The sequence below is a fragment of the Athene cunicularia genome (genome assembly GCF_003259725.1).
Source record: "Athene cunicularia isolate RWA chromosome 4 unlocalized genomic scaffold, athCun1 chr4_part3, whole genome shotgun sequence".
Taxonomy (NCBI): Eukaryota; Metazoa; Chordata; class Aves; order Strigiformes; family Strigidae; genus Athene; species Athene cunicularia.
Window position 1 is genome coordinate 9,895,494 of NW_020799100.1, and position 54,178 is coordinate 9,949,671.

General features: G+C 37.3%; 1 protein-coding gene across 1 annotated transcript; it reads left to right on the forward strand.

Moving 5' to 3' along the window:
* Positions 1–5,160: 5,160 nt before the first annotated feature.
* Positions 5,161–41,621, forward strand: ABCB7 (ATP binding cassette subfamily B member 7). The gene is made up of 16 exons (XM_026848775.1): positions 5,161–5,283; positions 7,421–7,498; positions 9,131–9,217; positions 15,713–15,832; positions 23,466–23,598; positions 24,035–24,303; positions 25,363–25,451; positions 25,535–25,622; positions 26,598–26,772; positions 28,260–28,417; positions 28,959–29,122; positions 29,291–29,420; positions 29,906–30,077; positions 35,760–35,863; positions 37,496–37,603; positions 40,333–41,621. The coding sequence occupies exons 1-16, from the start codon at positions 5,161–5,163 to the stop codon at positions 40,549–40,551; spliced, it is 2,217 nt and encodes a 738-aa protein (XP_026704576.1). The 3' UTR covers positions 40,552–41,621.
* The last annotated feature ends 12,557 nt before the right edge of the window (positions 41,622–54,178 follow it).

The window sequence follows — 54,178 nt, forward strand, 5'->3', positions numbered from 1 at the left end:
CCGGCCGAGGACGGGGAGGGGCTGAGGAGGGGCTCAGCGGGGACGGCCTGCTTCCGCCTTGCCTTGCCCGGTTGTCAGCGCTGGGGGCCCGGTGGGGCTGTGGAGGGGGGCCAGTGCCGCCGCCTCGCTCCCGGAGGCCGCCCCGGCGGGGGAGCCCCTCACAGCGCGGCTGGGGGGGGCATGGCGTGGCGCTCCCTTCGTTTGGCCGTGCCTGATAAACTCTTGGGCAAGTCTGGGCTCAGACAAGTTCATGCTGAACCTCCCCCTCCCTTGCTGTCGTGTTTAGGTCACCCTTCCGTGTATGTACGGTGTGTTCGAGCATTTGATCACCTTTTTGTGGCCAAGCATTAAAAAGCAATGCCTTTGAACGGGTGCTGAACGCTTGTGTAGAGAATAATTTAGGCTGACAGCTAATCTTGCTGTTAATGTAGGGAAAGGAAATTGAAATTGGACTTCTTTCTGTCAGCAGTGGAAGGCTGTAATGTGTTCCAGTGAATGATTTTTATTTTTTTTTTTTTACTATAAGAATTGAGTGTGTGCCTCAAATTGACTAAGTGCAGCTTTCAGGAATTCATGTGCCTTTTTCAGAGTGAGCGAAGGAAGAGTATCTCAAAGATCGAGTGAATGAACTTCCTGTAAACTCTCGGATAGCTGTTACTTCTGTTTGATAATAACCTTTTTTTAAACAAAAAAAAATTCTTCCCTCCCCCCCAAGTACCGCTGTTTCTGGCTAGCTTTTCATTATCATCTGCCTTGATCAGTTGCCTCTAACAGGCAGAATTCTGTCATGGACTACAGTCCAGTTCGTATTAATTAGTAGTAAGATGAGCAGGACTGAAATAGTAAATTGGGGGGGGGGTAGTTTTGAAACTTGGCCAAGATAAAAAGCTGAGAGTTGAAGTTAATGCAGACCAAATATCTTTCCCATGTATTTGTATACCTTAAAATATATCTGGGTGCTCAGTATTGTCTAGTGTTCCTGGAAGCTTATATCAGATGTTAGTGAATAAACAATGGTGTTGTCATGTATAAAAGTATTATGATCCTGTTTTCCTTTTGAATGTTTTTAATTTCATGTGAGAAATACCAATCCTTGCTGATAAGTTTTAATTGCTGCATGTTGCTAAAGTTGATTTGCACTAAATTTTCTGAACTACAAAGCTAAGGCCGTGTCTGTAGTGTGTGTGTGTGTGTGTATATATATATATATATATATGTATTTATCTCTTTGGCCTTTTAGTTTCTAGGCATTTCTGTGTTAGAAAGTGCTTAGTTATGCATTTCTTCTTTTACATTCTGGCAATTAATTTTAACTTCACTTATACATCAAGCTCTGGATGAAGATTATAATTTATTAAATGCACAAGCTAGATATTACATTTTTTTAACTAAAAACTTTGTGCCACACTATGATAAATAGGCAACACATTTTATGTGTGTTGTGCACATTTATTTGATTATTATCTAGCAGGAGGCTCAAACCTAATGGAGTTTTTGATTATAATGTCCTTCAAAATTTTGAGACTGATTGACATAAAAATTTTTAACATTTAGTTAAATTTGCTGACAGAGGAAAATGCACTGTTCTGTGATTTCGGTTTCCTGTTTTTTTCTTCTCATTTTTCAGCTAGTTCAAGAAGTATTGTGCCTGCGCCAACAGAAGTAACTGTCAGAAGTTGGCTAGGCACTCCAGCAGGTTGTACTTAAGAGTGATTAGCCATTGATTTTATAAATTACGTAGTTCAGCATTTAAAAAAATCTTCTGGGAGCAAGTATGTGCATCCTATTTTAGTTTCAGTTAATTATTTTGCTATGTTTGTGCACTAATGAGGACTGTAAATATTTTAAATGGGCTTATTCTGAAAGCTTTTCTATATATGAAAAAAATGAAGAAACACACCTGGTTTTGCATTTAAAACAATTTAAACTTGTTTGCTGTGGTCCTAAGCTGCATGCTTCAGTCATCTGGGTGTAAGGTTTAATGAAAATAGTGTTTTATAGCATGTGTTCTTGTGAAAGCCTCCAGGCTACAGTGTGATGACATCTCAGTATATATACTTTAGTGAGTGGGAAAGCTCTTCTATTACCTTTATTGCTATATTCTAGGTATCAAATACGGGTTAGATTTTGCACTAGCTTGTTGAGTATAACGAAGAGCAGTAAATGTTAAATAAATGCCTGTGATCCAGCCTCTTAATCTCACATGGGATGGAAGACTGGCAGGACCCAACCACTTGTGAAATCCAGATAGTTGACTTTAATGGCCTGTCTTCCCAAAAGTGTTCCTAAATAGTAAGGGCCTTCCCAGGAGGGGACATCTAATGTGACATGGGTATACCAGCAACACAGTGTTTCTCACTGCTGTAGTAAAATCAGCTGTACAACCACCAGTTGTGCTTTTATTGATAAAACTCCACAAATAACAGTGGTTTGTGACAATGTAACTGTGTCAGTCAAGAGTTGTTCCTTTTACAGCTCAGACTGCTGAACTGTATAGCCATAGCTTAAGTCATGAGAAAAAATGTCATTAAAGGAAGGAAAAAGTTCTAGTGGGACAGACCACAAAAGCAAAGTTACTAGCCATTCTTTTTGAAAAAGATCATTTCAAACACTTGCTTGTCATCCTTCTACTCTACTCTGCACCTGTGCAGTATTTAATCCCACATCTTTATTGTTTCGTGTCAGTTGTGAGCTTTTTTAAGCTTACAATTAATTGTAAGCTTATTTGGTTTATGATACGATATATGTATTTTCCATGGTGTTTAGTACAATGAGATTCAAATATAGTAGAGTTGTTTGGGTGCTGTTGCATTACAGATCCATGTCTTTCTTCCCTCACACTTATATTTTTCAGTAGTTTTTATTAGATTCTTGCTTTTCTGATAAATAAGACGTGTAACATATGTATCCTGGAGAGGGAATGGCTAAATTTATGGAGGGGGAAAAGAGGTATCTTAAATGTTGTGAAACAGTGATAAGACTCCATTTCCTGATACTGAGATCATTATGCATTTCATAAACGTAGCTCCTTCAGTTCATGCTTCTGTGGTTGGAGTAGGTAGGGCTTCATCGTGTCAAAACTTGTGTTTTGAATTTAGTATCTCTGCTGAGTATTAAGACAGAATGGGCATGTTGGATGTGGCCTGCTTGGTAAACTTTGAAAAGTAACCAAAGACTGTTGTTTGGGGACTTTTTTTCTAGGAAGCTTAGGGGTTTTTTTGTACAACTGTTTGCCTGCATCCAAAATAAAATCAATAGCAAATTCTGTTTGATCTAAAACTTAAATGGAAGGAAAATAGCATATGACTGAAAAGGTCCAACAGCCTTTAACTAAGGATTATTTTGCTAGGAGTCTCCTGTAAGTCAAGAATACACCGAGGGGTTTCTTTCAGAGAAGACTTTGGAAGTTGTATAGAGTGGGGCTTTGTAAGTTATTGTAAGTATAACGGTAAAAAACAGATGAGGCTTTTTTTCCCTTGCATTATCTTGCCCTTCCAGCTGTCACATGATGTGGTAAGAATGTGTTTTTCTGCATAACTTAGTATTATCCCTTGCTCTGGAAGTGCTTATAAGAGAAGCTTCAGGTATTTTTGTTAAATTTATTTATATTTTGCCTTTTTTTTTTTTACCTGAAGCCTGCTCTGTTCTGTAAAATTATACTGATGTTTATTGTTCAGACGTCATTTTATATGTCTGTGTGCGTTGCTGAATTCTCTTCTCTAGACTTTGGTGCAGTTGAACAACTTGATGCATAGGAACTATTAATCAACCGTTTCCTTTAGTCAGCAGTTCTTAATGACAGGCATATGCTTTGTAACAGAGTATTTGAAATTCCTTGAATTTTCAGAATCCCTTTATAGAGGAAGTATTGCTGCAGAGCAGATCAGCAATCCCATATGTCTGTCTATAAAAATGGACATCTAGTAATACTGAAAATTGTTACAAGGAAGGATATATAATGAAGTGGAACAGATGGAAATACAGGAATTGATCTTGAAAGTCAGTTGGGGAATACAGAGGGGGCACAGGGTAAGCAACAGGGTTTTCTGTTTTGCCATTGAGATGTGTTTTGCCAAAACAAGGCAGAGGTGAGGGTATATTAGTAAGATGTTACAGTGGAAACAATCCTTAAGGTATCTTTTTGTTAACCTTGCTTTCATTTGCTCTGGGTATGTGTACAGAGCAATTGCACGCTGGCCATTGTTAAGCGTAACTCCAGTTAAGTTCATGTTGTTCATATTGGTGACAGTTCAGTCTGTATTTCTACCAGAATATTTTCACCTTTTCTCTCATCTTCCTCTGCTCTTTCCTGTTCATCTTTTCTTTTTTTGCCTTGCAAACTCAACAAAATTAACAGTGGGACCTGAATACTGCACAGGTACTTGAATCCTACCTTCAGTTTTCTATTACAGTTAGTTTAAAAAAAGCCCCATCCCATTAGATTAGTGCTGTGCATCTGGAATGGTATGTAACATACTCCAGAGAGAAGCTTTTAAGTGTGGATTTGACCTTGTGCAAATGTGTTTAATCTCTGTTGTTTGTTTGCATTTATAGTATTTAAACAACTACCAACAGTCATGACACTTTAGCAACATGACTTTTATGTGCAATCAGTAGTAGACATCTGTTTCATCCTTTAGAGTATATAGAATCATATCCAGAAATACATTAAAAGAACATAATGGTGCAGAGTCAGGCATTCAAAAGTTAGGAACTGCCAGAATTAAAGTTCCCTGCATAATTTCTTAAATTCAGAAATAAGCAGGACATGCTTCTGCTCCTTTAAAGCAGTAACCTGCTACTTTTACTGTTGCAGTGAGGTTCAAGTATGCCTTTCCTTTGTAGTCTTGAATCTCTGAGGAAAGAGTTGTAGTGAGGGGAACTGGAGTCCCAGGTCTGCCTGCAGGATGTGCAGAGAGTGACAGAGTAAGCTTCAGTCCCACTCATTTAGACAGTTCTGTTAATAATGCTGCGATGGCTGGAAGACTTACCGGTGAAGTTGTTCATCTTGTTTAATTCTTTGCTGAGAATTGGTTTTTTTAGCAGGAACTTGAGAGACGATTGAAACCTGCAGTCTTCCAGGCTCAAGACTGAAAATAAAAAGTTTTCCTGTGTACCTAGAGTAAATCTTGTCATGCTTTTGCTGTGTCTCTCAACCCCATGACAGTTTATAGCTTCAGTCAAGTAAGTAGGCTATCTAATCCAGGAATTGAGACCACATCTGCTGGTGTTTCAGTAGAAGTTGTTTCTGTGATGTTGTTTGTCTCATACATCATTCAGAAGGTAACTTTGCAAACTTTGGGGTCAAAGGGTATGAATTATTAGTAAAATATTTTTATGATGCCCTATGAGTATACTTTAGAAGAACAGTAAATAGCTTCTTTCTAATAGCTGTTGCATCATCAGTTGTGTACTCCCATGTCCTACAACAACAAAAAAATGCAGAGTTAAGTACCTGAATTTTAGTTCTTACAGTACTCAAGGTTTTTTCTTCCAAGTCCAAGCAGGAGAGAATGGTACTGCTTAGGAGAGGTTCCAACTGTGTTCAGAGAAGCCAAAGCATAGTTGTGAGTAGTGGTTCATCAGCCCCTGAACTTCTCTTTGGTATGGTGTCTTAACAGACACTTACCAGCATCATGTGTTTTTAAAGTAGTATAAAAGCTGGCATAAAGATGCTGAGGGTTTCAACATACTGCACTTTAGGCTGTAGGAGACAGGAACTCAGTCTCATTGGTGTGAATGTAGGACTTGTTGGTATTAAGCCTCTCACCCTGGATCATGTCTCCGCTAAATTCTAAATCATCATAGTTTCATCCATGCTTCCAAATGGCCTCTGACTGGTGAAGCAGATGGAGTTGTATTGATGTAACTGTCTTTGCTGAATTAGAGAACACCTGCATTTTCTATTGGTTGTACAACTTAATTTGATGTTGGATTCTAGGTACTTCTTAGATGCCACAATAGTGGTCACTGCTAGGAGTGCTTACTCCTCCTCTTGCATGTTGGTGGGAACTCTTATCCAACGTAACCATGCCTTTGTAATGATTACATTAATTTGCAGTAACCTGGGATATGCTGATGCATCTTGAAGTTATTCTCTTTTTCCATTACGTTTTATGAAACTGTCACTGTTCATATGGAGACTGTATTAGTTTAGATGGAATCCTATGTGCTGGCATGAAACTGTAAAGTTATGAGTGTATCTACAACAAAGTGCTTTATAAATGCAGCTCCTTCATTTAACCCAGGTCTTGGAAGCATCAGGGCAGTTCACCCAGGCCAGTTAGCTCTACTAAGTGCAAAATGTATAATTGTAATGATTACTCTTTCTCTGCCTGTAATGTCATATAATGGAAATGTCTGAAATAAACAGGTCCAATGTGGTGACTCGTAGAGGAATTATCTTCATTTTCTTAAAAATGTCCGACTAAATTGTAATTTATGGTGTATGTCTTGGGACAAGAGCAAAGGAATGTTTAAGGCAAGGTATAAAATATATGATGGTGCTGCTGTTTGTCAAGGTTAAAAATACCTTTTTTTATGATCAAGTTCTTTTTTTTTTTTTTTTTCTTCTTTGACATGTGTCCTTTCCCTTGGGCTGATGAGCAGTAGTTCTGCTATTTTGCTCTGTGGTTTTTATATAGTGTGAGGTGTATGGCTAGTATTGCAACAGAGCAATAAAAGGTTTAATATTGAATGTGTCAAAGATGATGTGGCACCATCATTGCTAACCAAAAGAGGGATCCCTGTTTTGCTCCAGGGGAAGCACTGCCACCTAGTTGGTCTAAGGAAGATAAATGGTCCTTTGAAACCCTTATGGAAAATTAATTGTTTTCAACAGAACATGTAAAGCATGCCACAGTTGGTACCTAGCTGTGTGTGTATTAAAGATCCATGAACAGATATGTGAATACTGGGTATCTTGTGCCCTGCCTGCCTAAAACTTGTAGTCAGCCATGCTCTAATTTCTGATCGTCCCAGTGCTTTGATTAGCCTTGTGGTCAATGTGACAAGCATGACATGAGCTGACCTAAGAGGAATTAGAAATGGCAGAACCTATAAGGATAAGAATTCATAGTGAAAAACAGAACAGAAGAATATTTGGAAGAAGTCAGAAGACAATGTGGGATAAAATTAAAATGAGAGGAAAGGGAAAACTTTGAGCTTTAATGCTACAAAAGAAACGGATTCAGGGAAAGGAAAGGTTCATTGTCACTTAGCATTTTTAATGGTTGAATGTAATTTATTTTACAGCTGCTCCCAACCAGTTTTCTTTTTCTGTGGTCAGTTGTTGAAAACCAAAGCCATCTGCCTTGTTTTTGTTATGTTTGTTTACATAAACTAGATTAATATTCTCTGAATGTGAAGTGCATGTTGTGAATGATTCCATTTTTACTCCCCCCCTCCTTATGTTCTGTAGGTTCCACCAATCTGCAGGCAAAGATCATGGCACAGTCTGGGAGGAGACTATTCAAGGCCATTATTAGAGGCTTCAGAGGTAGGTATAAATTATTTTTCTTCCTACTTGCAGGTCAGAGGAAATTCAAGCTCTTGCAAGCATCCTTCAGTTTAGTCTGGTTTGTTGTTTGTTTTTTTTTTTAATTTCATTGTTTACAGTTTTGAAGTGTAGCAAGGCAAATGGCAAGTTACATTTCTGCATCTAGAAAAGGAGATAACTTTGCTTAGCAGCTTCAGACTGCACTCTCCTGAAGAGGTCTTTATGAATCTCTAGAAATGAATGATAATATAGTAACTTACAAAGAAGAGTTCTTAAAAATGTAGGTTTTGAATTGATACTTAGATTCATGTTGTCGGGCATAGAAAATAGCAGTGCATAGAAAGTTGTGAGTTTGCCTTGAGTATGTAGGGTTTTATTACTTCAAAATTCTGCTTAGATTGTGGAATATCAAGAAACCATGGAAATTTATTCTCATCCTGAGTGCCAGGATGTCAGGCTCCTATTCCTATGAGGTCTACTTGCCTTAACACTAAGGTAGAAACAAGGAAGATGCAATTTTTTCTGTTTATGGAATAATTATGACCCATCTCTAAGTACCTCACTTTGCTTCAGTGAAGCTAGAAAATGTATTTAGCTTGGGTTTTGGTTTTTTATTATAAAAAAATAATTACTTATAGAACTGACTTAAGCAGTTAAACTCTTTTGAGATTCATTGGAACTTCAAAGCATGAAATCTACTTAGATTGCTTTTTATAATGTTTTTCTTTAAAATATGAAAAGTGAAATTTTGATTTGGGAAACCATGCGGTCTGCTATTGTACCATATACATAAAATGAGATTCTAAAGAGCTTTTACATAACTTGAACTGGAAACTGTCAACATGTAGCAAACATTTTAAACAGAATGCATTCTTTTTGAAAAGCTTTAACACATCCATTGTTTGTGGCAGGCACTTTGAAATTGAACTTAGGGAAATGTCATGGGGTAGTGAGTTACTATTTTTAGGACATGTACAAGCATTAATAGATTTGGAAATTTTCTCCGTATTTATGTAGCAGGGAATCTTGGCCACATGCTAAAAGTGAGCATTTGTTTTTAAAAAGCAGGTTCTTTTCCTAACTGCACCTGTACATGCTGTACATGGATTGCAGCAGGGGCTCTGGACCTGATTAACTTGTACCTGTCGTATGGCACCAGTAGGCCATTCCCATCCTGATAGGAAAGAGAAGTGTGAAGCAGATTTATCTGTTTGTTTTGTCCCCAAGTAAAGTTACAGTTTAGGTACGTGGAAAGAGTATTACTGCTTAAGTGTGTTTCACTTTATATTTTAATGTGCCTGAGTATATTTATCCTCCAAAACTTCAATTTCTTTTCTGTGTTCTTTAGGCTACTTTAAAGTTTTTTAGGTGTCTTTTTAACTGAAATATTTAAGGCTCTGTTATCTTTACCTCCTGGCTCTTTGGAACATGCTCTTTACTATACTTCTAGATTTATAGTCCCTTCCTTACTTTTGTTTCCTTAAGCCAGGCAAGGGTTTTAGAGAGAGGTAATAGCTTTTATTAAAGCAAGCCAATACAGAGGGAGGGAAGACAGACCAGTAGTTCTTTCTGTTGGCTTTTATGTGCATATTTCCTGAGGTTCTTGCAAATTGACTTTTCATTTTCATACAGATCTTCCCAAGGTGGCGACTGATAGAAAAGAGAATGTGTTGGCATGGTCATGCAGGTGGAGGGCTTCACACAGATCCAAAGGAAGGGGTAAAAAAATTGCTTTTAATTAGTATTGCTTTTTAAATAAATAATGTGTTCAGCTTCCTTCCCCTACTACCCCTTCCCAAATTAAAAAAGCTGAAGACCCCAAGCAACAATTTGTGAGGAACTGCACTGGTAGATATGTGAATACTGTAGCAGAGTAGATACTATTTAATTGTCAGTGTAGGCTTACTAGCTCTTAAATCACCAAATGTATGTAATAACTGTGTTCAAGTGCTTCAGCTGTTGTACTGAAAATGCAATCTTAGTGTCATGCACTCCTTTGAAATTGGCCTACATTATGATTTTTTTTTCATGGAAAGTATGTTCCACTGTAATTTATTGTGGTTTATTATTCTTGCTCATAACTGATACTACTTTGTGACATGACATTCAAGACAGTAGAAGTCAACTTGTGGATACCAGTTAGTGCATCAGTTGGTAAAATTGCACTTGGAAGTATTGGGGGGAAGAAGTAATTAAACTGCATGTATTTTTACTTGGATATAACGTTAATGCATCTGATATATTTTGACTGTGTTTATATTCAGGAAGCATGTGTTAAAATAATTATGATAGGTATGTAAGGGGAAGCAGTATCTTTTATTAGACTAAATTATTACAGTTTGGAAACGATGCAAGCTTTTTGTTAAAAACAATATAAACTTTGCATGATTAAAATTGCAAAATCAAAGCTCTTGAGTTTACGTAACTTTCATTTTCTCACTTCCTATGCAAACTTCTGATGCTTTGTGTGTTTGCAGAACGATTCTGTGTGATGATTATAACTTCTTCAAATTTGGGTGGGATCTTCCTAAAACTGGTGAAGACCATGTCAATGACAAAATGAAATTTCAGTGCAGGATTCAGGTCTTTCAGGGCTGGTTTGCTTATGCTTAACTGTTCTGATGATGTCTTTCCTCCAGCCTCATTCGTAAAGAAACGGAAGAGTTAACTGTAGGATTTCCTCTTAAATTTTGATCTGGGAATTGTCCCTTCATTGAATCCAAACTTGTTTGTGCTACAGGCAGAAGTCAGGAGAGATGCTACCAAAACTTATGCTTTGATAGTAAGAGGGATTTTAATAACCTACATGTTTTAGCAAACATCTGTGATCTTTTCTGCATACAGCACAGGACAAAACAGAATAATTGAACATCTTCAGTCAGTAGTACTACTGGCTCTGCATGTAACATTAATTTTAGACTAATTTTAAGACCCTTCTTGCAACAATACAAGCTCTTTCAAAGATTTCCGAAGCAAAACAGACTTCAAAGCTAGCAGGCTATCCTTGTCCATGTTTACCCTAATTATATGTTATGAAATATAGTTATTATGGATTGTATTCCTCCTGTAAATGGGAGGAGGATATTATCCTCTGTGTTGTCACTTTGGTGATCACACATCTGTTGGGCCTAAGTATTTGTTCTTGGGGATGTTTTCCTACCAAAATTTCTGTTCATCTGGGTATGTTCAGCTGAATGCTTCCTGTTTGCTGTCATAACTTCATTTTTCAGAACTCCATGGAAAAGACTTTTTTTAATAGGTGTGTTTGTGTATGTGTATATATATATATATATATATATATATATATATATAACAAACTCACCCTCATATGGTTCAGTTGCAAATCCATTTCACAGACTCGGCTTCACAACTGACCTATCTTCAAAAACACCACAAAGGGCTAATAATTCTTTCTATAAAAAGCTATTTCTTGAAATGCAGACATTTTTCAGCTGAACCCCTTCACATGTGATGGGAAACTTCCAGGACAAATCTGTTTAATCATAAGTATTACATACTTAATCATCATGTATTTTCTTTGGAGGTACTGTTCTTCAAAGGTCTACAGTTTGGCATCACTCAGAAATTTAAATTTCAGGGTTTTCTCTGGTCAGAAAGAAAATGGAAAGTTCTGTTTACCAAAACACTAGTAATGTTAAGGAACAGTGGATGTTTCACTAGGAATATGTTAGCCAGAAATTTTGATGCCAGCTGATATTTTTTCAGTCTGCTAGGCAGTGTAAATGTTCCAGTGACATTCTCTGTTCACCCGTTACTTGCAGCTGTTCCTGTATAAGCCATTCCCCTGACTTTTCCAATAAATGGAGCTATAATGTAGTTAATATAGGACATTGTCAGTTAAGGCTGTTGTCTAACTAAACAAATACCACCTGTTAAGGATTGTCCAGGAGAAAGCAGCAAGAACTAGCTGTAGAAGAGGTGAAATGCATGTAGAGTGGAAAAAACAAAGGGTAACACTGGGTACAAAAGCCAAGAGGTTCTCATCAAAAATGAAGAAAATCTGATGTTGAAGTGGAATTCTTGCACTTGTATACACGCAGTCATGTTCAGTGCGTAAAAGTACTGGCACCCAATTTATCACATAAGATTTTTTCTAGGAAAACTACAGGTGATACACATCAGCTACATGACACCTTTCTTCCAAAATTTTTTTGAGTGTGTGTTCACTCTGGAAACTGACTTTGAGACTGGTGTTTTAAATTGCCCCTTTTATAGCAGCTTCAGGGATACAGAACTTAGTACTAAGGATAAACACAGAGGATGAAGGGCATGTTACCTTCATCTCAGTAACTAGAAGACAAGCTTACACAGCTGATTTCTTACAAAATAATTTTTACTTGAAGCAGTGACTGATGTGCTGAATACTGAAACGGAAAACAGTATTGTTCTTTTTTTGTGTTAGTCTCTTGTACACAGAACAGACAAATAAGAACTGTGGTGTCTGACTTGTTGCTAAGCAGACATATATTTCTTTCTTATGGAAAGACTGATAGTCACAGTGGAGCCCTGTTAATTAGCCTTCCCCTACAACCATTTGCTATTTAGTTTGGTAGTCATTGCTTGCCTTCTGTGGAGGGATGGATAGTATGAATTCAGGACACTAAGTACTTTTTTCCCAGAGTTTAGAAGGAAAATTCAGGCCCTAGTTGACATTTATTTAATATAAGACAGCTGAAAAAATAATCTTACCTCCTTCCCCACCTTGGTGTTTTGCCAAATAAGTCACTGTATGGTCAGATAGTGAGCTAGTATGACATGACCTACCTGAAAAATAATGTGCCCAAATGGTGGGAACACCCAATCACTTCCCAAACAACTACTGCTGCTTCATTCGCAGCAAGCTGCGTATCATGGACTGAAGCAATCTAAATACCTCATGCTATTAAAAAAAAAAAAAAAAAGTTCTGTTCTCAGCCATGCTTTTTCTCATGTTACTGAATTTGTAGGTTTATCTGACTCTCTTTACTGAGAAGAGACCCTGCAACAAACACTGAAGAGTTTTCTGCTGGTTTTATAAACTTAATCAGTTCATCACGATGTTTCATGAGCTCCAGAGGTGATGTGAGAAATGGGCTGGGACTGTACAATTGAGTGCTGCAGAGAGAAAAAAGCAGGGGAGGAAGCAAGCTGTTAGTGGTTTGGAGAATAACCTCATGCAGATGTAAGAGTGTGTTCAAGTACAGTAAAGAGGATGATACAGCTTTGTGAATGAGTACACAGAACCAGAACTGGGTCTCTTCTTTGTCAGCAGTGGCAGCTTAAATGTGAGTCAAACTGCCATTTTCTTCCATGATGGTTCTGATAGCTCATCATCCTGGCATAGGCTTTATCCATAAAGTCTCAGGATCAGCCCAGTGAATGCTTTGCAGTACTCAGTAATCTTAGAGATTGTGAAGAGGAATGACGACTTTCTTTTTTTCCCCTCTTTAGGTATTTCAAAAGGTCTAGAACCTGGATGGGATGGGTGGGAGGGAGGAACAAGAAGATGATCCATGCTCATTGCTTTGTGAACAGTCCTCAGTATTTGGTGGTGTGTTTTAAAAATATGCTGCATTCAAAAAGAAGAAAAGGCTTTTCTTCTTTGCTCCCTGCTATATTAGATTTATAATACTTTTCATTCCTTCCATTTCTGTAGAAATGAGCCTTGGAAGAAAATATAAAACATTATTGCTACTTAAAAGGAGGTGAAATAAATGCATCTCTTAACCTTTTTATATACCACAGAGAATCAAAAAAGGGCCTGAGTCCATTAAACAGATTGCTCATTTTAATTCTAAATGTTGCCACTTGCATATTTAAGCCATTTTCAACTCGTGATTCTATACGACAGTAACATTTATTTCATGATAAACTTTGATGTAATATATGTGCATTTTTCATCTCCTTTGATATTTCTTCTTGTTCCTTTGCAAGGCCTTTGGCAAATGTCTGGCTGCCTTCTCACTTTTTTTTCTGAACGGATTTACTTCTGTCACTGTTCAGAGCCATGAAGAAACGTAAATAGATTCCTTTTTTGCAGCCAAGTGTATATTTTGTTCTTTTTAATAGCTTTTCTGTGCAAAGTCTGACTAGCCAATAGCAGCATATAATTAGAACTGCTCTGGTTGCACTAGTATCTTGTGTCAGTGTGATACCTCCTTTTTTTTTAAACTTCCTTTTAACCTGTAAGTGGTGATCAGAGATATTTGCCAAATGTTTGAACTGCTATTTATGCATGTCCTTGGCTCAAATGGAAAGATTCATGTATATGCTGCAGCAGATACCTCCATCTCCTGAATGGGTAGGACACAAGGGAAACAGTTTTGCTTCCTCTCTTCACTTACAAATCTTCCATGTATCCATTTTTTAAATGTCGTTTGAAATGTGCTTATACTCTGTAATGCTCCAATACATTTGCAATTGTTGACAAAATGCAGTATCTCTTACCCTTTGGTTTTCTTTGAAGCTATGACTTGAAACACTGAGATGAATTTCCTGGTGCTTTTAAAAGCTTACATTTATAGGATTGGTTTCCTTGGTTGCCTCAGCAATCTTATCTGTTAAAAGAACTCCCCTTTCTTGCTCATTCACACTGGACCTTAACAGATAATTTCTATTGTAATTTGTTTTATTCTCAAAGTCAAAAGGGAGCATTTAAAGTATACAATCTAGTGAGGGAAATACTACAATATATTTTAAAACTCCCTCTTTCCACTGACTTCTGTAATGACAAGTCATCTTTAAAATGTGAGAACTAAGTTTTTGTTTGCCCCCCCCTTCACGACTACAAAATATTGCCTGAAATGGAGAGATTAGCTGCTACTTGCTGCCCTCCCTTCAGCTTTAGATAACCTTCCTGTCTTTCAAGTTAGTCCCTGGGTAGCCAACACAGAAAAATGGGTCATTGATACTTGTGCTGTATGTTACTGCATGTGCTGTTACTCTCAAATGCATAGTGTGGGTTAGGCTTTAGTTAGTATATTTAGGTTCGGAATTTAATGGAATGTATCTCAAGCGTAAGTGATACAGACATCTATCCATTTGTAAAATAACCTGTATTTCTATATAAAATAAAACCAAAACCACCACCACCACCACAAATAATCCCAAAACAAACCCCCTCCAAAACCCCAAACCAAAGAAAGTAATATTTCAGAGGAAGACTTGTTAACTGAATTGTGGTCTTGTTTAGGGCAAAATTTGAGGTTTGGAGAAGGAGAACCTATTTGAAGAATTCACTAAAAATTGACATAATTAGTTAAGCTAACGTGTGGCCATGTACATCTCTGTCTTTTGAAGCCTGATTACCCAACTTCAGGGGCTGTTCTGTTAAATAAAGTGGTGACATTGAAAGCTGAGTTAAGGCCACTGCAATAGTTTTCTTGCTGGTAGTCATAAATTCACTGGGCACCCACTGAAGGACTACCCTTTGGGTTCCCGAAAACATGCCCTAAAAGTCATGGGCAGAATAAGGGTATTTCTCACTTCTCTGCAAAGGTTATACAATGACCAAAAAACCCTGAAAGTGATTGTTGGGAATGCTTACAGTTGTACTAATGCAACCAGATCAGAAGTTTATATTGAGTTCAATTTATATATCAGTGTAAGTGTTCAGTTTTGGAGATTCATGAGTTGCTATAATGCTAGTGATTTTCTTATGTTTTAGATAATGTATTCTATTCTGACTCACTGAATGTTGTCCAAACTACTGATGTGGACCTTTCAGACCTTCTTGCCTTAGTTTTTTGTTATTTCATTAGGGGTTGTTTTATTTTTTTGCATTTTCCTTCCCATTGTTTATATGCTATGTTGAAATAGCTTCCAAAGAAGAAATACTAAGCCTTTGCATTTTGTACAGAAATCTTAATCTTAAAAAAAAGGGTTGGTTTATTTGTTCTGTGAAGTATTTCAACTATGGTGAACTGTGGCTTTCTGTGTATTCTGTTTATAGCTAGCTATACTTGCACTCTTGAGGACATGTGAATTAAGAACAATTCATCTGTTTTAACAGCATGTCATGGATATAAATCTAAAAACTTAAAACTTGAAATTTTTAATATGCAGTCCTAGTCTCAAACATTGTGAAGTGTCTGTTGCCTATCAAATAAAATACAGAAGTGATCCAAATGTATAAAATTCACTCTTATTTATACTGTTATTTTGCTTCCTGGTGTCTCTTTATAATATGATGCCTTTCTTTGTTCTTTCTGATAGCTGAAAGAGATAGATGCCAAAAAGATTATCAGAGCAATGTTGTCTTACGTGTGGCCCAAAGACAGACCAGACCTGCGAGCCAGAGTAGCCATATCTCTGGGGTTTTTAGCAAGTGCTAAGGTAAGAAAAGATACTTCATTGTACTGTGATAATTACTATTCATCTAAAGTTCGTAAAAGGAATAATTTTCTTTTTTATTAAAGGGCTTTTACAATCTTAAGTTATCTATTTCCTGTATGAGGAGCATGTAGTGTTAGAAATAATAGCTTGGATGTTTATAATGGGGTGTGTATGCATAGATGATGATGGTGACCAGAATTTTTATTTCCCTTGCTCACATTACTTTAGTCCAGGATTTTCTGCTGCTGATTAATCATTTACACCATAAGTTATGGGAGGTACGAGTTAAATGTTCTTACAGATCTTCTCTTCTTGTGTGGTGCTGTATCTGTCAAACAGGATTCTTGTCAAACAAGGCTCTGTGCCCATTCTTAACTCTGAACTTGAGCATGTGGTGGTATCTACTCACAGTTCTTGCTGTGCTATGGAAAAGGGTATTTGAGCTCCAGTCTTTTCTTGGTATTTCTCTGGGAGATGACACCAGAATTTCTATTGTTTCAGGGACTCCTCTGACATCCTAATATGAAAGAAGTTGTATAACTTATTTTTTTATATTGAACCGTGCTTTCATTCAAATTATTTTTCTTGTAGTTTTTTGATTATTAAATGGAGGGTTGCTTTTACCTTTATTTTGTTGTGTGAAAGGACGTCTTATACTCTTGCCTGAAATGAAGTTAATGTTTATTTGTTCTTAGAAAGAAATAGGCATGCAAAAGGTTTCTGCAGTTTAATGGAGGTTATCATTCAAATTTTGTGCAAACCTTGTAGAAGTAGTTCACAACAGCAAATGTTAACTTTGTGCAAAAATTATTTTGCTTTTGGAAAAAAAAATACTTCATTGCAAAATGTTGGGAATAAATTCTGTAAATTTCATTGAGACATGAACTGGGTTGCTTCTAAGTATGGAATTTTTACCAAACATAAAGCTAATATTAGTATCTTGCTGGGATAAGCTAAAGTAGGTGGTACTTAACAGTGAGTTTTAGCACTTAAGCTAGTTGCACTAGCAACTTGTTAGCATTCTGCAACATTGCCATGTTATGAAAAGAGAAGAAACAAATTTTCAGCTATGCAGGTGTTAAAAGAGAGTACTTGGAAGAGGAATGTGCTCATTTGAGCTGAAGAGGAAAGGCCAATCTTTTGATGTACAGCTTTCTTATGAGCACTCTATCAGGTGCTAGTTGGTACTGTCGACAATAGATATTTTAGTTTGTGCTGCTGTTCAGGACGTTGCTGATAATGCAGGTGATGACATGCAGAATGTGTCATGTCTGTACAAGTAAACTTCCACCCTTTTTGTATGCCTGTATGAAATACACAGCAATGCTTTTGAATACACTTAGAAACAATCTGCTCAAAATGCAGATGCTAGGAGCATTTTGCCTTGTAAACTGTGCAGTTGCCTTTACAATATTTAACTGATTATATGCTTGGCTTGTTGAAGTTTCGTGATGTATATTTAAGAATATCCCATTTATTAGATGGATATGAAAATTTTTCTAACTCACTTTTTTAAAAGCTTCTTATTAGTAATAATAATCTGAAGACAATTTTGGAAGAAGCTTGAAGTATTCTTTTCTTTTTCTCTTCTGCTCTTCCACCTTCCTAATTTGTAGGGTTATGTGAATATGATGGAGAATGTGAATCTAGAATATAATCCTGCATGTGGCAGCATTGTACTTTGCTCTTAGGAAATCTATTAATGATTCAAACAGCTTTCTGAGGCATAATGAAAACAAAATTGATGGCCATGATGCCTGGCTCTTGCAAATGGCTCTTTATTTGGTGTAATACAGAGCTATTATATTTCTGCTGGGGGAGAGAGATGTTTCCCTCTGTCAGAAAATCAGACACTTTGGGGAAGTAACTTTATGTTTGGATCCCTCTTAAGTGTTGTTCTAAATTTCCTACTTCAGATTCTGTACAAGGCAGCCTGGAAGCCCCAATGTCCAGAGCAGATTCCCAGAAGCAGAGCAGAAAACCTGTTGAGCTTTGCCTGGGTTTCAAGAGATGTGTGTTAAAGCTGAAGTGTTTTGTGAGAATGTTCATTTTGTCAAACAAGGATTTCATTGGGAAAACACGCAGCAAGCTGTCTACAGAATATGTATTATAACTGGCTGAGGTGAAAAATTTCACAGATGTCTTCTAGCTATCCTTCGCTAATGTTCTTTGTTATGTTTTGTTCTGTTTCTGTCATAACTGAGCTGTGTTAGAACTCAAACGTTTTTGAATAACTGCAATTTAACAAGTTACCCCTTGTCACCTGAGCTATTCCCACTCTTCCTTTATGGGGTAAATTTTCTTAAATTGCTTCATACTTTATAGGTGCTAAGCATGCATGTAGTTATTGTGGCATAACTGACATGCAGTAGTTTGTTACAGAGCTATAGTTAGTCTGTCATATCTTTGAGCACTGAACATCTGCTTTTCTTCCAGAGCAAACTAAAGGTCACTTTGTCCTAGAAAAAATTAAATACAAATTAGTTTACCTGCAGCTTTTCTGGACCATGTATAATCCTGTGCAGTTTCCTCTTTATCCCGTTTGGGAGCCCTTTGTTCTGGTTGCTTGTGAGGTTAATTACCACATACTTGATAGACCACACAAGCAGTTTGCTGAAGTTTCTCTGCTGTATAGTTTTGTCAGCACAAGCATGCCAGCATATATTTCTCCTTGCTGCATTCCTGGCCCAGTTTCTTTGTTCACGATGAACTTGTCTGCATCCAAAGGATTTACATCCTTATTACAGATTTTGTGTAAAAGCTGCTCATTCTTAAGGGTTTTGCTTCGAGAACTATTTGATCATGATGCCTGAAAGTAGTCACCTTCTCCAATCAGAAATACTTTTGTAAGCTTTGTGGCCAGTTTCTTCTGAGTTGGACAATAGAATTTGGCGAGGAATCTTCAGCCACAGGAAAAAAAGTAGGAATTCACACCCACCCATTGGTCTTACCCACAAAAATGCTAGAGATTGTACCTGCTTGTCCTGCCAGTTGAGAAATAATTTGTCTCTTTAAATCTTCTGGTTCAGTAAAATTCAGTTTCAAAACAAAAGCCAATTTGTGTGCAGCTACTGAAGAGCCTGCAGTTACAATCTGTCTTGACGCCTTTTGTGAGGCTCAGTTGCCTGTCATTGAACAAATTATTGTGATTTTTGGTTCCTTTTTGTCTATACATAACCACAAGTAGTATTGTTAGCCTTCAAAGTGAGCTGTTTGTATGGCTTTTTATGACTGGGAGCTGACAGGATGGAGTCTGCTCTAGGGCTACTAAGGTCTTTTTTTCCTGGGAAGATTTGTTGTATTATGACATGCTTTAAATTTTTACCTTAAATATTTATAGCCTATCTAGATGTGTGTGATCTGAAAGATGAACAGGAAAACAGGTGAGAGGAGTACACAAGGCATTATCTATGTTGTCAGACCCACATTAGACTGCTCAGGCTCTACATACCTGTTTTTTCTTTTCTAGAATGGGAGAAGACCCTATTTTTTGTCTTCTCTACTGGGGTATTTGTAGTAGATTCTTTTTTACTTTTCTGTTTCTTCCCTTTTTCTTCTGTGGCACAAGAAGAAAAACTGCTCTGGCTTCTGAGAAGCTGGATTAAACACATGAATATGACAAAATCTCTTGTCACCTCTGTCAGCCTGTAATGGTTTTTGGCCTCTTGGTCACAAACCAACCATGTGTTATTCATGAGCCAGAGGAATCTTTCAGACTATCTGCATTTCTACTGACTACTAATTCTCTAAGTTTAAGGAGAAGAAATTGTTTGGCTAAGGTGGCAAGATACAAGTGCTGCAGTGTAAATTTTGTCTGCATGCAAAGATAATGCTATCTGATCAGTTAAGTATGTAGATATGATCTTGGTGTTTGACCCCTTTTTGTGAGCTCAGATGGAGTTAGGTGATTAAAATAAGCCTTTACAAACTGTTAAGTTTCTGAGAAGTTTCAGGTGAAAAGTTTTGGTGGTTTTTTTTTTTTTTTACATTTTTATTTTCTCTTACTGGAAAAAGTATGTTTCAGGTCATCATTACATTTAAAGAAAGCATGAAGCCAGATGCTTCTTCCTTCTTTTGGACCACATTTTGTAGCTTCTTTAGCTGTCTTACCTCTGCAAGGGGTGGTGTTTTCTGTTTATATTTCCACAGATGAAATTGTTGGATGTGTACATTTATATTGGTCCAGAGATAAATTCAGTCATCTTCATGTCAATGTTTCTCATTGAATTATTGGCAAAAGAAAAGTTCACTGTAGACCAGTTTTATCTTGTTGGGGTTTAGCCTGTCACTAATTCATCATCTTTATTAAACAAGAAATACTGGGAAGAGCAAAATGAAAGATAAGACTGTTTGCCTTAGAAGTAGTGTAGTCCCACAAGGGAGTAGAGATGATGATGCATTGTCATCTTAAAACAGTGCAGTCATTTAAAAAAATGTTTAAACTCATTTAAGCATGATACATTACAGTATAACGTGCCATTAAATGTGGGCAATTGAGTTGGGATGACTTCATGGGTGCTGTATTTGCTTTCCAATAAATTCAGACAAGGGTAAATTATTAATTCAAAATTATAAATAGAAAAGGTACAAATTTATATTAAAAGGGTCTTTTTAATGGGAATTGTTATCAAGCTTTCAGGCTTTAGGAAGAGGAAAGAAACCTATATAGATGTATTGTGTAAGACAGTTGCTTTGCATGGTAGCTTTTTGTAGTGTAGCTAGGTGTGCTTAAAGCTTTTTGTTCTGTGCCAGCAAATCTAGGCTACTAAAGAGATAGCTGTGAGTTTATGTGGAAGGCTGGAATTTTATTTTCATTAATTTGAATGTGATCTCATTGACTTACCAAATTGAGTAGGAAAGGCCTGTTTCTAATAATGGCCTCTCATCTCTCTTGCTATAAACTTTGTAAGATTAACTTTTTTTTTAAAATCACTGGAAAGCAGACTGTCTTGATTGCTAATGAAATGCAATACCATGCTGTCTTGTTCTTATTCAAGCTTTACCCTCTAAGAGTCAGAACAGCTATAACCTGAGACCAGGCTTTAAATTTCATTTAAAACTCTACTGGGTAGAATTATATTGATGTAAAAGAAGACATTTCTGCAAAATTGTAGGCTGTTACTGGTTAAATTAATTGTGAGTGGAGAACTGCAGTTTAAAGAATACATCTCTTTTCTTTAAATGGACTTTAAAATATATCTATAGTTCTGTTTCTAAACTACCTGTAGTGTAGCATAGTCTGCTGAAGAGTAAAATCCCTGCAGAGGGATTTGGGAGACTCTGAAGCAAATCAAGACAATCTACATTACAATACTCATATTTTCTACTGAGTAGTCTCTCCTGAAAAAAAACCCTGCACTTTGTCATATTGGTCATCACTGTAACACATATGGTAGTATATTTGTCTTTATTAAGAACAAAATGCCATCCAAAAATTGAGTTTTGTAACTCTGAAGGGAAGGTAGGGGTTTTTGGTTATACTGGGGAAGGGATGAGGGATTTGAATTTCAGTATTGTAAAGATTCGGATTCTCTATTAATGCACCCTCAGTTCTTTGTGGGGCTATATGCCTAAGGTTTAAGCATGTAATGACAGTAACCTGTTTGTCTGCTGTGTATAATTGAAGTTATCAGATATTATTGTATACTGCTGCTTTGATGGTATTTGCTGGGTTTCTGCAGATAATGCTAACCTCAGGTATTATTTTAATGGAGATTTCCACAATTCCAATCTCTTAAAAGGGAAGCTGTGCTGAACAACTTGCACTGGATAAATTTCAGAAGAAATGTGTTTGAAGTAGGACCTGATCTTTCAGCCGTTTTCTTTTTTTCAGTCACAAACTAACTAGTAATAATCTCACCTAGATGCTCACAGATCTCATCTGTCTCCTCTCAGGAGTTGTCTAGATTATGCTGTATTGAGAATTTGGTAGTTTTTTCTTTTCTGTTTGTTTCCTTGCATAGTGTATTTCATAGGGGTGGCACAGAAGGGAAGAGGAGACAGTGGATTCCTTCCTTATTTGTATTTGAAACTTCTGCCTAAAATAGTGTTTTAAAAAATAAATAGATTAAAAAAACAACCTTAAACTTTAATCCTGTAGTTAAAAGAAGTATCTTCAAAACTCCATTTTCCCCTGTAAGGGAAGTATCTGTCTTCTACTACTTACAGGAGTTTGTAACACTGGGAATATTTGATACTGGGATAGTTGTTACAGTTACTAAAAGCCTACCTTCCAGATTGGACTTGGACTAAAGTTATGAAAGATTCTGCCACCCTTTTTGCTTGAAACCTAGTTTTATCCAGTTAATTTACAGGGTTTTTTTCACTGGGCTTTCAGCTCTGACAGACATCCCTAAGTACAATTGAGATCTATGTGACTATGCAAAACATTTGGTGGAGAGAGCTGAAATATCTTTGTCAATCTGTTTTGGATTTTTGTTTCTTCTCGTGTAAAATAATTTGTTGTCTACCCATAATATTGGAAAAAAAACCCCAACTTTAAGCAAAGTCTGCTCACTGCAAAGTATTTTAACATCTGCCATGATTGTAAGATTATCTGCCAGCATGTTTGTTCAGCTGCTAAAAACCATGTATACCTTATTTTCAAATCTTCCCTTAGAAGCAGTTTGAATTAGTGAATTGTATTAATTATATGAAAAGTAATATTTTTTTCTTGTTAGTATGAATGAGTGATGTAACAATGGAACATTAGCCAGGCTTAAGAATTTTGTGTTTTCTTTAAGATTTTCAGTATTTTCTTATGCTACAATTGTGCAAATAAAAATCCTAAAGTTGTTTGTTTACATATCTAGCTGTCTTGGTTTTTGAATGTAGAGGAGACACTACTGTTAGATGCATTTGGGCTTTGTACTCTGAGAAAAAATATCCAGTGATATATGTTAGTCTGTGGATATGACTTTGGTATTTTGTTTGGAAGCTGATATTTTTAAGTAATTTGTAGTGTCTTGTAGACTGTATGGAAGGTCTTTCGTGCTGCTGTGCCAGATGCTAAGGTTAATGTAGATATTCAGTAAATGTTTATAGTGATGTAGCAAATGGAAAACATTATTTTAATATTAAGGTGATATTAACAGTCAGAAGAGACAAAGGATAGGTTAACTTGTTTTCTTTTACTTAACTAGAGCTTTGATTTAATACATCTCAGTTGACCCAGTGTTAGCAATGTGTGGGTGAGTTTTTCTTTTGTCGTATTAGTTCTTCATCCTGAATGTTGCCAGTAGCACAAAGAGCAAACAGCCTGCAATGACAACATAATTCAGTAACATTGTGAGTGTGAGTCATGCAGTGTCTGCTACTTGATTCGTTTCCTAGTCTTGCCATTGCTGTACTGAGTGCTCGGCCTCAGTTTAAGTGCCTTTTTAGTGTACCATTTGTTTAGGATAGAAATTGGTGTTTAAAAGGAGCCCACGAGAGAGACAAACTAACCCTGCAGTCCCAGGGGTAAAGACTTAATAGTATGGAGAACATTGTGCTTGAAATCAAGAGAGCCATCTCACCCACACTAAGTGGTTAAGAACTAAATATAACAGTAGAGCAATTTTGGAAAAAAAGTCATGCTACATAGATACATGTTTTAATGCATATGGACTAATTGGTGTTCTTATGCTTTTAGGCCATGAATATATTGGTTCCCTTCATGTTTAAATATGCAGTAGACAACCTCAACCAGGTATCTGGAAACATACTCAACCTCGGTGCTGCACCAAATACAGTGGCAACTGTGGCAACTGCTGTTCTCATTGGCTGTAAGTGCTCTTCCTAAATCTGTTGATGAATGTTAACATTCTTTGGTAAGGGAGTGGGATAGCAGAGCTCCTGACCTGAGCATCTTGGATGACTATTTCATAGTTACTTCTGTGTTGATATCTGTTTCTAATGTTCTGTGATCTTGCTTCTGGTATTCCAATTAAAAAATGAAATAATGCTTATAAAAGCAATTCTTGATTATAAATCCTACCCTTTCTTTCTTATAACCAGATGCAAAAGAAACTGATTCAAAATGTATGCGCAATGGTTTGTAAATGAAAAATAGCATAAAGTTTTGGACCAATTAAGTAGAAATTACCTTTGAAGTAAAAATGTTAAAAATACGTAGAGAATGAGTCTAATGTGAATTGATGCATGAAGGGAAGTGGGAAATATAATTATTTTAATTTTGTAAATTTTTTCATCTTTTTTTAGATGGTGTCTCAAGAGCTGGGGCAGCATTATTTAATGAAGCTAGAAATGCAGTATTTGGGAAAGTAGCTCAAAATTCAATCAGAAGGATAGCAAAGAATGTTTTTCTGCACCTTCATAACCTGGATTTGGCATTCCATCTAAGTAGGCAAACCGGAGCTCTATCAAAAACCATTGACAGAGGAACAAGAGGCATCAGTTTTGTTCTTAGTGCTTTAGTATTTAATCTGGGACCTACAATGTTTGAAGTGGCCCTAGTCAGTGGAATTCTGGTAAGTGTTGTTTATTCATGAGTTGGAATTGTCTCATTTAAGAATAATACATTGATTTTCTTTTACCAAAGTGTTAATAATATCAAGCATTAAAAAATAATAACAATTGAATTTACAAGGTGGTTGTGAAAGCAACTACTGTAAAAGAGAGTAATCCAGAGTTTTCAAATATTAGTTGCTTTAAATCAGCTTACTTGAAACTATTTTCATGTTTAAAACCTGTCTACAGCCAGTGGTATTTATGTGGATAGTTGTTAATAGTTTTCTTCAGAATTGTTGAAAAAAATGAAACCAGAAAAATAAACTGTGCACAGAAGTGTCAAACATATCTGGGTGAATACTGAGGAAGCAAAACATAAATGTCCAGGAATGTTGTGTCTTAGTGTAGTGAGGATAGTGATAGGAGGGAGTGACTGTTGTCTCTTCTGAATACTGGTCTTTTCTTACACAGAATGTAAAGTGAAAATTACCTTTTGGAAAATAGGCATCTCCTTCCTGCAGGTTTTAAGCTTAATAAGTTCCATTTTAAGCTTTTCTTTTACAAATCACACCTACTGTCTTTGAAATCAGCATCTCTGGATATTTGTATGCTAAAATCTAAATCTTGATTAAGTAACTTTAATTTTTCTCCTTATGGCTTTTCTCTCCTGACATACCCTGAAGTAGAGAAAATGCTCCATAAGTTGTTTTGCATGGCCATTTATTTATTCTTCTGCAGGCTTTGGCTTTCTTTCCAAATCCACCCAAAAAGCATGCAAACAAATGCTTATTTGTGATAACAGCAAAATATCAGCAACATTTATGTTTTATAATGGCAAAAATAACTTTTCAGTATCATGTTATACCCTAGCTCTTTGTTACCTCTTTCAACCTTTTAATCTATACTCTTCTCCTTGCTACTTTTGAGTTTATGCCTGTATTTAGTCTTAAGCTCTTCAGAGCAGGGAGTGTGTTGGGAGGGACCTTCAGACTTCTTTCCTTGGGCTAAGCTATCATAATTTTGAGACAACAGCGAAATTTTGAAAATTATTATGACTTTTTTTCTTTTAAATATTCTAGTATTACAAATGTGGTGCAGAGTTTGCTTTAGTAACTCTGGGGACACTAGGAGCCTATGCAGCGTTCACGATAGGAATTACACAGTGGAGGTAAGACATGCCCTCAGATTCATCAGGGCACTTGGTGTTGCCTCAGCCTGAACTCTTGACTGTATTAAGCCTTTATTTTACAGGACTAAGTTTCGAATAGAAATGAACAAAGCAGATAATGATGCGGGTAATGCTGCAATTGACTCACTACTAAATTATGAGACTGTGAAGGTAAGACCAGTCTTTACTACTAGGCTCTTTGTCTTCTGCCAACCTATGGAAAGTGAGTCATAAGATTCATCTTTTATGGGGCTACATATTTGGAGCAATAATATATTTTTAAAACTATTAATTTCAAAAGTACTACATGATATTGACGGAGTAGCAAGAAAGTTGTTAGTGAGGCTTGAAAAAACTATTTGCGAATAGGGTGAGAAGTTTCTTTCATGACGGAATCACCTCAACCATCAGTTTCTGCAAAATGTAAGCTTAGTCTTTAAGAAGCTTCTCTTCACTTGTTTGCAAAATTGTCTTCTGAATGTCAGAATGTGCAACATTCTGTCTTCTCAAATGACTACGCTTACTGTTTTGTTACCTGTTGTGGTTTGTAGCACTCCATTGCAGTTGTTCACATGAAAGAACAGGTCTCTGTTGGTTCCTCTACTGCTACTATTAGAAAGTCCTGTGGACAACTTTGAAATTGTCCAGGCTCAGGCTTATTTTATACTTGTTTTAATTGGAGAGCTATTATAGAACTGAAAAGGTAAACCTATCTGTGAAGAAGGATCCAGAAGTAGACATTGTGTGAAAAGTACTGTTGTAGAGTATTTGCCATCATAACAGTAACAAGAATGTTCTGGTATGTAGAGGATAGTAACTTCTCTTCTTTTTAGTATCTAATGGCAGCTGGTTTGGTTTTGACACTAACCAGGTAGAAGTTTTGCAAGACAGACACCCAGTATTACTAGAAGATGGCTATGGTAGGGATCTCCATAATGTCTCTTACTGCGGTGCGGAACATGCCAGTGTTGGCTCATGGGTTTTTTTGTTCACGCGCTAATCTTTTATCATCTTTTCTTTTTAGTTGTTGGAGAGGGATTTTGTGTGTAACTGTGCATGTAGTCTGTTCATACTGAATTTTATAACTAGTTATACAGTCTAGTACATTTGAGAATGTGACATTTATTATTTTTGTGTACATCATAGTACTTCAATAATGAAAGATACGAAGCCCAACGGTATGATGAATTCTTGAAGACATATGAAAATGCCTCCCTGAAGACTACCTCTACTTTAGCTCTCCTGAACTTTGGACAGAGTGCTATATTTAGCATTGGCTTAACATCCATCATGGTGCTTGCTAGCCAGGGCATTGTTGCAGGTAACTCATCTGTCTGTAAGCTAAAAATTCCTCTCCTTTACCTTCATTCATCCATAATAGAGCTGTTAATTTTAATTAACAAGGTTGATGTGATAGTTTGTTTTGAGAGTTTTTGTTGGAGAGTTTTGAGTATTTCTGCTTCTTGGAGTATAATTAATCCATGATCTATATAGCAATAACTAATATGATTTTATTAGAAACATTTTAAAAGTTTAGCAGTGAGAGGAAGATCCTAAGAAAATGTAACTTTGTGAAGTTTCTGTTGAAAAGTCTTGGAATACACTTATATAAATACAAATACTTTTGTGAAGCTTCTACAAAGATCCTTTCTTTTTACCCTTCTTCCTTCCCATGTTGGCAAGATTCAGAGCTTTTCCCCATCGTGTGTATATCCATGTGCTTTGTCACAGTAGTTTTATTACCAGTGTCCTTCAGTTTCCTTAGATTAATAATGACACGTTATTAAAACCATTATTTCCATATGTTAGAGTTTTTCATCTATATTTGTCTTATTTACTACATAAAATAAAGCCTGCTTGTTTAGGAGGACACAGTGCAAGCTTCAAATACAATAGATCAATGCTATATTGGGATGAGGCTCAGCTAAAGCAAGGTGGTTTTAGAGTAAAGATAATGATGCTTTAAACACTTAGCATCTGGGTGTGTTTGAAACATAGACCTTTGTATAATGTTGTCTTTCTTGCATCTGTGTTGCTCTTTTTAAGAAATACCAGGACAGGGAAGAGTTACACTGTGAATGGATAAGTCAGTAGGTGCAGTTTATGTCTGTCCTTAAGAAAATTTAGAATAGCCTTTAAGCAGGATGGTAGAAATTCAGCTTTAAATCATCTTTCTGGACCTGTTTCAGCTGAACTGACCTGGCACATACCTTTAGCTAGTGTGTCATCCTGAGTTTTCCCTTGATTAGTGTATTTCATATTAAGCTGCCCAGAGGTCCTCACTGTGTGTTTCAGCAGCTCTGTTGTGTATAGCATGGAAGTCCTCTCTCTTGATCCTGACAAATTCTATCACTTGGATTTGTCTGTAAACTGTACTTAAGATTGTCTTTCCTGATTCTTGCTTTCATATATTAGTTCCTCCCCTTCTACCTTATTTAAGCTGCTTTTATGTTTCTCTCTGTGGAATTTACAGCTTTACAATGTTTCCTGTGAATTTCCTGATATGCTACTTGTCTTATTTTCCAGGTGATATTATATCTTTTTTTTTTTTAAGTGAAACCTTTTTTTAAGTGAAATTATATCTTTTTTTTTTTAAGTGAAAAAACACAGCCATTCATTTCAGGCACCTTCCTATATAAAATCTGATCTGGGAATGCATTTTGTTTACTATTTAAACATCTGGTTTTAGACATGGGGGTAAAGAAACTAGACTTGATTGACTTGATTATTATTTTTAAATCTTTTGGTGCTTCCTAACAAGACAACCCTTCAAGTCTCCTTACTCTCTCACATCCATTTTGTCTTAAGGCAGCCTTTCTGTTGGAGATCTAGTAATGGTGAATGGATTGCTGTTCCAGCTTTCTCTTCCCCTAAACTTCCTGGGAACAGTATACAGAGAGACAAGACAAGCACTTATAGATATGAATACCTTGTTTACACTTCTCAGTGTAGATACCAAAATTAAAGTAAGTAGTAGCTTATTTTCCTAAAGTATCTGGGTATTTAATAGGGCTGTTTTCTGGCAACGCCATCATTTCACCTTTTTGTTACCTTCCAGGTTTAATTTCTGTTCAAGAAAGATGTTGTGCAAGAATGCTTTCTGCCTCCTTTAAGTGCAGTTAGTGCAATAGCAACTGCTTTTTTTCTTGCAGAATGTTTTAGTGACAGTAAAAGTTGCTTCGCGGAAGCTGTGCTTTTATTGAGATTTTTAAAATTTAAGTATTCATGCCCTGTGCTTGAGTTTTTATTTGTAATTCATGATGCAGAATTTATTACTGCAAAAGAAGTTGTGAAGCAGAGTGTTTACAGCAGATATTTTTACCTTCTTCGGGGAAGAGGAGGAACAAACCAATTTCACTTATGTGGCAGATTATAATTATTTTCAACATATCCAAGCTGGAGTGTCTATTTGCCTTTTTCTGAGCTAGGAAATGCACTGTTCAGCTTGTTGAACTGCTTGAGGTTCTTTCTGGGCAACATATAAAGTAGCACTCTTCTTTTTAATAGGACAAAGAGCTGGCTCCACCCCTGCAGATCACACAACAAACTGCTGCCATCGTCTTTGATAATGTGCATTTTGAATACCTTGAGGGGCAGAAAGTCCTTGCTGGAGTGTCTTTTGAAGTCCCTGCAGGAAAGAAAGTGGCCATTGTAGGAGGTAGTGGGTCAGGGTGGGTAAATGGACTAAATATGCCAATCAGTGATGCAGAATTTTTTTTCTTAAATGCGCTTGTTGTGTTTCACTCTTTATTATTTTTGTTTGTGACATGAGTTCTGTTTGGAGATTGTAAATGGCAAACCAGGAATGTAACATTAACTTGAATTCTTTTCAATTTCAGGAAAAGCACAATTGTGAGATTATTATTTCGTTTCTATGAACCTCAGAAAGGAAATATTTATGTTGCTGGACAGAACATACAAGATGTCAGTTTGGAAAGTCTAAGAAAGGCAATAGGAGTTGTACCTCAGGTATACCGTGTTTCATTCTTCCCAAATAGTCCATTGTAATAGTAATTACCAGTATTCTGACACTGGTTCAATGAAAGCCAATCCTAATGCAGTGGTATTGTCTAGCTCCTTTGAAAGTCACTGTGATTCACCCCCGCCCCTGGAAATACTGTTTTTATCTGCATTATCATATAGATCCAGTTTCTGAAATGTACTTAAACTTCTTCATGAGAAACTGCCTCTAGCTTTATGTGCTTCAGCTTTATAGTTGACTACTGCCCATAATGAGTTAGCAAAGTGGTAAAAAGTATGCATGACACATATATCTTTAGGACACAATGTGTATTAATACCATTTTTAGGAAAATAAATCTCCCCAAATACTTTTGCCTTCATACTTTGTAGAAAAATATGTTATTTATTCTGTATTGATTTCTTTCATGGATTGGGAATAGTTTTTAAACTGTTGTTCATGGTTTCTTGTTTAAAATCTTTCCATAAATGTAGGATGCTGTTCTCTTTCATAATACAATCTATTACAATCTGCTCTATGGCAATATTAGTGCAACACCAGAAGAAGTGTATGCAGTAGCAAAGTTGGCAGGAATCCATGATGCTATTCTTCGAATGCCAAATGGTTACAACACTCAGGTTGGTGAACGAGGACTCAAGCTCTCAGGTAGGTTTTTAAGCACACAAGTTCTTTGTATCCCTTTTGCTGCCTCAAACTTCAATGCACAGTTTATTCCTCAGTCAGACTTGCTTTTAGCTTATTTACATTATAACATAATTGTAAGGCTGAATATTAATACAAAGATCTGTAGTTCAAGGCAACTGCACTCGACAAGATATTTAAAGGAGTGTATTTTCAGGGGAGAGCGTTAAATGAGTTGATGCGTAAGCATGTAGGTGCATCTAAGTAAAAATTATCTTTCTCGTAATCTATTTGGGTAGTGGAATACATATGAAGAGAATTGGGAACTTTGTGTGCTTTGCATGTAGGATGTGATAGGCTTATATATATATGCATAGACCTTCCAAATTTGAGGTTTTAAATCTAAACTTATAACAGCTGAAAGTTAAGTGGTGTTTTGCTTTTGCTGTTGATAGTAAGTAAGGCAATGGGATATTGTGTTGCAATGTAGTCATTTTGGACCCTGTTCGTAATAAAAGGGCCTTCATATCTTAAGTGTTTCTTACCCATGAATTGTGTAAGAAACAACATGAAAATGGTGTCTGCATATCTGCAAGCTATGGCTTTATATTGCACAACTTTGCTAAAACAAAAAAAGCATGAGTTTAGGCTCTCAAAGTCTCTCTGTATTTGAGTATGCAGTCTACAAAAGAGCATAACTGTTCTAGACTAGAAAGATCATACGACGTTAGCCAGGCTTTGCTAGTCATGCTAACCTTTCAGGGCCACTCTTACAAAAAATTCACTTTACTCCTTCTCTACAGCTGTCTGTAATATTACATACACTTGTTCGTAGGGAAGATGGTGCTTGAAAACAAACCTTCTTCCTGTGGCAAAGTTATAATGTAAGATGAGGGATCACGTGGAAACTGGGAAATGTCTAAACCATTTCCCCTGTCCTTTTTCTGGTTTTTGTTGGCAGGACATAGGATTTTTAAAATACAGTGTTTAAGTGGAACTTCTTAGGTAGTAGGTAGTAGCTAGATTCTACTGGAATGCTTTCAACCTCAAATCTATTAGGTTGAAGTTGCATTGAGACAAAGCTAATAATGTCACATAAATGTAACATTTACTAAATGCGCGTTGTAACATTCACTAAATGAAACAAAACCAAAATTCCTGTTTTGGTTGAAGGATATACTATTAATATTAGGTTATTTTATTATATTTTAAGTAAGTTTCATGGCTTTTAGTTTTTTAAGAGATATTTGATGAAAGATAAAATGGGATACTCGTTCCATGAGGTTTCCCCATTTAATTCACTGATGGGTTTGGTTCCCCTCCTTGGTGGGTGTTACAGGAAGTAGAAGGCGCATTTGCAAAGTTCTTTAAAACCATCTCCTGTTGTGTTGTTTCGAAAAAGCAAAACATCATATAGTTTTGCTTGAAATTGCTAACCAGTGGTGGGGCACAGTTTTTCTGTTGGTTTGTTATCTTTTTCTAATACCATCTTAAAGATGTTTAGATAAGTTTGAGGTTATTGAAAATATTTGGAAGGCTTCTGACAAGGTGGGTAGTGTAATGCTGAACTGTGTGCAAAGAGTAGTGATAGAGAAACTGCAGTACACACACAACTTAACTACTCTTCTGCCTGAAGAGAGGCCATGTCACTGGTAACATGTAGGACATGTCTTTCTAAACAACTTCTCCTGAATACAAGACCTTACTGTTTGGCAAACTCCAAATATGTGTGACAGAGCTTAATTTTCTTCTACTCTGACTCCCTGTACCAGACACCATTTATTGGTAAACGAAAGAACAGGTCATCTTTTTTCATTTGTATGTAGGGTGGAGTGGTAGAGCGCAGATTATGCTGCTCTGTTGGGAATGTGGTATGACCCTACAGGAGAGAGAAACTTACTTAGAAACTTCAAGGTACTGAGGTTGCTTGAGAATGGTACTGGGATGTATATCTTGGGGGGATGTGGGGCTGGTGGGGATCCAGAGGCAGGAGTGCAGGAATGCAGCAGGTTTGGGCAGAGATACTGCCTGTTGCAAAGACAGCAAGCTATATGTGGTATTTCTTACTATGCAGCTGCTGAAGTCAGGAGTCCTGGTCTCTTTGAAATAGAGGATCAGAGGTTACGTTCTGTATCCAGAATGTATGTGCAGGAGAAAGCATGCACATTCGCAAAAGGAGAATACAAAGAAGGTTGGAAGGGAAATAAAATATGTGAGGCACAAATCTGTGTGAGTGAGTAGAAGATACAAAACAAGTACTGGCAGAACTGTAGAGAACTATGATAGTGATGAAAGATTTCTCTTGTGCTGTCTGTCTCCCCATACAGGTAATTTCTAGAAAGAAGATTTGACTGACACTAGGTTTGAAATGTTTTGGTGTTTATGGAAGCATAGAATGGTTTGTGTTGGAAGGGGGCATTCTATAGATCATCTAGATGAAGCCCCCTGCCCTGAGCTGGGACATATTTCACTAGATCAGGTTGCTCAAGGCTTTAGCCTTATGTTGAAGTTTAGATTGGATTTTAGGAAATATTTTTTCACCAGAAGGGTTGTCAAGCACTGGAACAGGCTGCCCAGGGAAGTGATAGAGTCACCATCCCTGGAGGTATTGAAAAGACGTGTAGGTGTGGCACTTCGGGACATGGCTTAGTGGCCAACTTGGCAGTATTAGGTTTATGGTTGGCTCAATGATCTTAAGGGCCTTTTCCAATCTAAATGATTCTATGTCCCATTCTAAATCTGGAGAAGTGTGTATGGGCATCTTGGGAGTTTCCTTCTGACCTCAAGGCTCCTTTAACGGAGTCTTTCTGAAAATGAGTTGTGCCTTTAATTCATCCTTCATTTTGTGCTACCACTATGATGGTCACAAGTACCCATCTAACAGTGCTTTAGCTAAAGTGCTGTTTAGAAAGTGAAGGGTAATGTGGTTTTTTCCCCTTTTGTTTACATTTAAAGAAAAAAAAATATGCAAAATCTCTCTCAGGATAAACATTGGATTTCTGAGGTGATAGAAAAAGGGTTCAGAGTGCGCATCTGTCATTGTAGTAGCAGATTCAGTTTCCTACTTTCAACAATTTAATTATCAAACAATAGTAATAAACAAGCTTCAGTAATGTTTACAGTCAGAGTACAGGAGTCTTAAGCTACAGGTGTCTCAGAAATGTCACCTCATCTTGAGCTTCCTCAAATTGTGCATTGAAGTGATCTTAAATGCAGTTGTGTGCTCAGCTCTTAGGGAATTTGGTTCTGTGTGCTTTTGCTTGCAGGTGCCAGCTGGTGGTATTAGGTTGAAATGTGGAGGTAATGTGACTGCTGCATCCCATATGCTTTTGTTAAGATCAGTATTTTCATTGATAATGGGTCGTAATGGCCAGAAATGGTTTAGTTGTTTGATGGATTGTAGGTGTCAAATGCGTACTGAGTTCCTTCAGTAGCTCTGTAAAAATGGGGCAGCTGTTACTTTGAATCTCTGCAGTTTCCTGAACAGTAGAATTACTCCCTAAATTGTTATAAAGGTATATATTAGATTCATTTCTGAATGTGTTTAGTTTATTTTTAAGTTGGATGAGGCTTCTTATATTTCTCATCTAAGAAAAACACAAAGTCCTGACTTGTTTTGTCTTTTTAGAATATTTTCTGGGAGAAATACAGTGAGTGAAGGGTCTGTGAGTTTAAGTGGTCCTCTGATATCCAGGCGTTTTATATGCATGATGGAAAACCCAAGGTTGTCAGGATCTTCACCACCCTTCAGGGTGTCTCAGTGAAAGACACAGTGGCAGTTGACATGGGTCCTGGTTGTGGTAGTAAGGTGTGGGACCAGTAAAGGCTGTGATCTTAATTTGAGGCCCTTGTTCTATAAATAGCTAAATTTGTTGAGTGCAGCAAATGATTAGATTAAAAAATAGTAAGTAAATTGGATTCTACCTGTATGCATATTGTGGATTCCTTTCTTCCAGCAGATGAACCACTTATTTGAGGACTGGCACTGGAAAACTGCTGTTAGAAGTGCTGTCTTGATACTTCAAACCTGGTGGATTTTTTTTTTATGATTGTCAAGAGCCTTAATACAAACAAAAATTCCTAATAGCAGTACAGTAGCATAGATAACAAGCCTCGGTATCTGAATTTCTCTCCCCTACTGTGGTTTCCTTTTGTGCGGTACAAAAATAGGCATAAGGAAGTCTTTGTTGCAATGAGAACTTAATTTAAATGGTGAAGTAAGCATTTACTGCAGTTCTTACTGTCTCAGTGATTGATTCATCAAAAATAATGAAAAATAAGTTGTTTTGGCTTTTTCAAGTAGAATTCATTTCAGTGATTTCTAATAGATATGTAATAAACAGCTATAACACCCCAAACCCCTAACTTTCTGAATGAAACTGTTAACACGCTGTATTCTGAATATGAATGGAGAAGAACATGAAATGAGTCAGTATGCTACAAATGTAAGGAAAGACCTTCCTTAGATTTTGTTATTGTAGTATGTCTTTCAAACATGGATATTGTCAAGCTGTGAGTTTTGAACATGCTTTAAAGGAGAGAGAGGGACACTATATTGAGACTGAGTAAATTGTACAATTCTAACTTCTACCGACTTCTGCCAAAGACAGTTTAAAATTTGAATGGCAGCATTATTATCATAAGATATTATGGTTTATTAAGGCATGTTCTCTCATGATAGGAATGGAACATTAACAATAATAAATGGTATTAACTAGAATGTTTTGAAGTCTTGAATAAAACAAAGGAGGACAAGTTCACAAATGTGAAATGTTTGCACTGCATACCAAATGTTTAGCAGATTTTAAGTTCTCAAATGCACCTGTTTTCCTGTCTGTAAAAGTTGTCCTAAGTTATTCTTGAGTAGATGTTGGCTGCAAGAATTGCAAAGGAAGGAAACTAGCCTGAAACTTGGTTACATCAGAAACCAACAGGCAGTAGATTGCATAATGAAAATGATTTCCAATACTGTATTAATTGTGGTTTCTGATGAAATGTTCTGCTTAAGGTTGTTAGATATGGACGCTTTAAATCTGGGCCTTTATGGAGTGGAAAGTTAGATGAATTTCAGGGAGATACCTGAAAGAAAAAAGGTGCGTGCAAGATGCATGAAATCAAATACAGCAGGCATGGACAGAGCATTGTTTATTTGCAAGGGAAAACAGGATGTATGTATGCAAAGTTGATGTACAAGGCATAGCTTAGACCAGGTAAATGAGCTCATCCAACCTGATGTATAGAGTGAGTTACTGTATGTTGATGTGAGTTACCTGTACAAAGCTCTTGCCCTGTAGCATGTATAAAATATTTCATAGAATGGTAGTATACCAGGTTGGAAGGGACCTCAAGGATCACCTGGTCCAGCCTTGTCTTGGCAAAGCCCAGTCTAGACAAGATGGCCCAGCACCCTGTCCAGCTGAATCTTAAAGTGTCCAATGTTGGGGAATCCACAACTTCCTTGGGGAGATTGTTCTCATAGATCTCTGTCGTCTTCTAAAAGGATAAGCAATCTTGAATCCCTCTGCACTTACCAGGGAGCAGGAACTTGTGTGATATCTTATGTAACATGTACAGACCTCTATCAGTAGCAACTATGATGTATATTAAAAAAAAAAAAATAAAACAACCCAAACCCAGTTATGTCTGCTGTTGAATTTGGAATATCACAATTATAACTTTTTTTTTTTCCTTCTTCCCCCCACTCAGGAGGAGAAAAGCAAAGAGTTGCAATTGCTAGAGCAATGTTAAAGGAGCCACTTATTTTTCTCTATGATGAGGCCACATCATCTTTAGATTCAATAACAGAAGAGGTAAATTGGGATGAAAAAATATAAAACTTAAGTGGTGTAATGATGTCTGATTCTGATGCTTTTTCCTTGTTCCTTTCCTCTCAGAAAGAATTCTGTACTTTCTGCCAGATTGCTATCATGTGTTTTCCTAGTATTATAACTAAGAGATTCTATGTTTTAGCTCATTTCCTAAAGGCCAAAGTAGAGATACTGAGTCTGTCTACCTTGAAACGTAGCTAAGAATATCAACTCTGTCTCTGGTCATATTTTCTGTTTTATACTCTTGAGGTCCCATTCACCATAAAATATTTAATCTTTTGAAACTGTTGCAAATACCTCCTGTGGCCATGAAGTGCAAAGCTTTCCAATCCACTTTAAAAGATGTTTAGATGACATCTAGCATTCATTAAAAATGTCTTATAAATAATTGTGACATAATACAGAACAGAAAACCTCTTGTTTGTTGCGCAGCATCTTTCTGAGATGCAAATCAGGTAGGTGTAACCTGCAGTGCTGGTATTAATTTGTATTCATTTCACAGGAAGGGCTGTGAAACATCAGAGTGTTGTGACATAGATGTCATGACACTACTACACTAACTGCATCAGGCTTCATAACCACATCTTTGCTTAAACACAAAGCTCTCAGCACCAGCAGTAATTTTACAAACTAATGTCGTAAACTAGAGCTATGTTTGTGTTCACTTTTGCAGATTATTGAGCAAATTTATTGACCTGTAATCACTAAATTACTTTCACTTTCCAGATACAAAGAAATCAGAGTACAGACTGTACATCTGTATAGTACAGCTTCCTCATTGGACCAGAAATGTTCATAACACACAATTCTACAGCACACTATTTGGATTCTTTCTGTCTTTTGTTTTGCTGTATTTATTGCAAGAATCATAAGCAAAGCTGAAAGGTTCACAGCAGAACTGCATTTTAAAGATAGCAAATGAAAATGAGTCCTTTCCACAAAAATACATCTGATAATTGAAATGTTTTCTGACAAAGGCAAGTGTTTTTCAGGAAGAAAAAGCAGACACTTCACTTATTGTAGTGAGGGCACAAATTCCCTATTAGCGCTCCTTGCATCTGAATGCAGTTTGGGAAGGTGGAAAACTGCTCACAAAGGAAGCAGTGGATAGATAAATAATTCCTAGGATTGCTTTAATTTTATATTCCACATTGGCAGGATATTGAGATTGAGAGGGATTTTTTAACTTTCATTGATTGAAAAGTATTATTATGATAATGATGACTTATTATTTTCATGTGCCTCTACTGCTGTTCATGTTGCTTTTGGAGCATGGTTGCATGGGGAGGTTTTTCCTGAAATCAAGTAACACTTCTCTTCCTTTGTCCCATGGGATATCTGCATTTTTCTATGAATATAAGCTTGCTCTATAGTTTGAGGACTTTATCAGAGCCACAGATATTCATGCTTGGGAAACTTCTATTTCTTCTGCAGATACTTGTAGCTGTTTCTTATTCTGAAGCTATAGCAGTACTGGAAATGTTTTTCAAAACTTCTTTACAGTAACTCGCATATTTCCAGACAGCATTTTGATGTGGGAAAGAAGCAAGTCGACATTGGCCTGTCATACCACCTAGGAGTGTCTAAGAGTTTGTCTCTGTTTTAATCTTACAGAATATTCTCAGTGCCATGAGGGACATAGTGAAACACCGAACATCAGTTTTCATTGCTCACAGGTTGTCAACAGTAGTTGATGCAGATGAAATCATTGTGCTGGATCAGGTGAGGTGATCACCCCATGATGTGTAGTTTTCACATAATGTCAGTGTTGTTTTAGAGAGTCTGTGTGTCCATTTTCAAATACTATATTCCTACCAAGCTACCGGAAGTTCTTTCTTTGGAAGTGAACCGTGTTAAAAAATTGTAGCCCAGGCTTTTTATATATTCCTCTTCTTTGTAATGAACAGTTCTATCATCTGCAGAAACTCATATGTGGGACTCTCTTGTATGTTGTATTTTTACTTAATTTGCATAATTCATTTAATTACATGTTCCTTATATGTATTATGACAAATTTCACTTTTGTGTTCTGGGACTGTCTTAATGTTGCATGTTTTTAATCTAATTTATTACATACTTCTGTCAGATTAGGTTTTCTAATGTATTCCCCCAATTTATGCTTCATTCTTATTACTCAGCGAGTGTCTGTTTTTCACATCCATTGGTGGTTTTCTTTCATCGGAAAGAGAGGACAGCATGTTCTGTTTCCATGCAGATAAAACTGTTACAGGATTGTTCAGTTTATGTTATAAATCTGAACACCATTCTCCGTACCTGTAAAAAATCATGATTATTCCCTTTCTGTATGCTTCTCTTATAAGAAAAAAACAAACTCAAAGTTTCACCATTTGATTTACTAATATCACTATTCAGCTGTTATCTCATATTATGTGTCCTAAGTCCATTTTCTTCTCTATTACCCATATCTGGCTACAGATTTAAAATAAACAAATGTCCTTATTATAACTTCGTACTTACTACTTTAACTGATAATGCTGAAAATATAGTGCTTTAATCTGTTGATAATGGATGTTAAATTTATCTCTGCATTCATTTTTTTTTAGTTTTTTTTAGTTGCTGTTTATATGCTGTGATCATAGGTGTATTTAGTGACTAAAAAAATAAATTACTCCTACAGCACATTAAATGATTTAACGGGGAATCAGAACAAAATCTTATGAAACAGTGGCATTCACGACTATCTTTGCTATACAGATCTCAGCTTCATATGAATCTCAAAATGCAGTAGTGGAATAAATCACTCTGTGGAGTTTTTGTTTGGTTTTGATCTAGTTGTTTTTTCAGCTTTTGCTGAAAAAGTAATTTCCTAAGGTGTATCCTTTATGTAACTGCATGCTAAAACATCTTGCAAATGTTTTTTAACATGTTATAAGGCAATCTGCGACTTTCTGTTGTCGATGCAAGTTTTCACAGCTTACTAAGAGTGTGTTTTGTGTTATAGTGTAACTGTTAAAATAAAAATAAAAGCACAACCTAAAACTGTAAAACAGCTAGGGTGCTCACTTTCATGAATGATGTTAGTGTAATAAAGATTGTGAATGAGTAAGGCAGCGTGGTGCATCACTTTTAGTGTCTGACTGCTTCATGAGGCATCACTGACGTTTGCTCAGCAAAAAGTTGCCTCTTGTCGTCCCAGCTTGATTGATGAGCACTGTGTTAGCAACCAGATAAATAAGGCTCAGTAGTGGAGATGAGACAAGATGATTGTGTCTGGTTTTGCTTAGCAATGGAAATATGGCATCACGATTTCAGCACCTTTGCCTAGGTGAAGTAAAAATAATTCTTGAGTGAACAAACATTGATATTGATCTTAATTCTGTGAAGCTGAACAGAGAAGTTAGATTTTTGATGATTGTTCAGAAGTTACTAAAAAGAAGGCCATAATTCAAAAGCCTAGTCTCTACTACAATGAACTCTCTAAATTAACCACTTAGAGTTTTTAAATAAATTCTTCAGTTATGTTGGTCAAGTGTATATTTGTTCAGATTCCAGCAGCACGTCTAGTAATAGAAGTGACAAGACCCAATTTTTTTCCCAGCATGTTCATCAGCAGCTGTCACAAGGAGGTAGATTTAATTGTAGATCAGAATTTAGATCTAATATAAAACCCATGTAGTTGTCTGTATAATGCTGCCTTTTCCCAAAAGAAACAATAGCTGGAGAATGAATACATTATTTTAATTTGAAGTCAGTGAATGTAAATGTGTATCTCAAAGTAAAAAGATGAGTCTGGTTTTTTGAAGAGTAGTGTTGTTTCACTGTCCATAGGATTTGAGTTCTCTCCAACTCTTCCTGTTTCCAAAATGATAGTCAAAAAATCATCTTTGCTCTTGAGAATAGCTCAGATGAACTGAACTGCTCACTTGATTTTCCTGGTGTCAATTGCAATGACACAAGTTACTGAGCACCCATCTAAAAGCACAATTTACACTAATTGTTTTTAGGATTTGATTTTAAATGTTTAGCCTAGCTAGTACAAATCCCTCTCTGTATACTCTTTTCTTTTAGCTTCTTAGTGTGTGTCTGTTATCAAGCAAAGACAAATGCATGTTTGTTTATAACTTTGCACTAGTAGTTTTAACACCTTGCTGCTCATATAGAGGTCTAAGCTTCCTTTAAATAACTCTTCCAGTTTACATAGTAAAACTTTGCATGTTGGTGGGATTTCCAGTTTGTCCAGATGGTCAAAAGGTATCTATGTTCCTATTTATGTAAGTTTGAGAACAACACACCTCCTTGTTTTCAGCTTGCTGTGTAGCACACAATTCGGCGCACCACACGTTCAGTCTTTCATTGCTGTCCCAAGCCTCCTACTCATTAGTAGTTGGTGTAAAATACATACTGTAAAACTGTTGCCTATATGTTGGCGGCATTTATATTCCTATAGATCTGATAATAATGATTACTGACTTACTCCCTTTCTTTCACAGGGTAAAGTTGTGGAACGTGGTAGACACGCAGACCTTCTTGCAAGTCCTAACAACCTCTATTATGAAATGTGGCATACACAGAGCAGCAAAGTACTAAATAGTCATAACAATCCAGATTGGGAAGAGAGAAGTAATCAGATATCCAAAGAGGAGGAAAGGAAGAAACTAGAAGAAGAAATTATCAATAGTGTGAAAGGCTGTGGAAACTGTTCATGCTAAGTATGATCCTGTATTAATCTTCTATAACAGGTTAAAAATGCACAAGATTGCAGTGAAGTGCAGCTCTTGTTTTTAAGTCAGTGTTCAAAAACTTCCTGGGTTTTGGGGTTTTACAGTTTCTCAGAGGGGTATAATTTCAACCAAAGGAGTTCTATTTTTACATATTTAGAAATCTGTAATATTCAATAGCATCTGCAAGAGCTGAGCTTTTTCAAAAACTTTAAACTTTTCAACTAAGAGTGTAATTTATGGCCATTTTTAGGCATTGGTAAATTCAGTCACTTGAGGTGGATTATTAAATTGTAAACAGATTTGTCCTTGATTTACATTTTTTCTCATCATTAATGGTTGATAAATATGTCATGTTTTAATTGTAATTGGGCTAATTTGAACTCATTTGCTAGTGAGGAAGATGCAATTTAAATTCATCAGTGGTGTTCTGGTTTAAAATGTTCTACCTTGTAAAGAATTAGAAAAACCTCAACAAAATATTAGGAGACCTAGTAACAAACTATATATTGGAATTACCCATCTGACCCTTCAAAAACACCTTTTATATTGGACTATCAGGAAATGTATTGGTGGTATTCTAAAAGAAAACCTAAGTATTTTGAAGAGCCGGCAAAAATCTGGAATTGACAAAATACTGTGTGACTTTACAGAAAATATACAAGATGTTGTATGTAAATATAAAGAATCGGAAGTTTCCCTTAAATGAAAAAATCAGAGTTCAGGATTCTGTATCCTCGACATCTGCTGTAGTAGTCAAAGCAGAATGCAGTCACTTTTTCAATTTCCGTCATGGTCTTAGGGAGCAATTAAGATTCAATAAAAACTTCCATAAATTTCTATTATGTCATTAATGTATGAGAAAATGACCTGGATAATGTTGAAAGCACTGCTATAATACTCTCCTCATTTCAATAGTTGAAACTTCTTCAGTGTCAAGAAACCTCAGTCTTTGCAATTTACAAAACACTACAGATGTATTGGGTTTGCAGGGCAAGGTTTTGGTAGCCAGGGTCTACAGGGGTGTCTCTGTGAGAAGCTGCCAGAAGCTTCCCTGTGACTGACAGAGCCAATGCCAGCAGGCTGCAAGGCTGAGCCCATCAGCAATGGGGGTAACATCTCTGGGATAATGTATTTAAGAAGGGGAAAAAAAAAAACCTGCACAATGCACAACACCAGCAGCAGCTGGGAGAGAGGAGGAAGATTATGTGAGTGAAACAGCCCTGCAGAGCCCAAGTGAGTGCAGGAGGAGGGGCAGGAGGTGCTCCAGGCCCGGGGCAGAGGTTCCCCTGCAGCCCGTGGGGCAGCCCGTGGGGAGGCAGCTGTGCCCTGCGCCCAGGGAGCTCCACGGGGTAGCAGACACCCACCTGCAGCCCGGGGGGGACCCCACAGCGGAGCAGGGGGATGTGCCCGAAGGGGGCTGTGACCCCGTGGAGAGCCCACGCTGGAGCAGGCTCCTGGCAGGAGCTGTGGCCCTGTGGAGAGGAGCCCACGCTGGAGCAGGTTTGCTGGCAGCACTTGTGACCCCGTGGGGGACCCACTCTGGAGCAGTTTGTGAAGGGCTGCAGTCCGTGGAAAGGACTCGCGCTGGAGCAATTCATGGAGGACTGTTTCCCGTGGGAGGGGACCCACACTGGAGTGGAGGGAGAGTGTGAGGAGGAAGGAGCAGCAGAGACAACATGTGATGAACTGACCATAATCCCCATTCCCCATCTCCCTGTGCCACTGCGAGTGGATGAGGGAGAGAAATTAGGAGGAAAGCTGAGCTGGGGAAGAAGGGAGGGGTGGAGGGAAGGTGTTTTTAAGATTTGGTTTTAGTTCTCATTACCCTACTGTGACTTAATTGGTAATAAATTAGTTTCCCCGGGTTGAGACCATTTTGCCTGTGGTGGTAATTGCAGAGTGATCTCTCACTGTCCATATCTTAACCCAGAAGCCTTTTGTTACATTCTCTCCCCCTTGTGTAGTTTAGGAGGTGAGTGATAGAGTGGCTTGGTGGGTTACTGGTGTCCAGCCAGGGTCAGCATGGTGTAACAGGATTGTATTTTTAGGCCTTAGCTCTTCATGGAAACTTACCCTATCTGTTTATCACTAGTTATTCTGGTATAATTTTTCATGTTGATTTTAAAAATAAAGATCATTCTCTTGGATATTGAAAAATAACTTTTTTTTTTTTTTCCTGGGGAATTATACCAGTATAATTACACTGATATAATTACATTTGTAAATCAGATGCAAGATTTCTCAGTGTGGGCACTAGCAAAGCACTGAATTTGGTGCTTCTGGAAATTTAGTTGCAAATAGTGTTTATTTTTTTGTTATACCCTCCCCTGCAACTAAATATAGGAACAGTAACTTAAAGGGAGTGAAACCTTTACTGTCTTTTCTGCTAGTTACTCATTTTCTCTCTATTAAAATGATGGATGAAAAAACCCATCCTGTCATCAATCTCCAGTTAAAAATTATTTTAAAAGTATATTGAATGTGAGGACTTTTATTTTCATCCTTGGAGTACAGAAGCAAAGTGAAGTCTTGTTAATGTAGTGGCAGTTCAGAATTCTAGCTTACAGTCTTCCTTTTATTTTCACTAATTGTCTCCTTTTTTAGTTTCTGACAGCAGTAAGGTTGACTATAAAGGTACAGTTATCTCTGAACTGCCAGAAGCAGTTAGCAAAGGTTTATTAAAAAGTCTTTTTATGGGGCATTTCCCTTTCCTGTATTGTGGCTAATAAAAACCCCAAACAATGTATTTTCCCTCCCCACCCTGCAACAGCTAGTTCTTGGAATTAAATAATTTGTCTGCTGTTGCATCCAGCAGATAATGTGTAAAGGCTGTAAATAGTAGTATTTCAATACTGAGGATTTTTTTTTTTTTCCTTTGGCATGAGTATTAGAAATGTCACCCGTTGGAAAGGTGAAAGGAAAGGGTTTGTCTCAGTGAGCAGTTTTCCATATTGCAGGGCTTAGACATCCCAGTAATTGTCTTCAGAAAGCACAGAAGTTAGCATTATCTTTTAAATGTCTGAAACCAAAAGCCATTATAATGCCAAATTTGAGTGTGAAGGGAAGTTTTCAGATGAACAAGTGATTATACAAAGCTGATGCATTTTATCACTGGGGATGGGCCTGGCAAGTACTCTTGGCCATCATAGGTTTGGAATGTGTGCCGTTTTCAGGTGGTGAGGACCAGAAATAATCATTGTTTCAGTCTATAAAGGGTTTGATGTAGCTGTAAGGCCATTACCTACCTCTGTCTTTAACGTTGGACAAAGCTGCATCAGACAAACTGAATGATGGGAGGTAACTCTTAACAAAGGGATTTCCTAAAAAAGTCCAGTCATACAGTAGAACATTTGTTTTAAAGAATTGCAGTGAGTTCTGGAGATGACTGAAAAATTCCTGTGTCATGGAGTTGCTAGATAAGCCTTCCTGACTTGTTTGTGGCTTTATTTGAATGAATGCTCTCTATTCTTGTCTATCTGCTTCTTTGACATGGGTTGCAAAAATATACTTTACAGTTGTAAACTTAGCAGCTACACACAAGAAATGAAGAAAGAAAAAAAACTGTATCTGTACTAATGAGAAGAAAAAGTTTTTTCTCCCTCCATTACTTTCCCAAATTAAATGAGAAAAACTTCCTATAAAAGCAGAAAAGTTGTTGCATAGCTGAAGAGCTGTAAATGAGCAGGATCCTCTACTGCCACAGTCTCACAATTCTGTCAAACAGATGCAAGGACAAAATGCTGAGCATTAGGTTTTACTTGTGAGCAGGCATCTCAGAGAAGCAGTAGCAATACTTGGCAATTCTCTTGTCAGCTCAAAAGTAAAACTTGTGCTCTCTTTTATTTTTTTATTTTTTATTCATATACTGTGACTCCAGAGCATCACCATTTGAAGCAGACATTTAGAATGCTGAGTGGGGGAGTCACGGCTTTGGAGAGACTCTTGCTATAGTGCACTGACTCTTAAGACAGTATATATGGCATCTCTTTAAAAAGTCTTACAGTTTCTTACACGAAACATTTATTTTGGAACTCTTTCACAGCCTCTGTGGATCTTGGTAATTCTGCTCTTCTGTAATCTGGAACACCACTTTTCTAAACAGCAGCTTTTCATATTCTGGACTTTTAGCTGGCTGTTTTTCAAAATTCAAGTCATCTACTACCATTATAAAATCTTTGTCTGCAATTTTAGAGTGGAAAAAGCCATTTAATTTTTTTTTCCATTTCATTCTCTGTTTTTAAAGGAAATGTGTTTGTGAAAAATGGACATTAAAAAGGAACTGCTTCTTGCAGTGTATAGTCATGTATTAACTGTGAATTTACAGAATTTAATTTTAATTCCTATGTAAAAACTTACTAGGCACAGGATAGGAAGACAAAACACACAAAATTTTGGCTATTCTAACCTCCAAGTTAGAAAATTTAATTAGTGGTTGGTGGGGAGACTGTTTTGCTTTTTACAAATGGAAATTCATAATTTGCTACTTGCAGATGATCCCTTGGTTTACTCTCAGCATTTCTGTTACATGGATTAGCAGTTACCTACATCTCTTAATATTAAGATTTTAAATTATGTTCAAGTTTCTTTTCAGAATGGAAATGTAAAATTCACATTGTACGGTAAGATGATAGATTTTCAAGAACAACAAAAAAAAAGCTAGTTTAAGATCATATTGTGTAAACATTCTGCTGGAAGACTTTTTACCCTGACTCCTGTTGTTCATCTGTGTATAGATAATTATTACTAAATAAAGGATTTATCTTTGTGAATAGAAATGGGTGTCCTGTCAAAATGGCTCTTCCAGCTTTGCAGCAATTTCCAGAGGAAACAAATCAGTCACTGGTATGGAATATAAGTAGCAGTGATTTTAAGAACATCTATGGAAGTATGTATCTTCCACTCAGAAAAGGAAGCTTTAAATTGGCCTTTTTAGTAAAAGCAATTGTTTTCAGTGATTGGTAGTGACAGTGAAGCTGGTAACAAATTATGGGGATGTGGGTTAGCATAAGGCAACCAAATTCCTGATGATTGATCAGAAAGGTAAGTTAATATACTGCACCTGAATTCTGTTCCCACTCAGCTTTTATATCCCCTAATTTTCAGTGTATGGAGCTGCAAAAACATGTGAAGAGCACTCATGTTAAATGTATCATGCTAATGAGAATGAAAATTCTTATTAAAAGCTTGACTGTTCCTTTCTTTAAAATACTGTATTTTTATAAATGTAAACTCTTAACCTGTGAACAATAGAAGTAGGTCTGTTTTAAGGATTTGCTTGAGCCCTTGACATGACATTATGTGTAATTACTGACTGGATTTCTTTTTTTGTGCAACTGTAGCTAGTTTCTCATTATCGAATGAGAAAGCAGGAAAAAAATTTTTTATTTACATGTAATTTTCATAGTTTTTCTAATGCACATGTACTATATTGATCTGAGCTACAGTAGCCACCAGTCCTGCTGTCACTGTCTCAAAGCAGTTGTCACTGTGTTCTGCATGGTCTTGCAATGTGCACCGTATGTCTGGAATGAATGAATGTGAGATCCTGGAACAGGCTGGATTTTTTCAAGTACGACTGGATGAACTTCCAGCTGTTGTTTCTAAAGCTTCATTTGCAATATCTTTAAATCCTGTGCAGGAGTACTCCATAAATGTTTACTGACAAAAAAGTCATTAATTTTTGAGGGGGAAGAGCTATAACGGGAGTATGTTGGGGGTTTTTTCTTCATGTATACGTATAACTTCTATTAGTGCTAATTTGAGTTTCATGTGTGCATCAAGGAAAACGGTAATTACAAATCCAGCGTTTTTTAATCTTCACATAAATTAGGAATAATTTTGAGGTTACCATGCTCATTTAACATCCCATCTGTTTTCAAACAATGGTTGCAGAAGTGGCAATTTAGTATTCTATCGATTATCTGCTGCTTCCTAGTGAAAAATTTCCAATTATGTTTCTTTTGGTTAGTTGAGCATCTAAACAAGTCTTCCCTACCTTTAGTCCTGGCGTCTGCTGGAAACTTCCAGTTTGGGGCTGTGTACAAGATGGGAGACTCGATGGCAGCTGGATGCTTTAACTGCATGCTGAAGAGTTTGATTCTTGGAAAGAGCCAGGGCATTTTTCTAAAATAATTATATTTTTTAAAAAGTGTTGTGAAGTGATGTGTCAGTACTGTGATGTGTAGTTGTCTTGTTAATGAAATGATGTCACTGATGAAATGCTGAGGGAGGTAGATTGTAGATATCTGAGCATCCTGTAGAATGGATACTCTAGAGCTCAGCTACTCCTTGACTTTAGTGTATAAATCTGATTTCTTTTTAAGAAAATCTTTGAATGATTAGTCCCTGAAAAATATATTTTAAATTCCTGTTATGTGACTTCTGATCAGTTTCTGCTGATGTTATGACTAAACTTAGGTAAAAGACATGAGCTTTATGCAGCCTGGAAAACCAACAGAAACCTTGAGAGATCAGTCCTTGAGAGGAAGGTCTGCAGACTAAGGTTGATCCAGTCCCCAGCTCCCTCTTGTCTCCCACCAGGATCCTGCCAGAGCCCATCAGTGGCACCTACAGTAAGAAACACTCTTCTGTAGCCAGACCTTGGTTAGCCCTGTAAAGCACCAGTCAGATGTCTAAAAGCATTGCTATATGTTGCTATATATGCTCCCAGTGCTTAAAGGGGCTACAGGAAAGCTGGGGAGGGTCTCTTGATGAGGAGGTGTAAGGATAGGATGAGGGTAACAGTTTTACACAGGTGAGGCCCTGGCACAGGTTGCCCAGAGAAGCTGTGGCTGCCTCCTCCTTGGCAGGGTTCAAGGCCAGGTTGGACGGGGCTTGGAGCAACCTGGGCTAGTGGAAGGTGTCCCTGCCCATGGCAGAGGGGTGGAACTGGATGATCTGTAAGGTTGCTTCCAACCCAAACCATTCTGTGATCTGTGAGGGGATGTATTGCTGTGTACTGTCCTGTGAATGCTTAAGAGCCTAAAAAACTGGTGTGTGGTATCCATCAAAGCTTGTCTAGATGGACATTTAGTCAGCCCCCCCGCTACAATTCTCTTTACATGAAGTATTGCTGGTTAGACTGGCAAGCTGCATGCTAGGCTAAAGGTAGCTTCCTAAATAGATTTAAGGTGTGTCCCCTGAGACTAAATTATTATTTTCTTTTGTGTCACTGGGCACTTGTGAAAGTGGGGTTGATGGAATATGGTTTGTGTGCAGAATTAAATCTACGAATTCACAGGGCTGCTATGTAGTCATGACTAGTCACCTTAGTGTTTCAGTACAGGATCACTCTCAGATGAGGAACATCAGTTGTACCAAGGTGCACAGTTGATTTATTAATTTAAGAGGAAAAATGTGTTTTTACTAGTGTCTTAGGGCAGAATTTAAAATAGCATCCCCAAAGTTGAAAATCTAATGTGACAGCTCCCCCACATTTCATTTCCAGTTTTCAATGCTTTGTAGCCCTTTATAAAATTGTCAAGAACAGCACTTATGTCACACCAACTTAAAACGTGTCTTATAAAACTATCAACCTTATCCTGGAGAGGAGAGAGGAGAAAAGGAGAATTTCTCCCCCTCCATTATGGAGAGGACGAAACAGTCTGAAACATGATATATCAGGTTGTGTTGTGTCCTTTGAATGCATTGTAAAGTGCTCTGCAAGTGTCATCTGAAGATTTTTCTGGCCTTGTGTGTACACCAACGAATATTTAGAACAGTGGAGGTTGAAAAGATGAGGTTTCCATCTTCTGCTAGTTAGAGAAAATGGAATGTGAAGGTCAGTCTGTAATTGGGAGTGAACATTTCAAATACAGTTGATGTATGAATTATGAAATGGGCCATGCAGCTTTTAAAAAATGGAAATACACGTTCATGTGTTTTCACACAGGGGTGTAAAAATCTTTTATTTCTTTAGTGATTTGAAGAAGTTCATGGCTTCTGAGGAACACAGATAAAAAGTTGAGCTTATTTACAGTTAAAACCAGGGAATATTTTCTGGAAAAAAATAGTGTCTGCAGAATTTGTAAAAGGTAATGAGTGACATGGCTTGTTGACACTGTTACTTGTTCTGTGATTCAAGTAATCCAGGCTACTTGACAGGATAAAGGGGAGGGGGAAGAGCACAAGGAAAAAGTATTTTAGGCTGGATTTGTTACTTCTGCCTTATGCAAACTTCACATTGGCTTATTATGAAGCTTATATAAGGATTGTGCCAGTAATGTGGTTTGCATGTTTGCACCTGGGATCATAAAATCTTACCAAAAGAAGACGCACCAGGTTAAGTCTTGTGACACTCCTATAGTCCCTGCTGGAGCGAAACTGAGGAACAGGTCATTAAATGTTAGCATGTTAAGCAAAATGACTGAAATGCTAAGTAGTACTGCCATTAACCTGGGGAAGCTGATGTATGAAGTAGATGAATATCTAGTGTATTTGGCCAGCACTCCCACAGGTTGTGTAGTAGGTGTCACAAATATCTGTAGCATTAACAAGAGAAAGATTTTTGGCAGACTACAGACTTTCTAATGGTTGAATCCAGACTTCTGTTCATGTATGAAGTACATGTATGTATCTGAGAATTGTTTAAAGTGGAGACTGGGAGGAATTTGAAAAGGTTAGTAACCTGAAAAACTGTATCATGGAACACCTGAAGTTTTTCTTTGAGGGTATGGAGGGAATTGATTAATATTTAATGGTGTGGGTTGTGTATAGACCATAGATTGGCTATAACAGACAAATGACTGAAAATGTCATTTGCCTGAGAAAACAAGTGTTTCCTTAGTTTTTAGGGTAAAAATAAATTTATGACCTTAAGTTGTACAATGCAGTGACTTTTTGTTTTTAAGCAATATTTTACAGTATTTAAATACAAATGCCAGAGGAAGGGAAGTTCAGAGATGTGAACTTGGATTAGTGGAGGAAGGAGGATCTTCTAAATTCAGTCCCTTAACTGCAAACTTTGAATGCTAATCTTGGCCTCACATAACACCAGCTGTTTGCAGGAGTTTTCCTTGCAGCTTTGCACGCAAGCTGATCACTTCTCCTTGAACATTACCTTACTTTGCTCTGTTGCCCCTTCTTCCTTCCCTCTCCCCATAACTGGGCTGTAATTCTCCCTAAAATACTTCCTGTCTATAAACTTGAGGAAACATTAACAGCTTCTGTCTTAGGGTTGGGCTTTTTTCCCCTTGTGTGCTATGGAGGAGTGCTGCCTTTCAAAGAACCCTCTCAGGTGAGCTCTGTGGGATGGGATGCTGCACAATGAAGGCCCTTGTTCTACCTTTGGACCTCTCACGTAGCGGCTGTCTTGCAGGGAGAGGTTTGGCTTATGAAATGCTGCTTGGGGAGCTCTGCCACAGAATCTGCTTTTTCCAGTTTGAGCAGGCAAGTAGCCTGAAATATGAGGAAGCTGATAACAACAGCCTACTCGGTGCTGTCTTTTGTCCACTGTGGCTTATGTATTATTTGAGTTCTGCAGGCATCTAATTTTCAGTAGCATCTCTGTGTGTGATCATGTTACGTAGCAGTGCTTCCAAAATGGGCAGAGATAGCTTTGCAAAGAGTGGTACATGCACACAGTCCTCACTGTGTGGAAAGAATTATTTTGAATGTCATGTCCACCGAACATTAGTGTTTACCAAAACCCTTTATTTCTGCTTAGAGCTGTTGCAAAATGTGGCATACCTATCTGATGAAAAGTGTGTTTGTGTGCTGCATTGCTGTAATATGTGGAGGCAACTGAATTCAGCTCCCATTAGCTTTATGCTTTCTTATTGGTCCCCTAGAATTTTGGATGTTAGAAATCTCCAGCTGATGACAGAAACCTTCTGTCACCAAATGTAGAACTCCACGGCTAAAATTTTACCTCCTGAATCTTGGCGTGAGCAAGATTTAGCTGTCACTAAACCAGAGGTTTCCTATACATGCTAGCAGCATATAGAACATTAGGATGGGTTTTCTTTTAAAAGCGGTTGCAGTTGCCTGAGCTATGCTCCCAGCAAAATTGGTGGTTGGAATCTCCATCACGTATGGGATTCTCAAATCATAAAATATTTTGTACCAAAAAGTTGCTTAAAGATTGGTAAGACTTCCTTGGTGCATTTAGCGTCATAGGTTTGTACATTAGTTAGCATAATTCTGTCAGACGTAGCTGGATACTTCCATGATGCAATGGCTCTTAGCCACAATCTGGAAAGTATTTATCCGCAAAACAGCCTGTAATGTGTGCCTTGTGTACAATATGCACTGGAGTGGTGTGTTTAAAACACTTTATATCTTCTCCTAGGAGATGTGTATGTAATTCACAAGTGAGTAACACTGTCAGCTCCTAATTCATACAGATAAAGCCATCATGCCACACCATTAAACCCTGAGTACATATGTATGTACTAAATATAAACACAGAGACCACAGTTAATAAATGGAGGAATAGGAAACAACTGAAGGTGGACTGCAATATTGGAAAGATTGCCTAATATAAATAGTGTAAGAGAATTGTCAGCAAGTCAAATGCAAATAACAGTTGTGAAAACAAAAGGGAAACTACTTATCAGTGTGTGATCTGCTCCAGAAGCTGAGAAAAAATGTTTTCATAGAAGCATAGAATGGTTTGGGTTTGAAGGGGCCTTAAAGATCATCCATCTAGTTCCAACCCCCCTGCCATGGGCAGGGACACCTTCTGCTAGATCAGATTGCTCAAAGCAACCTTTCTGTTGATTATTTTGTAGGGTTGGTTTTGTTTTCGTTTGTTTTTGTTTTCCCCAAACTTTCTAACTGTTATTTAGTCTATTGGAAGGTAGTCAAGCTTTAGGAAATAAATGTCTGAGTGATCCTAATAGGTGTCTAGAAAGGCAAATCCTATAAATGGCTATATTTTTAGACTGGGATATTAAAGTTTCTATGAAAATTCAGTGGGAATATAAGCTCATGGCAGTCCCTGATTTAGACCAGAGGTGCTTTACTGATATTTGAGCTGTCCTGTGGAGATCCTGTTCTAAGTAGAAAGCTGTACAGACTTTCAGAGACCATATATTCCACTAAATACATCTCCTAAGTGCTTTGCTCAAAGGAATGTTAAGCTCTTACTAAATCTGCAAATTATAGCTATTTGACAACTTTGAGTTTACAGTCTGACAGCTCACGTCATCAGTCGGAACATGATGAGCAAAGTAAGAGGCTGCCTTGCTTGCTGGTGACTTACAGGAATCTTGTAATAACAATCAACTAGAAAATGTTGGAAAGCTGTGACAATCTGGAAACTGTTTGTGACATCTGTTGAACACACTTGTTTTTATTCCTATTGACTGTAGAAAAATGCAAGTGGTATTTCATGGAAATGGAGTGGTTGTGTTCCAAAGTGGGAGCCAAAAGTCTTCCTCAAGGATCCATGTTGTCATTCACGTGAATTTCTATATAAATCACCATGACACATTCTTAACACTTGAGCCAGATTAAAAAGAAGTTACTCAACAGATTATTTCTCTCTGACTGCAGGAGATAATGAAGTGAAAATAGCCAATGAACTTTGCAGGAAACAGAAGAAGAGATGAGGAGAACCTCAGAGTCCTTGCCATTGGGTACTTAGACGTGACTAGTGCTGTCTGCATGGGAAGTGAACACCGACTAATGGCTTTATGGTTCAAAGCAGCTCAGCGACCATTTGAAAAGAAATGGACAGTGTTAGAGATGTAAACTCACACGTGCACGTATGTCATGTAAGTGTGTAAGGCCTTAAACGTGCAAGATGCTTAAGTGTAACCAGTCAAGTAGAAGAGCTGTGTCATTCTACAAGAAACACTTTTCTTGCTAGGTTAGTTTGTTACACCCTGTGACTAAAGCATATGGGTCCTTGCAGTGGAACATAGTTTCCTTTATGATGTTTTTTGTAGCAACCTTTTCTTGTTTCAATACACACTTGTCCTAGAGATCTCATTACTGAGCCTGCTTTAAGGCCTGTTAGAACAGTGGCATGGAAACTGAAGAAAAACATTGGTTTACTGTGTAGTGGCAATGTAGCCAACTAAATTCCGCCTGTGCTCTTCTTTAAAATAGGTACAAAAAAGAACATGACCAGAGGAAAAAAATGTACTTGCTGAATCACTCAACTGTTGCCAACACAATTTTTGAATCTCAGATCATATAACAGAGGTGGGCAACAGCTATGAGTATGGTAACAACTATGTGAAGGAAAGCCCTTGGAACTAACTTGCTATTCAGCCAGGAGTTTCTCTAGAAGTGAAGAAAAGTTGTCATCAGCCTGGTTGTGTCTGACTCATGTTTCTTTACCCGTTGACTATCCATAAACAGAGGAAACAAACTAATTATTTAAAAGACACAAACACACCTAGGTGACAAATTTTAACTTTCCATTCTTTCCAAGAGCTTCTCCAGCAGTTTGTGGTTCTTTCCACAGGCTCCATACCTTCTCACCAGCCTTGGGTCAGGTTGGGACAAAGCATCTCTGATCCTACTGATGAGTCACCTTGAAGCTGCTCCCCACTGCAGACTGGAAAGTGATCTTTGTGGATCAGTCTGCAGCAGATTACACCGTTGGATGTAATAAAAAGTCACTATGGCTCTGAAGAATCAGCTGAAACATCTTAGAATGGTCCTAGAGTGAAGCCCAATGTGCTGCCAAGGTACAAGAACAACACAATCTACAAACTAGTTAGGACTAGCTAGGGAAAAGTTTGATGTGAGTAGGGTGTGGTTACCTAAAGCCTGGTGTCTTCATCAGCTGAAAATTGAATTGTATGCCCAGGGAACACGTATGTGAATCTTTTCAGTTTGAATGAACCTTTCTGTGAGAGTTGCCTCAAGTGAACAGTAAACATCTGCAGTCAGGCTCTCTGGTCATACATGTCTTGACACCATCTCTTTGAAGAGAAGCAGGAACAATGTAAGAAAGTGATCACACAACTGAGAATATATTCTTGTCCTATAAGGAAGATCTCTAAAACCTTCCAAATGTTGAGACTTCAGTCTAGATTAATTTCTGTGGATCTCAAAATCTTGGGACTGTCATTGCAAAAGACACTATAAGAAGGTTGGAAATTGAGACCTTGCTGTAAGTCCTGTAGATAATTGCCTGGCTCCCTTATGTTGTATGAGGTAAGGTTACTTCACACAGGCAGTGCAATTACCTACTGTACAAATGGAAAATGAAATTGCAACTTTGTGTGCAATTGTCAAGATGATACCCAAACTACAAGCTATCTAGCAGAACTGCTGCCCTCTTCTTTGGAAGAAGAGCTTGCATTATTCTCTCTGGAAACAACAGATTTGAAGATGTTAATCTTTTTAAATGTGGCCTTTCACAGTGTCCTGTGAAAGATGATGACCTACAAAGTGTTTACGCTGGTTTCTGCAGCTTTCAATCTAAGGGAGAAATCTCATCACCTAGGGCTTTAGTGTGAAGCTAAAATTCAGACTGAGTTTAAACACAGACCAGCTGACAGCAGATACAGGTTATGTGATGCATTGGAGAATTAATTGAATGGTCCTATGCTGTTAGGGTGAACTAATAACTGAATAAGTGGTTTTCCCCTTTTTGACTATCCTTATTCAAACTGGGGGCAAGAAGAGAGAAGAGGAAAAAAAAAAAAAAAAAAGG

Coding starts and splice junctions, on each gene's coding strand:
- ABCB7 (XM_026848775.1), top strand. CDS start 5,161: ATGACAGTTTATAGCTTCAGTCAAGTAAGTAGGCTATCTAATCCAGGA. Junction 24,304..25,362: donor CCCTAGTCAGTGGAATTCTG/GTAAGTGTTGTT, acceptor TAAATATTCTAG/TATTACAAATGTGGTGCAGA. Junction 35,864..37,495: donor TAGATTCAATAACAGAAGAG/GTAAATTGGGAT, acceptor TTAATCTTACAG/AATATTCTCAGTGCCATGAG.